The sequence below is a fragment of the Vulpes vulpes genome, chromosome 11 (genome assembly GCF_048418805.1).
Source record: "Vulpes vulpes isolate BD-2025 chromosome 11, VulVul3, whole genome shotgun sequence".
NCBI classification, from domain to species: Eukaryota; Metazoa; Chordata; class Mammalia; order Carnivora; family Canidae; genus Vulpes; species Vulpes vulpes.
The window spans coordinates 17,958,718-18,028,997 of NC_132790.1; the positions used below are offsets into that span (position 1 = coordinate 17,958,718).

At 52.4% G+C, this 70,280-nt stretch overlaps 1 protein-coding gene across 2 annotated transcripts; it reads left to right on the forward strand.

Moving 5' to 3' along the window:
- The first annotated feature begins 10,055 nt into the window (after positions 1-10,055).
- LMO1 (LIM domain only 1) lies at positions 10,056-50,772 on the forward strand. Of its 2 annotated transcripts, XM_072725691.1 has the most exons (5): positions 10,301-10,462; positions 14,747-15,027; positions 45,784-45,997; positions 48,340-48,465; positions 50,382-50,772. In XM_072725691.1, exons 2-5 carry the CDS (start codon positions 15,003-15,005, stop codon positions 50,485-50,487), a joined length of 471 nt encoding a protein of 156 aa, XP_072581792.1. In that variant the 5' UTR covers positions 10,301-10,462; positions 14,747-15,002; the 3' UTR covers positions 50,488-50,772. The 2 variants fall into 2 exon arrangements, with proteins under 2 accessions (XP_072581793.1, XP_072581792.1); XM_072725692.1 differs by lacking the exon at positions 14,747-15,027 and having other exon boundaries at positions 10,056-10,462.
- The last annotated feature ends 19,508 nt before the right edge of the window (positions 50,773-70,280 follow it).

Here is a 70,280-nt window from a genome sequence, read left to right on the forward strand (position 1 = left end):
ATTTTCATTGTTTCATTTTTACGTTAAAATCTCTAACTCACTTGGAGCATAATCTTTATATTTGCGGGGTAGAGATGCCTTTTGTTTCTTTCAGATGGATACGGCAGCATCATTTTTTAAAAAGATTTTATTTATTTATTCATGAGAGACACTGAGAGAGGGGCAGAGACATAGGCAGAGGGAGAAGCAGGCTCCCTAAGGGGAGGGAGCCTGACGCGGAACTGGATCCCAGGATCCCAGGATCCCAGGATCACAATCTGAGCCAAAGGCAGATGCTCAACCACTGAGCCACCCAGGTGCCCCAGCACCATTTTTTTTTTTATTTTTTAATTTATTTATGATAGGCACACAGTGAGAGAGAGAGAGAGAGGCAGAGACACAGGCAGAGGGAGAAGCAGGCTCCATGCACCGGGAGCCCGATGTGGGATTCGATCCCGGGTCTCCAGGATCGCGCCCTGGGCCAAAGGCAGGCGCCAAACCACTGCGCCACCCAGGGATCCCAGCACCATTTTTTAAGACAAATTTGTTGATAAATAATTCACATACCATAAAATTCACCCATTCAACACAAGTCCACTCACAGATAGGTGCTTAAGCACAATCAATTTCAGATCATTTTCATCACCTCAGAAAGAAACCCCAAATCTTTAGCTGTCACCCCCTATAACTCCCAGTCCCTGGCACCCACTCATCTATTATCTCTATAGACTTGCCTATTCTTGGCATTTCATATGAATGGATTTTTGTGACTGCCTTCTTCCATTCAGCATGATATTTTCAAGGTTCCTCCATTTTGTGTCATATATCAATACTTCATTCCTTTCTGTGGCTGAATAATATCCATTTGCTAGGAGATGGACATTTGTTTTTTCCCCCCATGTTTGGTTATTATGAATAATGTGGCCATAAACACTGCACAAATTTTTGTATAGACCTATGTTTTCTCTTCTCTTGTCTATATACTTAGGAGTGGAATTGATGGGTCCTGTGGTGAGTCCGTGTTTACCTTTTGAGGAGATAGCAGGCTGTTTTCCAAAGTGGCTGCTCCATTTCATATTCCCACCCACAGTGTATAAGTTCTAATTTCTCCACATCTTCATCAACATTTGTAATTATCTGACTTTCTTTTTTATTTTAAGATTTTATTTATTTGAGATAGAGTGAGAGCATCAGTAGGGGTAAGGAGCAGAGGGGAGGGAGAAGTAGGCTTCTTGCTTGGCAGCGGCTCAGTCCCAGAACCCTGAGATCAAGACCTGAGCCGAAGGCAGATGCTTAACTGACTGAGCCATCCAGGTGCCCCAGTATCTGACTTTCCTTTTTTTTTTTTTTTTTTTTTTTTTTTTTAGTATCTGACTTTCTGATTCTAGCTTCCTAGTAGGTGTGAAGTGCTATCTTACTGTGATTTGATGTATATTTTCAACAACGTTGAGCAACTTTTCAGGTGCTTATTGGCTTATTTGTATATCTTCCTTAGATCTTCCTTAGAGAAATGTCTATTTAGATGGTAGTCCCATTTGTTAATTTTTTTCTTTGATGAATTGAAATGCAACTTTTATTGTATGTTAAAGTCCTTTCTACATTTGGACCTATTTATCAGCTCTCTGTTCCCCTGATCTATTCCTTGGTTTTACACCCTACCGCTCAGATCACAGTGGCTTTGTAGTGTAATTTATTATCCAATAACACAAGTTTTCTCCAACTAGTCTTTCTTTTCATGTTTTCTTAACCAGCCTCAGATATTTATTTTTCAAATGTACTTCATGCTGGAATTTTTTAACTTCTAAAAAATGTTTTTTTATTTGGGATTCTAAGAGAAATTGCATTAAATCTATATATTAACTTTGAAAGGATTCACTGTTTATGAGAAAAAGTCTGAAACCTGGCTCTCTTACTATATATTCAGATCTTGTTATATGTCCTTCAGTATGGTTTCATGGCTTTCTTCAACAAAGAGCTTTAACTTTGTGATGGTGGTTCTTGTTTTAAAATTATTCCTGAATATTTTATAGTTTTGTAGGTATTGCAGATGATCTGTTTCTTCATTTAAAGTCCTTTCTAGGGCAGCTTGGGTGGCTCAGTGGGTTAGTGCTGCCTTCCACCCAGGTTGTGATCCTGGAGACCTGGGATCCAGTCCCACGTCGGGCTCCTGGCATGGAGCCTGTTTCTCCCTCTGCCTGTGTCTCTCTGTCTCTCTCTGTGTGTGTCTCTTGCTTGCTCTGTGTCTCTCATGAATGAATAAATAAATAAAATCTTAAATAAAAATAAGATTTTTATTATTATTATTTTATCTACAGTCTACATTTCTACTTCTATTTCTAATACCTCTTTGCATTTAGGGAGAAAATATATATTTCTGTTTACCTTGTATTAGCTACCTTCCCCATGATCTAATTAACCTCCTAGCTTTTGAACTAGGTTTTATTGGATTTTCTCAATATATAATCACATTATTTATAAACAAACATATTTTCATCCTTTTTTTAAAACCAGGTACTTGTTCTTATTAATTCGTTTTCTTGTCTTATTGAATTAGTTAGAATTTCCAAAATATGTTGAACAATAGTGATGATAATGAGCATCCCATCTTATTCCCAATTTCTGGAAATATCTTCTGAATGTCATTGTTTATATACTTACTATTGGGTTTTGGTAAACAGTCTATCAAATTAAAGTAGTTTTCTTCTATTTCTGTTTTAATATATGATTAGAAATAATTGCTCAATTTTACCAAGTGATTTTTTTGCAACCGTTACTATACTTACATTTTATTCCCTTTATCTGTTGGTATAGTGACTTATATTGATAGATTTTCTGATGCTGAATGTTGTTTTCAGTATTAAAAAATAAACTCTCCCTTATATAGTGTATTATTCTTTTGATACTTTTCCCATATCCAGTTAGCTAACATCTTATATCGGATTTTGCATTTAAACTGCTCTGTGATTTTTCTTTCTTTTTAAATTCAATCTTTATAAGGTTTGGGAATTAAGAAAATGCTAGCTCATAAAACAAACTAGGAAGATTTCCAACTTTTTCTCTTGTCTGGAATAGTTTAAATAACATTAAAACTCATCTGTTTTTAAAGATGATATAAAACTCACTTTCAATATAGTCTGTGCCTTGTGATATTTTTATTTTATTTTTAATTATGGTGAAATGCACATAAAATAAAATTTATCAGCTCAACCATTTTTAAGTGTAGAGTTCAGTGATGTTAGGCACATTCACATTGTTGTGCAACCAATCTCCAGAATCATTTTGTCAAACTAAAACTCTACACCCATTAAACAAAAACTCTCCTTTTTTCCCTCCCCCAGACCCTGGTAATAGTGGTTTTTGTCTTTATGAAACTGAGTGGTTTAGGTACTTCATATAAGCAGAATCATGCAGTATTTGTCTTTTTTGACTGGCTTATTCCACTTAGTGTATTGTCCTCATGGTTCATCCATGTTGTAGCAGGTGTCAGAATTTCCTTCCTTTTTAAGGTTGAATAATATCTCATTGTATATATGTACATTTTGATTATTTATTCACCCACTGAAAGACACCTGAGTTGCTTCTACCTTTTGGCTTTTGTGAATAATGCTGCTATGAACATGGGTGTACAAATATCTCTTCGAAACCTTGTTTTCAGTTCTTTTGGGTATATGCCCAGAAGTGGAATTGCTGGATCATATGGTGTCTTGTGATATTTTAATGGCAGAATTTTCATTTCTTTTTAAATCTCTTCTGTTTATTGGCCTATTCAGAATTTCAACTTCTACACTCAATTTTATTAATTTTCTACTTTGTTTGGAAATCATCCACTTCCTGGTGGTTCACATGTATTTTCATAGGCTTACACATGTTATTGTTATAATTCTTTAATCTTTTCTGTACCTGTGATATCTCTTTTCTTTTTAAAAATTTTTATTCAGATTCCAGTTAACATACAGCATAATATTAGTTTCAGGTGTACAATGTAGTGATTCAACACTTCCATAAAACAACAGGTGCTCACCACAATGAGAGCACTCCTTAATCCCCATCACCTGTTTCACCCATCCCTCCACCCTCCTCCCCTCTGGTGACCACCAGTTTGTTCTCTATAGTTAAGAGTCTGAAAAAAAAAAAAAATAAAAAAATAAAATAAAATAAAATAAAATAAGAGTCTGTTTCTTGGTTTGCCTCTCTCTCTTTTTTTCTTCCCCTTTTGCTCCATTGTTTTGTTTCTTAAATCCCACATATGCATGAAATCATATGGTATTTGTCTTTCTCTGAATTATTTTGTTTAGCTTGATACTCTTTAGCTCCATCTATGTTGTTGCAAATGGCAAGATTTCATTCTTTTTTATGGCTCAATAATATTGTATATTTTTGTGTTTTATTTTTTTCCATCCGGGTTTGCCTATTTTGTGGGTCATTTCAAGGAACCAAGTTTGGGTTTTAATTTTTCTTTTAATTATTTTTTTCCTATTATTAGTTTGTTTTCTATTTAATTTCTGGTTTTGACTTTATTAATATCCTTCTATGTCGTTTTGGCTTAGTTTGTTCTCTTTCTGATTTCTTAGATTAAATACCAAGTTCATTTGTTTTAGTCCTTTGTTTGTTTAATATTAAAAGCATTTAAGGCTATATTTTTTACTCTAATTACTGCTGTGTCCCATAAGTTCTGTATGGCACTCTATGTTCTCTTTTTCGTTACTAGATGATTTGCAATTTCAGTTCTGATCTTATTTTTGATCCACTAGTAATTTTAAGAGAGTATTTCTTCATTTCCAAGCAGCTCATGTTTGGGGCCTGGAAGTTAGCTTTGTTTGACATTAACATTGCTATTCTCTGCTTGCATGTGCTTGGGATATCTTTGCCCATTGGCTTTCTTTTCACTCTCATCACCTGGTTTGGGTGTATATTTGCAAACAGCATTTGCCTGTGTTTTATTTTTGAACTTACTCTGACAATCTCGTTTTTAAAAAATATATTTATTTATTTATTCATGAGAGACACACAGAGAGAAGCAGTGACATAGGCAGAGGGAGAAGCAGGCTCCTTGCAGCGGCTCCATCACAGACCCCAGGATCACGCTCTGAGCTGAAGGCAGAGACGCTCAACCACTGAGCCATCCAACCACTTGAGCCACCCAGACATCCCAACAATCTGTTCTTTGATTAGGGGAATGAGGTCTCTTCACAGTTAGTGTAATAACTTGATATACTTAGCTTTACTTCTTTTCTTTTTACCATCTTTTGTTGTTGTTGTTGGCTCAATTGAAATTCTGCTATTAAGAACAGAATGGCTGGTTTACTGAAACAAGATGAAGAAAGACTTTGGAAGAAAAATCAAGAATTTAATTCAGATTTTAAATTTTAAGATGCCTTTAAAGCATCCAAGTGGAGATATCAAGAGGGCATTTGGAAATACTGGAGTGGAACTCAAAGGAGAGATCCTGAGTGAAGGTCACACACACCAACAGCCATGGATGGTGCCCCACAGAAAAGTGTTCTAAGACAGCCTAGGACCCAGTCTTGAGGAACGCCAATAGCTAAAGATTGGCTGAAAGAGGAGAGCTGGCAATAGCTAAGACAAAAGGGGACATCCACTGGGGAATAAGGAAACTCAGACAGCATGTTAGTCTAGGGAAAAATCATGTTCAAGAAGGAAGGAATTAAACGCATTATTAAATGCTGGGAGGTCGGGTCAAGTGAGGCCTGAAAATAATCCCTTCATGACATAAAGTCACTGGTGACCTTGGCAAGCCTTGTGGGGACCAGATAGGAGTGAACGCAGAGATAGTGGGAGGTAAGGAGTTCAGATAAGAAAAGGGAACGGATAGCAAAGTATCTCAAGAATGATGTATATAATCCAGGGACTTTGTTCACATGTTTTAGATGAGACACTAGAGTTTATTTGCCCACTGTGGTGAAAGGTCCAGGAGAAAGGGGAGAACGAAGGGGACAGGAAGAGCCAACAGAACACCCTGACAGGTGGTAGTGGGTAGGCTGGGGCCCATGCTGAGGAATAAGGCGCAGGTAGGAGGAAGGCCATGTTTGCTACTGCTTCAGAAGGGAAGGGACATGTGTCCAGGTGTGTATTGCAGATGTTGACAAAGAAGGTAGGAACACAGACCAGAGGCAGGAAGGGGAGGGCCTTCCTGTCTGATACCTTCTCTCATCTGAGTCAGGTAGGAGGTGACATCATCTGCTGAAACTAGAATGGGACAGGAGGACCAGATGGTTGGGGAGATGGAAAGGAGAGGAAATAGAAGCATGGGAGAGCAAGCATGGCCTCATGAGGCCCTCTAGGCAGGGAGGGGCAGTGGAAGCAAAGCCTTCGATCTGCCTGATATAGCACCCTTTGCATCTCCTGCAGAGCTGCACTGCCACCAGGGAGAGCTGGCAGTGGGTGTTGCTCCCCTACCATTGTTCAGGCTCATTCTTGCTCACACAGCCTTTCCCTTCATGCCCATCATGTAGCTAAAACAGACTGGAACATAGAAGCCATATACAAATACCAAGTATCAGGTCTCATACGTTTATAATAATTTGCCCCAAATTCTGATCTTCTGATTCTCCTCTTCAGGACCCTCCTTTCCAGAAAGTTGTAAGACCTTCCGAGAATGCTTACACGTACACCCTGGGCACCATTAGATTTTGAATCGTGGATGAAGTCACTTTCTCCCTAACAATTCCAGCTTTGGGAGGTGGGGTTGATGGGCATGAGGTATAGATGCCTCCCACATAATTACAGCTGCTGTCTTTTGCTCCTGCCATCTTGTCATCCACTCTGCGCATGTGCTGCTACCAAGGCCACCAAGCTGCTGACTCTAGCTGTGCTCATCTTTTTTGAGCCAGTGTGAAGATACCTCCTGCTTCTAGTGACCAGCTGTTTCAGAGGGGGATACCATAGCAAAGCCATGGGTCCTGAGTGACTCTTGTACCTCTGCTTTCCGCTTCCTAAGACACTGCTTGGGAGTGGGTCAGGCCCACTTAGCACTGGGCCTGGAACTACTGCCCCACCAAACTCCAGGCCTTGTGGTCCAGTCTGGTCCCTTCATGAGGACTTCCTCCCAGGAACTTCACTCTCTCTCTCCTCCAACATGGTCCCTGTTAGGAACCTCAGTCTTTACTGTAGGTCTGTCAGAGTTCAGTGTCTTTCACCTGGGCTCGGGGCCCATATACATTCTAGGCTACTGTTTCAGTATCCCTGACCACTCCGTGATGGTTAAGCTCTCTGAACTCTTTTTCCCTATGAAAACTCGGAGAATGGTCTCCTAAGAGCTCACCAGATCCTTGGTTGAAGGGGCGATGGTGGGGGTACAGGGGTGGCTAAGGGACCTCTCAGGCTGGCCTTTCTGAGTGTGAACTCTGGCCAAGCAGAGATTCTCAATCACAGGGCCATGCTAGTCCACATGGTGCCTTTGCACAGATTAGAAAAAGGTGCTTTCTCTGAGTGGGTGTGATCTACACCAGGCACATGGCTTAGAAAGCAGAGAGGGGGCAGTATTGCAGCCCTCTCCTGCCCCTTGGCTAGATGCCTTAGTATAGGGAAAGCTGGCACTAACATGGGCAGTGGCCTAGCTACACAGAGAACTAAACAGATCCAAATATAGGGCCGACAGAGGAAGCATGTTCCTGGGTTCTGATTCTGAGATCCTGAAGGGCAAGCGGGATGGGGTGGGGGGAGTGGGAAGGGAAGATGCCCAAGTGTCTCTCCTTCTGAGTCACCATTCTGGTATCTGAAGTTCTGGAAGGCAGAGTTCCTGGCCCACCTCTGTAGCTCCCATCTTCTCCAGTGAGCCAGAGTAGACTCTCGACACCATATTTCTCCTTCCACTCCAGGGGAGAGTTTAAACACTCCCCTCAGGGGCTGATCGTGTCCCCCAGGCCTCAACTAAATAATCCACACACACCCTCAGGAACCCAGGCTTCACACAGAGACACCCATTTAGAAGAACACAGAAAAGTTGTTTCCTGAGAGGATTTTGAGAAGTGGGCAAGGACTTCCTAGGCAGAGGGATGCCATGAGAGGAGTCCTGCAGGAACCTGCCTGCAGGGTATGTTTAGTAACAGTAAAGCAATCCAGAGGAAGGGGCAGGAGGGTGAAGGTAGTTGCTGGAGATCAATAAAGATCAGTTGAAACAAGGGGTAGTGTTGGTGTCACAAAGGTTTCTTCAGATTGTGTGAAGGACCTGAAATGATAGGATAAGTAGTTAGAGTTTTGTCGCAAGGACAATGGAGAGCCATGGAAGATTTTTGAGAATGGGAGTGGCAGGGTCAGATCCTGACAACAGGAAGATGTGTCCAGCGGCTTGTGCATGTTGGTGAGAATGAGGATTTGCCACCCCTGGGTGTGACACGGTTACATTCAACGCTAGTGGGAGATTGGGAGTAATGGATTTAGACGATCATTCTGAAGAGCACCTCTACACTCTCATTTTCTTCACCAAATTGAGTAAAACTTTTCCAGATACTGTGTGGGTCTGAGTGCAAGCACTGAGGAGGAGGGTAGGGAGAATCAGGATGAGCCTCCCCTTCCCACAACCTCCCCTCCCAGGCTTCTCTCCACCCCTCAGTCAGAATGTGTTTTGATAAGTGGTGGCTTGGGGACAGCATAAGGGTGACAAACTGTGCCCCCCCACCACCAATTAAATTTTTTAAAAAGCTGCTATGGAAGGAGCGAATATTAGTTTCCTGATTTATAAAGCCAAATGGATTAAGCTCATTCATTGCCTGAGGAAACAAAAAGGAAATCTTCAATACCTCTGTGCACATTGAGAACAGGAACAATACTGGTCTTTAGAAAGCAGAAACCTAATTTGGGGGAATCAATTACCCTCTGTGTCCCTGCCTCTGTGGGCTCTCATACTCGCTCGCTCTCAATAGAGATTTCCTGGGAGGTAAAACGTGAAGTTGGTCAACCACAGACACACCCTCCGCTCAGCCTCGCAGACGGGAGGGAAGAACGAGGCAAAGGGTGGGTGGAGTTGGGTGGGGGCGTGCCTGGGTGGCAGGCACCTGTGGAAATAGGGATAGAGGTAGGGGTGGGGAGGGCTGTGGGATAAAAGCAGGCGTGGAGTGAGTTGGGGTGGGAGGCTGAACCGAGATGCGTCAAGGAAGGGGACCATGGCAACCTGAGGTTTAAAGAGGGGGTGGGCTGGGGGGGCGCGGTGGTGGCCGGAGGGGCGGGGCGGGGGGTGGGGGGAGGACAGCCCGAACTGAAGAAACGCCACCCGCCACTTCCTGATCCTACATTTCTGTGTTCTGCGCGTACCCCCGTGTCTTGACTGTGCAGCGGACCATGCTGGGGCAGTTGTGCAAACAGAAAGGGGATGGGGCGCCCGCCACGGCAGCCACGGGGCTGGTTCACGAAGTCACGCGCAGCAGCACTCACGATCCCAGGTCCCCGCGCTGGGAGTCAAACCCGGGCCGCAGCACCCCCACCCCGGCCCGCAGCACCCCCACCCCCGGGCCGCAGCACCCCCACCCCCGGCCCGCAGCACCCCCACCCCCGGCCCGCAGCACCCCCATCCCCAGCCCGCAGCACCCCCACCCCGGCCCGCAGCACCCCCACCCCGGCCCGCAGCACCCCCATCCCCGGCCCGCAGCACCCCCATCCCCCAGCCCGCAGCACCCCCACCCCCGGCCCGCAGCACCCCCACCCCGGCCCGCAGCACCCCCATCCCCGGCCCGCAGCACCCCCATCCCCAGCCCGCAGCACCCCCATCCCCCCCGCCCGCGGCCACACCCAGCCCCTTGCCCTCGCCATCCCCGCGCTGCCCCCCGCGCTGCCCCCCGCGCTGCCCCCCCAGGCGGTCCCGCGCGCACACGCCCGCACTGCTCACACGCACACTCTCTGGCTGTGCTTTTGTGTTTTGTCAGAATTAATGAGAAAAGTTCCCGTGCCCTGCGGGTAATTAGTGTCCTTGGAGTTAAATAAGCTAATGGCGGGCACCTCTGGCCCAGGCAATTATGTTTGTGTATTGAATAATTGATTCAAAGGGGGGAAGGGCCGCTAATCAGATCTGAGCATAATGAATTGATTTAATTAACAGGGGAACTGAGGGGCCCTGGGAAACGCAGGCTGCACTCGGCAGAGGCCAGCGCGGCCCGCGGACGGAGAACCGCGCGCGGCGGCTCCGGCGGCTCCGGCTCCGGCCCCGGCCCCGGCCCCGGCCCCGGCCCCGGCCCCCGCCCCCGCCCGGGCAGCGGCTGCACCGCGGCTCCGGCGCCCCCGCGGCGGACGGACGCGCCCCCGCCCCCCCCGCCCCCTGCCCGCGGGGCTCAGCTGCCGGCGCCGCTCGCGGGGCGCGGAGCCCGGAGCCCGGAGCCCGGAGCCCGGAGCCCGGAGCCCGGAGCCCGCGCGGGGCCGGCGGGAGCGGCCAGGCCGGCGGGCGGCGGCGGAGTCCGAGCCGCGCGCCCCTCCGCGTCCTCGGCCGTGCCGGGCTGGCGCCGCCGGGGAGCCATGGTGCTGGAGCAGGAGGACGGTAGGTGCAGCGGGGCGCGGGCCGCGGCGGTCCCCGGGAGCGCGGGGGGGGGGGGGGCGCGGGGGGGGCGGGGAGCCAGGCTCCGCCGCAGGGCCGGGCGGCGCGGGAAGTCCCCGGGCGGCCGCGAGCCCGCGGGCCCGCACGCTCCGGCCGGGAACTTTCTCTGCGGTTCCCGCCGTCCCGCAGCCCCCGGGCACCTCTGCGACCCGCCGCGGCTTCCGCAGTGCCCGCAGCCCCCGGGCTTCCCGGCGTCTGCGCGTCCCCCCTGCCCCCCGACTGCGGACCGGCTCCCCCAGGGGGACCCCCAGGGCACCTGCAGGCAGACCGGCCCGGCCCGGGGGCCCTCGGGTCGGGGACTTCGCAGCTGCGGGGTGGGTGACTTTGCCTCACCCCTGGCAAGGTTCCCCCGGCCGGGCGCGCCGGAGGTGCCCTGCGGGCTAGGGGCGGGCCGCACTCGGGACGTCGGGGGCGGATTTACCTTGAAGCTAATGAAGTTCAAGCTTCATAGTCCTTCCGCGGTCACTGGGTTGGCAGCCTTGTGTTCCTTTTCTCAAAAAGAGCACCCCCCCGCCCCTAAATTGCATGAGTAAGCTTGACTCCCCAAAAAATCTGAATCCACCCCTGAGTCCAACTCACAGCTTTCCCTTCGTAACTACCAAGGCTTCGAGAATATACAGCCAGGCTGCCCCGTGGGACCATCCCCAGGGGCCACGGCAGTTCCTTAGCGCCTGGGGGATGAAGCCCTGGTGCTGGGGGCTGGGAGGCAGCTGCTGGTGTACAGGGAAGGGCCTGGCTGCCTGACCTTTCTCTCTGGCCCCGCTGGTCCCTTGTCCCCAGCCTACCATCTCCCACTGTGGTCATCAGCTGTCCTGGTTTGCCCAGAACCATCCCGTTTTAGCACAGAAAGCCCTGCCTCCTGGGAACCCCCTGGGTGCTGGGACAAACCCGGACAGTTGGTCAGCCTACATCCACAACCTTCTCAGAGCTCTTGTGCAGGGGGTGGATTGGCCTTCATCAGGAGGGTGGGAGAGACTTGCTTTCCGGGGTGCAGATTTGGCCTTGGCCTCCACCAGGTCTAACAGATATTAATTGCAGCTTCCTAGAAGGGCTTCCAGAAACCAAAGGAGGAAAGTTTGTCAACTGTGTACTTCTCCACTCTAGCTGATTGCCAATTCCTGTGTTTAGGCTGCCTTTGTGTTGTTAGTAGGGGGCAGGGCAGGACATCTGAACTTGGCCAGCAGACATCCTGATTGTACTGCAAAATCTGTAGGGTCACTCTGTCCTTTCAGCTGTGGCTGCCACAGGGAAGGGGCCCTTGTCAGTCCAAATACCTCTGTGAGTGTCACCTGTGAAGCCAGCTTGTAACCCCATCTTGGAGACAGCTGTACTGTGTTGGAAGCAGGGCCCTCAGGCTGAGGCACATCTGATAGCCACCACTGTTCTGGAATATCTGGTCTGCCTGGGCCCTGGGGCAAAGAGTCTCCTTCCCCTACACACCTCCCAAACCCGTGCAAGAACCCTTCCTCAGGACTTTCCTGCCAGGTGCAGTGACAAACTGCTAGGACCTGCCCAGAACTTTGAAAGGCAGCTGGTAGCACCTCCTTTCTCCTCACCATGACCTGGGGGGCTGATCAGCTGGTCTCCCTCTGCTGTCCCCAGAGGCATTTCAAGGACATTCTGGAGCACTCTTGGCAATGTTTACTTGAGGGTACGTGCATGCTCATTGCCCATGAACTGTGTTGGGTGCAAAATACCTCCCCTAGCCCCAGGGGATCCTGGACCTGGAGGCAGCTTGGGTGGGGGCCCCAGGCACAGGAGTTACCTGCCTGCCCAGCAACTCCCCATGAGAGGGTGGATGCTGGATGGGATGCTGAGAGGGTGGATGCTGGATGGGATGCTGAATGCTCGTGTCTAGCTCTGTCCACCTGGCAGGCCCCTTCCAGGCTAAGAGCTCAAGTCACTTAAACGTTTCAAGGCTTGCTGTGTAGCTCTATCAAGTGGAAGGCCTCTGTGGAGGCCTTTTCCCAGATCACTGTGGGAGCTCAGTGCTCACAACTGGGGGTACAGAGAGCTGCCTATGGACACAAGCAGCCCTTCACACATAGCTGTGATCTCCTGCTGACATACCCTACCTGGTTCTTTAGCCCATGGCTCAGCCCCAGGCCTGCTCCAGTCCCTGAAGTGGGGCACAGGGTCCCTGACTCCCTAGAGGGATGCCAGTTGGGTGGCTGCTAATTGGTACCTTGGAGACTGGGGGGAGCTGCTGTAGGGACAGAGCCCCAAGCCCGACACGTGAACAAGAGAGTGGACAAGTGCCTTCAGCTAGTCAAGTCCCAGTTTGTGGGTCAGGGACAGACCCTTGAAAGAGAGGAGAAGCTGCCCTGGAACTGGAGAGTAAAGCCACAGGCCTTGTGGAGTGAATGCCTTCCGGGAGCACAGAGGCATCTACAGCAAGAAGCTACCCCTTGCCAGCCTGTCAGCCCATTGCCTGTGACATTGTCTGGCCCCCCAGCTCAGGCTGGGGTGAGGGGTTGGTACTAAACGTGCCAATGGCAACAGTGCCAAAGCCTCCCTCAGACCCTCGGGGTATAGTCTGGCTGCAGTGGCAGGGGAGAGATCAAGCTCGCAGTCCTGAGGGACAGTGAGGCTGAGCAAAATGATATATTTAACATCAAATATACTCAAGGACTATTAGGATTAAGTATTCAAGATGAAGGGGAAAGCGAAACCCTCTGAGCTGCGGATGAGGCATCTCATTAGAAGCAGCCTCTCTTCTGTTTTCTTAAAGCCTGACTTCCCCGCTTAGGCTAGAGGAAGATGGGCTGCAGCCCCACTCCCCCATTCCTGCTCCTGTCAGGCACCCTGCATTGGGGCCCCCCGGGGCTTACGGGGCACAGCCTGGCCTCCAGGTCTCATTTATACTCAGTAAGTTCCCCCCATCGTTGGATGCCATGGTTTACAAGGCACATTCATGTACACTAGCTCATCTGATCCCTGTAGGAACCTTGGACAGCAGGTGCCCCACTTTACAAACAGGGAAACTGAGGCCCAGCCAAAGTGATTTGATAAGGTCCACCATTAGTCATAGGCAGAGATGGGATGAAATCCCAACTGCTGGTCATTGCTTTCTCCTTGCTTGGGTCTAGTCCTCAGAAGTGTCTGCCAGGGATGAACCTCTGACACATCTATTTTGAAGCCTTCCTTGGCCTATAGAAAATCAGTTAATATTTCCATCCCCTCTTGGAACTTGTGACTGTCAAGAGAGAAAAAAAACAAATTCTTGGTATTTTAGAGTGGCCTTCCTAGAGTACGCAGCCTGAGCATTAGCCCCAAGGCTCTTGGGGGAGAATTGGGGTTCAGGAGGAGGGGAGATGGACGCTGTCTCCCCTTAACTCCTGAGTTACAGGGCAAGAATTTCCAACTCGGTAATATCAGCAGTGCTTTAGGGTAGTACATGCGGTAACGCCAGTGCCTTAGAATAATACGTGCTCAATAAATAGTTTTGGAATGAGAAAAACCTTCAAGGCCATGCTGTGCTTCTCAGAGAGAAGCTGAGACAGCATCCCGCTCCCTGTGGAATTAGGATGCTCTCGGGGAGGAGGGGGCTGCTAGGGTGAGGGTTGTGCTGGAAGACTCGGAGTGGGAGAGTTTGTACCCTGCAGAGGGTTAACTTTGCTAAACAGTCCGGGAAGCAACCAGGAGCCTCCGGCAGAACAGGTAGGAAGGGAAGGTCGGAGATCAGAGAAAGATCGCCGAGGTGGGAAGGGGGGTCAGGGACCAAGGCTGAGGGCGTGGCAGTGGAAGACGAGGCTGGTCCAGCGGACAAGTATCTGGGATGAGGACCGGGGGTGCTCCGCGGAGCCACGCGCCGAGCAGGGGCCGGGCGACCTCCAGGTGGCGCTGCGGAGCCGGGCAGCCGCGCGTCTCCACTCCCCATTAACCCGGGAGGGAGGGGGGCGTCGGGAAATGTGTGCATTTATTCAGTAGCAGGAGTGCAAACCTCATACATTGAGGGAGAAAGGCAGCGGGAGACGGCCGCCGAGATTCCCCATCTCTTTGAATATAATTTTAGATTGAGATTCAGATTAAATCCGAGGGGAAAACACTTTATGAGGCTGAAAGCTGTGTCGTTGCCAGAGCCAGGGTTATGAGCTATCAAATGCAATTACATTAAGACAGATTATACTGGGCAAATTGAGCCATTTAGAAGGTGAGAATCAAAGAAACGGCTCTGATCCTCTCTTCCCCCTTCTCTCTCCCTCTCTCTCTCTCTCTAAATTGCAGTTCGTAGTTCCTTGCAATTCTGAGGCACAAAAGTAGGTGAGACTGCTTTTGTATCTGCGAAGTGCTTCGCTCCTGAATGTAATTCTAGCTGAGTGCAATCTAGGTTAAGAGCCGGACAAGCGGGTAATTAGAGCCCGCTCGCTGCCCGCTGCCCGCTGCCCGCTGCCCGAGGAGCGGCCGCCCCGCCGAAGCGCGCCCGGAGTCGGCGCCCTTCTCCCGGCCGAGCCGAGCTGCGGCTGGACACGGAGCGCCCGAGATGATGGTGCTGGACAAGGAGGACGGTAGGTGGCGGGCGGGGGGCCGACGCCCCGCACCCCGTCGCCCTCCGCCGCGGCGCACGGGAGCACACGCCGGGACGCGGGCGCACACACGCGGGGCCGCGCCGGGCCTGGGGGGGGGGGGCGGGGAGGGGTTGAGCCGGCGGCGGGCGGAGCGCGGCCGCGTGCAGGCTGCGGGGCCCCCGGACCTGGGCGCAGCGCGCTCCGCTCGGTGCAGCGCGGCGGCTGTCTCGGTCTCGCCGCAGCCATCTCCCTCGCGCCCGCCGGCCCGGGAACCGGCCCGGGAACCGGAGGAGCCAGGAGCGCCCAGCAAATCGGGGGCTTCGGGACACCCGCACGCCGGAGCCCGCAGCCAGCGGGAAGCCCGTGCTCGCCCCGGGGTGCCCGGGGAGCCGGCCGAGGGCAAGGCCGCCGGCCCTTCCAGGAGACAGACGCCACCCGCCACCCGCCACCCCTGCTGGCCCACTGTCCCCGTCCCCGGAGCGCGCAGGCGGGAGTTTGGCCTCGAGGAAGAAAGTGTCCCGCCGCCGGCCAGTAGCGCGCTGGCTCGTGTAGGGGAGGCCCTGGAGAGTGGCCTGGACCTGCCGTGGTCGTGGTCGAGAGCTCAGTGCGCCCCAGAGGTCAGAGCAGGGGGCCCCGTGGTCGCTGCAGGCCTCTTGCAGCAGGTGGTTCTGACTGCCAGCGCCCTGCAGTAAGTGTCCTGGTATGTTTAGGAGAGGTTGGGGCAACCCAGCCCACCTGAGGGTAACGCCAAGTGGGTGCCCGGTGGTGACCCAAACGCAGCCCAGAGGGGACAAACCGTAGCAGTTCCCTGGCTGGCCCGGCCCTCCTGCCCTGTAGGTGAGGGTGGCCTGGTGTGTTCCTGTTGTAGGGAGATGAGGGTGTAATTGCTGGGACCCATACTGTCCCCGATTTCTCCTGGTAAGGAACTATGAAGGTGGGTTTGCAGTGTGCCACCAGGAATCCTCTTAGATTGACTGTGGTGGCCGTTCTCTGACCTTCTACTAGTGAGTCTGCCCTCAGCCTGTGCCCTCTGCCCAGTGGGTCAGTGATGTTACTGACATGGGCAGGTGGTGAAATTTTAAGTTAAATGACTCGCTCAAGGTCACACAGGTTGTGGGCTTCACTGCTGCCACATGCTGATGCTCCTAGGCTCCCCACCACCTGTGAGACCTCTGTCAGGGAGGGGCATTTAAAGTGTCTGGCCTGGGCGGGTGGCATGTGGCCGGTAAGCCCAGGAAGGCTATTTCTCAGGGTGTATGTAGTAAGAGAGGAAAGGGAGAACTAAGTGCTTCTGGGCAAAAGAATGCATTTGCTAGGGGCTGGCTGAGGGGCGACCTCCATCTCTAGTATGCTCTTATCTCTTCAGGGCCCCCCCAGGATCTGTATGTGGACTGTCAGAGGACTAGGCTTCTGCGGGTCTGTATAGAATGACAAGGAGAAGGACCCGGTCAGGCCAGACCAGGAGGCAGGAGGCATTTTATCACAAGTTCCCCAGGTTCTCTCAGACCAGTCACGCTATCTCTCTTGGTAAAATGAGGGGCTTGCAGAAGCCAGTGCAGAGGGTGCTTCCTTGGTGTGTGGAGGTACTCTCCCGACCGGGAACCCGTGGAACTCAGGGTATGTCTGCAGCCCCACGGCATTATATGGCATCCTTAGCTTCCCCAGGCCCTATACACGGGAGGCCTCGGGCGGGGAGATTGGGGTCTCATGCAACAAGATGACCCCACCGCCACTCACCTAGGCAGTACTCTGTGCAGGCACCCCAGAGTTCCTTTGAGCTCTGTTATACTCAAGATTTTCCAATTCAGATGAGCCCTGAATAGGAATAGGTATCTGGAGGTCATTTTAGCCTCCAGTCTCCTGCCTCCAGACTGCAGTACATCGCAGCCACCCTCGGCATATGTGTTTCCCCTAGTCCCCACCAGATCTGTAGAGAAGAGCTCATGCTGCCCCTCGGACCCCCCACTCTGTTCAGTCTAACAATATGGTGCACCCTACAGTTCATACCACTGGGCTCTGGGGCCCCTAACAGCACCAAGCAGGTAGACAGCTGGGGCCCAGAGGACCCATTTGATTCTTGCCCTGCCTAGCCCAGCTATGTCCTCTAAAGCATTCTTTTGGCTCATAAATCTACCCTCCCTGCTCCCCATTAGAGTCTCGCCTCCCCTAATTCCAGGAAGCACTAAAGGTGGCCCCTTCAATTGGGGAAGAGAGAAAGGCTCTGGATCCACTCACCTGTCCCTCGGAGCCTGCTGCCTAATTTCTTCCCGGCACTTATGGCCTTTCAGCAGGTGGCCATCTAGGTTAGGTGGCAGCCTGGCCCCCAGGGCCCCCAAGAAGCATGTCCCTCAGGGATGCAGCACTGCACCCTTTGTCTGGCTGCAGCAGGGACTCGGGGCTCTTATTAACCACCCCCAATGCCTTTTCTCCACCTGACAGCATCTTGTCGGAAGAGGCCGGGGCTCCTCTGGTTGAAGTCAGGTCTGCCAGCTGCCGAGGACCAAAGCTCTTGCTCTGCTGGGCTGCAGGGCTTTCATGTTGCACTTCTGAAAGATAATAAAATATCAATCGCTTTGCCGTAGCAACGGGTTTAAGAGACTTTCTGAAGTATTGAATCGTCAGAAAAAAAAAAAATTTTTTTTTTTTTTTTTTTTTTTTTTTTTTTTGCTTTTAAGCACAGTGCATTATTAATAAAGTAATCCATTAGGTCGGGCAGTGAAGGGCCACCACAGAGAGGAAAGATCTGTTTTGCAAATGGTTAAACTTCTGGTTTTAAGATTAATTGCTTTCATTTGGACGCTTGCTCTTGGCCTAGCCATCTCCACTTTACTGGAACTCAGGGTCCGGGCTTTCTAAATGCCGTCGGGCCTGCCTGTCAGCAAAGGAAGCTCTGCTCCAACTTTCCCAGAGAAATAGCCCTTCTTTCCCTGGCACCTGTGCCTAAGCAAGCACTAGGCCGTGGGCCTTCTCAGGAGGCCTGCAGTCTCAGGGGAGCAAAGAGAGCTACTGCCCTGAGCCCCGAGAGCCGGATTAGTCCGCAGGCCTTTGGAGAAGAGGCCCTCGAGTAGAGGCAGACAGCAGAGGGTCCAAGCAGCTCCAAGAACAGTGAGAGACTTGGGCTGCAGGGGACTGGGCAGGAGAGGATGCTGAGGGCCCCTCTTGGGGGTGCTGGAGTGCCCCCAGGGGCATGCTGGAGAAGGTAAGTTGCCTCTGCAAAGGAAAACTGGGGTGACCTCAGGAAACAGCAGGCAGGTTGTAGAACTAAACACCGACATGATTCTTAGAGCATTTTTAATAAGTAAAATTGCCTAAGGAGAATGGAGCTGGACTGACGAGGGCCAGACAGCGAGTCTTCAATTGTTAATGACCGCTACGAGTGTGGCCTCCACAGTGGCCCTGGTTGATCTGTCAGGGCGGGCTCTTGGCTGTTCTTGGGTATGGACCAGCTTTTGCTCAGCCATCAGCAGGACCTCCTGGGCTATCCCATCGTGCCCTGGACTGCAAAGAGTCCTGGGGGGTCTCTCCTAGCACAGTGTGGCCGGGACCTTCCTGGCCCCAGAGATGGAGGCAGGGACTGGGCCCTGATGCTTTTCCATGCCAGAGACCCCAGTGGGTCTGCAGGAAGTCAGGGCCCAGGAGGCACTGCTGCCTGCTGAGGACTCGTAAAAGCCTTGTGAGGTGGGCAGGGTGGGGGACCAGGTCTGACACTTGCCTGAGGCCTAGAAGAGGATGGTCTCCATCTGTAGCTGTCATGCCAGCCCCAGCAGCAGCCACCTCCTCATTGCTGGAAACAAGGCTTCACGAACCTTGAGCAGCATGTACAGCTGCTTACCCTTCCTGCCCTGGTTCAGCCAGGCAGAGAGCCTATAAAGATGGGTCTCCCTCACCCCCTCCCAGAGCCTTGGGTAAAGAAGCAGGTGCGCCTGTCTGTTCCCTGCTCTTCCGTTCATTTGCCCACACAGAACACTAACGGGGGCGGCAAGGGGGGGGGGCGGGAGGGGGGACAGGGAAACAACATAAATTGGTCTGTCGTCCAGAATCCATGTCTCGCTAATGTACCCAGATTAACTCAACTGTAAATTGTCTCCTTGGATGGCAGTGTCTTGCTAAAAGTTTCCCATATGATTCATGATTTGGATTGCTTTTAACGGCTATTGGCTAAGCAAGCCGGTGACTGTACAAGGTGATGCAATTGGCATTAGTGAGGGGAGGCACGGGAGCGTGTAATGCAGTCAATACTGCATTAACTACTGATGCCCAATTACAGGGAGTGGGAGAGAGCCTTTCAGGAGCATTAGGACTGGGGGAAGCTGAGATCACTGGCCGCTGCTCGCCTAAAAGCTTCACCCTTTGCGTGCCGAGGCTTGGCGCTGACGTGGCCACTCACTTGGCCTCTGTGGCTGCCTTTCTCTCTTACTGTCTTTCTCTTTCGGAACATGTCCCATAAAGATGCTTTTAGCACATGGAAACGTGTGTTTTCCTAGAGCTGGGGCCTGCCTTTCATCCCTCAGAGAGTCGATTCCCCACCCCAGCCAGTGTCCCATAGTCAGACCCGGTGGCTGCCCCACCCACTTCCATTTGAGGAACCTCCCAGCAGGCCCCATTTGTGAACAGGACCAAGAGGAGATCTATTTTGGTCTCTCTCTCTTGGAACAGATGGATGATTGCCAGCGAGCGTTGGCGGCCGCCCCTCTGTGGTCATGGGCAGAGGAACATGAGGCCTGGCCGAGGCGCAGTGGGCTGCGGGTATACCACTGACAAAATTGGGAAGTAGCCATGGTTGGATGGGGCCAGGCCCTTCTCTGAGCAGAAGACAGAGCTGGGGAGCCTACTGGGGGCATGCCCAAGCTATGCTGGGGTCTTTAGTGAGTGTGGGCCCCCTCTAGAGCTGCATCCATGCAGGGGGCAGAGCTGCCCCCAAGTAGCCAGCGGGCCAAGGCTGTTGTTCAGATCCACCTCGAGGGACCAGAGGAACCCTAATCAGGAGTGCTAGGAGATTGGAAGGGAGTTAGAGAAAAGGGCGTTGGCACCATAGCATGCCAGGTACAATGCGCTGGCTGCTACCTCCACGATCCACCAGGTCCAACGCCTCTACTATGGTTTTGTGCTCCATGCCCACCATTGAGGTCACTCTGCCCTTATACCGTCTCATCTCTACCATGAGAACCACCCACCTGACTGGTTGGGCGGCTAGTGAGGATTAAATGAGAAAATGTCCATGTATACACTTGATCAGCCAGGAGCCTCATGCCTGTGCAGGGTGACATCGTTCTCCACACAATGACAGTATGATCAAATAATCTGGTGACCAGTCTGGTGCCTGTTTACTACCTTGTTCACTCATTCTCCCTCTTCCAGTTTATCTGTCATGACCACTGAAGTTCAGGAAGCAGGCTGACTTCACTCCTTATCACTGTCCAGATCCCCAAGGCAGGTAGCTTCATAGAAGAGGCCTCCAGGACCACTCTCTGCAAGCCCTTCCATCTCTAGGGGCACAATCAAGGCTGAAAGCGGGCAGGAGAGTTGGCCAGGGTTATATAGGGAACCCAGAGCTTCGGCATCTGAGTTCTGTGCCCAGCTTCGTGCCCTCTGACCCCTGCCTCCAGGCCTGATGAAGCTGGGTGGTAGAAAAGTCTGAGCATCCCAGTTGTGGCCCTAGCCAGCCTACCGACAGCACACAGGACAGGCTTCTGTCCTCAAACGTAAGTCCTCCTGGCAGGTGCTGACGGGCACTAACCTGACCTCGGTTTTCATGGACGAGAGCAGCCCCGGAGGTGCATGTGGCGTGAAGCCCATCCTGCCCATAGTGGAAGGACACTGAGGCGTGGTGGGCATCCTCCCGCCCTCAGGCTTAACTGTTTACAGCGCTGTTAGACTGAGTTTTCCTGGCAGGTCTGCCCTTGGGATGGGGCTACCCCAGTGGAGTCAACTTGTATTGGCCTACAAGAGCTGATTTCGCACATCTCTTCCCAAATCCGAGCTCAGTGGCATCGCATTGGTAGCTGGAAATCAGCCATGGTGGGAATATTAACACCATGGAAATTGGCAAACACTACAAATAAGGGCTTATTTTCAGATAAATGCCAATTGTCAAGCCTTTATCAGCACACAAATGGATTGCATTCATCTGGGGCTCTGGACCCACCTCTTCCTGTTCTGCCGCCATGGTTCTCCCCCATCCCACCTGGCATCTTTCTCCTGGTTCTCACTACAGCCAGGGACCCCGCCTGTGCTACGCCAGCGTTGTGCCTGAGACCTGCTGCCACGCTCGCTGTGCCATGCAGGTCTAACACGGCCCCCCCGCTTTGGTGTTCCAGGCAGACCCCAGCATTTGCCACTGTGCTCTCATTCCTGCTGCGCCCCTTGCCTGGCAAGCCCTCTCCCCTGCAGTTGGCCTTGGGGGGGGGGGGTACGGGTGACCAAAGCCTCTTATGGACCCTTCCAGGCCATGCTCAGAGCCACGATCCACCCTACCTAGCAACAAGCTGGTCTCTTGCTGGATTGTAATCATTTTGTGTTTTATCTAAGGCAGGAGTCCATGGTGGCTGACACAACTTGGGGCAAGTTCAAAGCAGGTGGTGTGAGAGGAGTGAGCAGGCTGGTCCAGGCTGCAGAGGCAGATCCCCCAGAGTGCAGGCCTGCTGGTCAGATTGGGTCACTAGCTCCTACCTCCTGCCTCTTCCCCACTGAGCCTTCTTGACTGGCCTACTGTCTTCACATATAGCCTGGCAGCATGATTCAGGACACGCGGGTGCTAGTCCCAGCTGACTGCTCTGGGACTCCAGACAACTCACTGCACCTCAGTTTTCACATCTCTGCGATGGGAGCAATACCTAAGTGGCACCTAATGTCTGTGTACACACTTGGTAAACCAGGAAGCCTCATGCCTCTGTGGGGTGACTTTGTTCCTGCACAGATACAGTGTGATCTCTTTGGCTTTAGCCTCTCACTCTTTAGGGCTCATATAAACACACTTGCTATCGTTTCACTGAACCCTTAAAAGTGAGGCATCATGCTCTGCACGTGTATCAGTAAATTACTGCTGCATAATCAACCACCCCCAAACTCAGAGGCTCCAAACAACAAGCATCCGTTTAGCTCTTGAATCTGTAGGTCAGTGATTTAGGCTGGGCTTAGCTGAGCCATTTCTTGGGTCTCAGCTGGACTCTTGTGCGTGGCAGACGGCTGATCTACTGGATGCTGTGGTACCAGCATCCCCCATGATCCAGCAAGCTCTTCCAGCCTGTTCTCAGAGTAGAGACAGGTCAGGAGGGCGAGTAGAAGTACACAAGGTTTCCTGAGGCCTGGGTTTGGCTCTGGGAGGTTTTTGCCTCTGCCACGTTCTGTCGGCCAAAAGAAATCACAGGGCCAGCCCAAGTTCTGGAGGGTAGGGGCTGGGGGTGGTGGTCAGATTGTGGTCCTGCAGGGAGGAAGGAGGTGGAAAGTCACATGGCAAAGGGCGTGCATAGATACCAGCAGGAGGGGTAGAGAATTGGGGCCATTTCTGTACTCATTCCACCAAAGCATCTCCCACGTATGATCTCATTGAATACTCTGAACCACCCTAGGAAAAAGCTACCCGTATTATCCTCATTTCACAGATGAGAAAACTGCTATACAAAGAGGCTGTGTAATTAGTCGCAGGTCCCACACTTGCAAGTGCCAGGGTTCAGGCCATCTCACTGCAGAGTGTGTTCTCTGAGCCAGGCTTCTCTGCCCCCTCCCTGTTCCAGCTGGCGGACTGGGAGGTGGGGGAGACGGATGCTCAGGGAGGGTTCAAGGGAGAGGGGGTGGAGCCAGCAAGGGGCTGCCTGGGGACCAGGGGAGGGAGGCTGGCGGGGTAGATTTTCTGGGGGGCCACCTTTGGAAGGCAAGCCTGGATGGGGACCACAATGAGGTCAGCAGCCCCCACGGCCTTCCCGGGCTTTTCCTCTCTGTCCTGCTATGCCACTGGATGGTGGGAAGGGGTGGGAAGCTCGCTGCTTCCCAGAGCTGACTCAGGCCTGGGTACATATGCAGATGCAGCCAGGCAGGAATCAATTCATTGGTTAGCCCCTCGCCTCAAAAAAAAAAAACGGGGCGGTAAGTGGGCTGGTGAGAGGCCTGTGTACATTCATAAACCAGCTGATTGAAAAGCAATATTTCAGATAAATACAAGCCAGCGATCTATCAGTGGTTGTAATAAAACCCAGGCTTCAGGCTGTGATTTTATTTTGAAATAATAAGAATTGCTTGATTCTTTTTACTTGAGTTACCATGGTAATTCCGGCGTGGAGCAGTGTTATATTGATTTAGAAAGTGGACAGTAATATTTCTTTTGTGTTATTCTGTTTCTAGGCCTTGATTTCTAATTTCCACTTGGAGATTACTTTTATAAATTTCTTAAGTCCTTCCACTTTTTTTCCTCTCACAGTATAATTTTCCTCTCATACGCCACTATGTTCTGAGCTTATTGGTTTGCTCTTATTTTAAATTAAACTTGCTGGTTTCAAATATTGAAATGACATCTTTGTCTGTGTCTGTACTTTGGTTTAGCAAAATATTACAGTCTGACGCTTTCTGCTTAATAATTTAAGGGAGGCATTCTGTCGGCCTCACTGGGTGCCGATAACTTATGACTCAACCAGCGCAGGCCTTAAACTCCTGACATTTTAATATTGTGTGGCGGGAGCAGCAGCCCCTCTGCTCTGAGTCTTGGTGGAGAAAAACCCATGTGGTACCCCAGAAGGGAGTTTTAATAATTCAGCCTTGCCGGTTGGTGTGATGGCTTGATGGAGAGGGGAGGGAGACCCGTTCTTCCCACAGAAGAGGGAGCAGCTCTGGCCTGGGCTCCTGCGGCCCACAGCTGGCCCCTGCTTTGTCCTGCCTCTCTCCTCCCTGAATCTTTAAAAACTCCAATTCCTGATCCCTGAATTGGGAAGATTGTGTGGAGGCTGCCTGTGGGTGCCATCCGAATGCTTAATCTCTTGTTTCTCAGCTTCCCCATTTGTAAAACAAGTGGAACCCACTAGCGTGGGCTTTGAGTCAGACAAACAGGTTCAGATCCCACCTCTGCCACTCAGTGATTCTGAATAGTAAGTTGTAATAGTAGTTCTGACCAGTCAAGTGGGTGTGATCACGACCGCCTCCTAGGTCCGTTGAGCTTTCAGTGGGCCAAGCTCCTGATGGTCTTGTAGATGGTTGGTACAGTTCCCTAACCTTTGGCAGGTGTTAGTGAGGAGCAGGGGAGAAAGTGGAAGTGGTTATACTTTGAAACACTTACTCTGCTACAGACATGTGTGGGGTTCTGAACCCTGGGAGGATTGCTCTTTGGGAAGGACCTAGGACTGGGCTCCAGGAGGTGGGCCAGCTCCACTCACTTTCCTGGGCCGCTCAGCTGTGAGCAAGGTCATCTCATAGTACTCCTTAGCAAGGACCGGACTCCAGAGGGAAACGCATAACAATATGGGTTATAGGCCTGAGATGTGTCTTCAGGCCCCCCCTCCCCTGGCCTGAGAAGAGGGCCCTGTCCTGTGTGGTATGCAAGTGCCGTTGTGTGTCACCCACCTATTGCTGTGTAACAAATGGTTTCATGATTTAGCATCTTAAAACAATACCCATCGTATCCGTAGGTCAGGAGTCCAGGTATAGCTTACCTGGGTCCTCTGCCCAGGCTTCTTTGCAGACAATAATTAAGGTGTTGGCTGGGACCATGATCTCACGTCAAGATTCATCTGGGGATTGAGTTTCCCAGTTCACTCATTTGGCTGTTGGCAGGATTCAGTTCCTCCTGGGCTGTTGGTCTGAGGGCTTCCATTCCTCACTGACTGTGGATCAGGGACAGTCCTCATTTCTGTGCCACATGGGCCTCTCCAACGTGGCAGCTTGTTTCCTTAAAGCCTTCGAGAGAGTGTCTGCTAGCAGGCAAGAGGTCAGTCTTTTATAAGATGTGACACATCTAATCACAGATGTGACATTCCATCACTTTGGCTGTATCTTTTTTCTTAGGAGCAAGTCATTAGGTCCCACTCAAACTCAAGCACGTGGGGGTTACACACGGGCATGAGTACTGGAGGACGTGATCATTGGGGACCATCTTAGATAAGCAGCCTACTGTGAGAGGTCAACAAACTCTGGCCCCAGGGTGGCCAACGGTTTAGCTGCCCCTAGAGACCATGAAACATCAGTTCCATCCCAGGAGGCCCATTGCCTATCCCTCACACCAGGGAAGGCCATGGAGCCTTTTATTTAATCTTCATGGCACACTTGGGAGGTTGGCAGTTGAAACACTAGCCCCATTTTACAGAGGAGTAGGTTGTGCTCGGAGAGGGAAAGACTGCCTAGGATAGCCCGGCAAGTCAGTATATTGCAGCGGAGCTTGGAGCTCGGACTAGAACCAGGCCTCTGCCTGCCGCCTGCTGTGGGCCTGGGGAGGAAGTGGTAAAGGCACTCCCTGGCCCTGGTGGTGAGAAGCTATAGAGCTGATTGTAAGCCCACACAGGGACCGGGGCTGGGCATGGGAACTGCTGGATTCCTCATTTCACAGATAGGAGGCTTGCGGAGGACGCTAGGAGCCTGCAGTGCAGCCGTCTATTACCCAAGGGCCTCTCTTCTCACTCACAGGTAACCCTGGGAGGAGGTGAGGGTGGTTCCTTCCTGAGCCAGTCTTCCTGCAGCTGTTGGACTGAGGGCCTCAACCCCTCCCCAGCCATTGCCAGGCCAGGGGGAGCCAGCATCTTTGAGGCCACTTGAGCAGTTCTTCACATGGGCGCAGGACTGATGGAGGCTCTCCTGTGGGCTGAGCACAGGGCGGGGAGCCGGCGCTCCTGCATCCACAGCCTAGCTCTGCCCCCAGCTCAACAGTATGTCCCTGGGCTGGCCGCTTCTGCTCTCTGGGTCTGTGTGTCACCATTTACATTTCAAGAGTTCCTGGCTGTTTGATGCCTAGTGGTACCCAGTATGGAGATATGTCTGTGGGGAATGAGTGTATTGAGGCCAAGGCCAGGAGAAAAACCACCCTGACAAGATTTCTTTGTCTTTCTTTGGCGCCCTGGGGCCAGAGGAGTAGAGCTCCTAGGGGAGAACATCTGTGGCCTCTGGCCCTCCATATTCGGTCTTGCCACATTTGAATCCTTTCCAGCTGGTCCCAGGCAGAGCCTTACCTAAGAGGTAGAGGGGACCCGGAAGCAGGCCCAGAGCCTAGAGGCCAGTGAACAGAAGTCACAGCCTCAGGCCTCAGAGTTTTGTTATCAGTGTTTTGTTATCCCACCCCTCCTTGGATGGCAGAGAAACTAAGGCACCAAGAAGCATCTATGTCCTCGCTCAACTGAATATCTCTGAGTAGAAAAGTCGGAAGCCCAGCAGGGGCTGCCTCAAGCCCCCATATCTTTGCCTGTCCATCAGCGGCTGTTTCCTGCAGGCAGCTGCCCTCACTCCAGCTGGAAGCTCTTTCCCATCTGTGAGGTGTCTTGGCAGGGGCTGGGGCTCTGGAGGAGCAGAGGGCAGTGGGCAGCGCCCCCTCAGGGACCGGGTACGGACATGGTACGCAGCCCACGTGCAGAGTGTGACCGGCCTGTTCTGCCCCAAGGATGTTTTCACAGCATTCTGTGATCCTCAGGACGCTTTATCAGATCAGTGCTAGAATATGCCTGCGTGTGAGAATAACATCTCGTTAATACTATGGGAAATGTAAAAATTAAAACTATGATCCAGGAAAGAAATCAGAATTGTTGGAAATAATTAACATAGCAAAACTGGCAGCAGTTAGGACGTCGGCAGCTGGCAAAATATGTTATTGACTCAAAGTTGACGGAGGAATCAGATCTTCCCGATAAAACTTAGATCTGCTGAAGTTGGCTCAGGGAATCTTTTTTTTTTTTTGATAGAAATAATTATCACAAAAGAAATCTCAACAGTGTCAAAAGCTCTAGTTCATATAATTTAATATGAGCCCAAAAGTGATCATGAACCAAATAGTGACTTAAAATTTAAAAATAGTCGATCCCAATGAAAATAATTCCAGTAAGGAATTTTTCTTTCTTTTTTAAATGTATTTTAAGTGCCAGGAAAAAGAAAAGGAATTCTAGTAAAAATAAAAATGGAGAAGGGGCAAAAAAATCTTAGTTTAACTCTAGTGAATAGAGAATTGATCAAGAAATGAAATGGACTTAATGAAGCTCAGTAAGAACTACTTTCTTGATGAAAAATCATCAATGGTAGTATAATTCCTAGTAAAATATGTGGTTAGGAGCAAGTTCCTAGTAATAGATGCTTAGCAATTACTTTGTTAAATGAATAATGAATGAATGAATAAACAGGCAAAGGAGGTTAGAAGGGGAGCAGAGAGGGTCACGAGGAATGCTTTGTCCCAGAGACAGGACAGACTTATACTTTAAGAAAAAAAAAATATATATATATATATATATAATTTATTTATTTGAGAAAGCACAAGCAGGGGGAGCAGCAAAAGGAGAGGGAGAAGCAGGCTCCCCACTGAGCAGGGTCCCTGACATGGGGCTCCATCCCAGGACCCTGAGATCATGTTCTGAGCCAAAGGCAGACACTTAACTGACAGCCACCCAGGCGCCCCAGACTCATACTTTATTAAGACTATTTGTACTCCTCTGGCATGTTCTCCATCACCACCCAGCAGTTCTCTAATTCTCAGTGGACACAAACTCAGTGTCCTACAACTTCACTCAATTCTGACTCCATCTAGCACTAGCTCCCACAGGTTAAAGGTTTGGTCCCACAAGACTGCCCCCACTCTGGAGGCCAATTATAATCCCAGGCTGCCATCTGTACTTCCGACTGGCCTGCTATCAATTGGGGTTCCCAGGATCCCCTCCTCAGGTTAGAGAATTCACTAGGAAGGCTCACAGAACTCAGGGAAACATTTTCTTACATTGACCAGTTCACCGTATAGGATATAGGCGAAGAGGTACCTAGGACGAGGTCTGGACAGTTGGTTTCCCATCCCAGGAGCTTCTGTCCCTGGGGAACTGGTGTGCGCCACCCTCCTGGCACATGGATGCTTTCACCAACCCAGAGCTCATCAAGTCTTGTTCAAGCGTTTTGATGAAGCTTAGTCTCCAGCCCCCTCCCTGTCTTTCCTGGAGGTCTGTCAATGCACAGGGCAGGAAGTGCCAACCCTCCTCATTTCTTGGTCATTCAGGCCACCAGCCCCATCCTGAGGCTAGCTGGGGGCCCTCAGCTTAAGTCACTTGGAGAGCATACAGACAGGTGTGCTTAGGAGGGGCTCCTCACCAATAACAAAAGATAGTCCTGTCACTCAGGAAGCTCCGTGCCAAGAACCAGAGACAAAGCGCAAATATGTTATATCACAGCTACTCCGGCGAAAATAAATCAGAGGAGATAACATGAGAGCAGCAGAAACAGCACATGATGTGAGGGGGAAGGATTCTTCCTTTGGAGCTTTCCAGGGTGTCTGTGCTCCCCCTTCAGCCTAAGACTGCTCTGTTTCTTCATTCCCTCAGTTTCCTGGTGAGCCTGTGGTCCAGGTGGTGGCTTATCTGAGGTCTCCTAGGGATCAAGATCCAGGCTAGAATCTCTTAGCTGCCAGAGGCAGGGCCTGGACTTCCAGAGTTGAGCCCCAGGGAAGGCAGACCAAAGGTCCTGGCTGCAAGCCTGGCCTCACCTACCTCCGTCCCAGGGGCCCTTGCTTGCCCTGCCCAGCTCTGGCCTGAGGCCTCCCCTGACCCTACCCTTCCTCTTCTGTTGCTGTCCCATGACCGGACGGACTGAGATCCTGGCTTTCCAGGCTCCAAAGGAATGATCTGAAGCCCGGGGGCCAGAGGCAGGCGGGAGCACACCAGCTCAGGGAAGCAGCCAGTCCAGACCTGCCTGGCCACCCAGGGGCCGGTTCCTAACCCCTCTGCTTCATGTGATCTGTCTGTAAAGAGTCGGTCTGCCCTCCTATCTCTGGGCCAATTTTCTTTCTCAGACTGGCTTTTGTGAAAGCTCCTGATTCTAGGACAGAACTGAGTATCTCTACGTTATCTGTGTTTAATATAGTCCACTCCCTAATTATATATAGCTAAGATCGGCCCTGAGAAGAACAGACTGTGTCTGAGGGCACCTCCATGTGGTGCAAATGAGTCTAAAGTCTTGCCTCTGCAGTGAGCGGACTCTCAGGGGCATCCATGGGTGGCACTGCTCCTGCCTGGCTGCCCAGGGCCCCGAAACCCACCCGGCCCACTCCATCCTGTCTCAAAGTACACCTTCTTCTCTCCATGGCCCATGCTCCCAGGAGCTCCGGCTTCTCTTATAGGGTGAAGGCTTTGGATTCCCTCCCCCAAGAGGAGAGAAACCCCAAGAGCATCGGCCCAGGCACAGGCAGATTTGAAATCTTTCAAATTCTGTAAAAGAAACAGTAGCTGCACGAGGGGGTGACAACTTACTGCAGAGGTGGCTTTCCCATGACTGGGGAGGGAGGTAATCAGATGGACTTTGGCTTCCAGTCCTGCTGTGCCTGCCTCCAACCGAGAGATCTCAGGCAAGTCTTGCTCTTCCGCCCACTGCTATGTGACCTTGGGCCACACCATGTGTCCTCCCTGAGCCTGTTCCCTCAAGGGTAAATCAGGACCCAGCTCAGGTAAACCCTGTCCCTTGTGCAGAGCTCAAATGGGAGGTTTTCATGTGTCCTGGCAGCTGGACAGCACTGTGTCCAGCTGAGGAGCTGTTAGCAAGAACCTGGTGGCTGCATAGAGTGAAGGGTACCTGCCTCCCCTTACCCCGAGGCAGGGGGCCTGCTCAGCCTCAGGACCTGTAGAACTTTGGAAGAGGAGTTTGGAAAGCTGGGGGATAGCTTCCCAAGGGGGTGGCTTCCTGAGGCAGCAGCCCAGGATGAAGCCGTGAAGACTCATGGGACCAGCCTCAGGCCTAGAAAATGGGCTTCTTTTCTCTTGCCCACGGCACAGATATCCTCCTCTAGTGACCAGAACTGTCCTGTCCCCTCCTTGGGGCTGATCTTTGTGCTGAGATGAGGCCAGAGGTGCCTGAACCTTCAACCTAACCTTGGCTGTCCCTCCAGACTCTGGGTGGCTGGGGGTACCTATCACGGTGTGGGCCTGGCGCCCCCTTTGGGCCAGAATGCTTCATCTTCTTGAGTTACCCTCCGTTACCCTCTCTGATTAGCCTCAAAGTTGTCCTGAGCCTGAGCAGAGCGTGCACTCTCCCTCCAGCCATTTCCTTTTGCCCCAGAGGCAGCCTTGCTGAGTAACCACCCCCCTGCCTCACCCCAGCCCCAGTGGCCTGGATCCAAGCCTGCACACCCCTGTCCCAGGGGGGCTCACAGGCGTGCTAGGACAGGGCAGCGCTCCTTAAGGACCTCGCTGTGATCTTATTCATTATATGCACATAGCATGACTTGTGGTACCCAATGTGGGACAAGCTCAAGGTCTGAGAGAGGCACTTTCCACCATGGGCACACCCAGGTTGTGAGTAGGGCATAAGCCTCCAAAGAGAAAATGCAGAAATAGCAACAAAAGACAAAACATGAATGCAGAGGTGGAAGCAAACAGATCAGAGGAGGGTGGTGGATCCAGGAGTGTTTGAGTTTCCTAGGAAGCAGGGCTGGAAAAGTGGGTACAGTCAGATTTCTGGGTGGCAGGGCTAGGAAGGAAGACGAGTGCTCTGGGGAGCAGCCAGAGGGAGATGGGTAGCGGGGAGCAGGGCCTGACTCCCACCCTCCCAGGCACCCTCTCTTGGCCCTCAGACTCGATTTTTTATCACCTGGTTCCTTCTGTTCTCAAGGAGGTGTTTGTTTTGTTTTGCTCTATGACAGCTTTATTGAGATATAATTTGCATGCCACAAAATTAACCTTTTAAAATGTATAATTCAGTGATTTTTAGCATATTCACAATTGTGGAACCATCACCACTACCTAATTCAAGAACATTTCTGTCACCCTAAAAAGAAACTTCATACCTATGAGCAGTCATTCCCCATTCCCCATCCCTGGCAACCACCAATCTATTTTCTTTTCTTTCTTTTTTTTTTTTTTTTTTTTTTTTAAGGATTTTATTTATTTATCCATGAGAGACAGAGAGAGAGGCAGAGACACAGGCAGAGGGAGAAGCAGGCTCCATGCAGGGAGCCTGATGTGGGACTCGATCCCGGGTCTCCAGGGTCACACCCTTGGCTGAAGGTGGTGCTAAACCACTGAACCACCCAGGCTACCCACCAATCTATTTTCTGTCTATAAATTTGCCTGTTCTGAACTTTTTGCATAAGTGAAATCATACAACATTTGTGGCTTTTTTCTCAGCCTGACGTTTTGGAGGTTCATCCATGTTGTAGCGTGAATCACTACTTCCCTTTTATGACCAAATGATACCCCACTGTATGTATAGATGACATTTTATTTATCCACCCATTAGTTGATGGATATTTGGATCGTTTTTCCTCTTTAGCTATTGTGAGTAATGCTGATATGAAAGTTCATATACAAGATTTTGTGTAGGGACGTGTTTTTACTTTTTCTTGAGTATAAACTTAGGAGTGGACTTGCTGGGTCATGTGGAAACTCTGTGTGTAGGGATATTTGTTTTTAATCTCAAATAAGCAGGGACAGAGTATTTCGGAGAAAAAAAATCCTTAGCTGTCTGAGCTTCCTTGCCTGGTCCCTCCTGGGCTGCTAAGGTTTGGGGAAACCATGGGTAAGTCCTTTCTCCTGCTGGCTTCAGTTTTCTGATCTGTGAAATGGGGTTCTTATGGATCCCTGCTCACCTTAAGGGCTTTTGTTAGTAATTATTACTTCCATAGCATGTCAAGGATTCCAAAGCACTCTGTTGGCTTTAGCCACTTTGATTCTTTAGCCCTGTGAGTGGGTTGTCATATTCCTGTTTTGGTGGCAGGGAAGGTGAAGCTCAGATAGGCTACAGGACCTGATTGAGTTTACATTATGGGTCAATGGCCGAGCCTGACCTTGGACCTGGACTCATCAGGTCCCTTGCCTAAACTCCTGCCTCAAATGCATCCATGGTTGAGGCAGAGCTCTACGCTCCAGAGAGACCTGCCTGAGCCACCACCACGTTCTATGCCCCATCCTGGGCGCTGGGAAATCAGGGCCCAGAGCGGCCTAGTAAGTAAGGGCTCTGAGGATAGAACGGTACTGTGGGAATAAGGACTTGGCAAAAGTCCACCTTTTTAGTTGTGTGTCTTTGGATAAGTCTCTCCACCTCAATTTCCCCATCCATAAAATTGAAACAATAATTGCTACTTGTAGCACCAGGGAGTGTGGTAAGATGTTGTATATGAGGGAGCAGGCCTGATGCCAGGAAAACAGAAGGTGTTGCCTATACATGTGGAGAGCTTGGAGGGGGCACAGAGTATTGCTGGGCCATTGAGAAGAGGCTGGGCTGCTCAGGACCGATGCTAAGGAGGCGATGCCACTTGGGGTGGCCAGGAAGGTGAGAGGTGGGCCGTCTCCGGGCAGGCCCACCGTTCCCCAGCCTGAAGCTACCAGAAACCAGGAGGGGTTGCCAGGGGTCTCAGGAAAGAGCTCCCATTCTGAGGAGAGTTTGTGGTGCCCCCAGGCTTCTCCCCCAGCCTTGCCCGTACATGCCTGAGAGGGGGGCTTGCATGACTGCCTTACTTACCCGGAGTGGTAATAAAACACTTTAAATTTATTGTGACATTTGGATTTAATTAAAAAGTACACACTTAGGGAAGTAGAACATAATGGGGAGAGAGGCAGGGTGGCTTTTCCCCTCCTCTCTTCCCCAAACTAATTAGCGTTGTATTTTAAATTGTTTATGTGCCGCTAATCATCGTAATAAATCATTTATACTGAAAAAGACACACTCGGCTGTGCCCGCCGCGCGGGTTCCGCTCGCCGGGCTCTATCGCGAACAAATTGATCTGGAAGTGAATTTATTAACCACTGGGGAAGAAATCATTAGTGCTTTCTCTAAACATTCCCCAGGTACGCTTTATTGCTGCAGTTTATGCTGTAACTAAAAGGAGCATTACCCAGGCCCGCGTTGTAATTTCCTTGCGGAACCGGCAGCCAGCTACCGGGCCAGGGCGAGGGCGAGGGGGCGGAGGGCTGTGGAGCCCTGGCCGCCTCCCCCACGTGTGGTCCGGCTGCCCCAGCCCCTTCCCTGTGCTCCTCATTCCAAAAGGGGCTCCCCAGGAGGTCTCTGTGGGCCCTTCCAGGCTTCCGCCACCCCTTCTGTTGCCTTTAGGCTGAAGAGGAGTTCAGTCACTTGTGTTTAGGTCTCAGGCTTTAAGGAACAGTGGCCTCAGATTCGGAGAACTGGGGAGCAGGGGTTGTGAGGTCATCGGGGCTACAGAGGCTTGTCCTGGGCTTGCCTGTCCACCCAGAGATGGGGAAGGCATCAGTGGGGCGCCAATCATTCGCTTTGGGGAACTGTGGCTGAGCAGGAACCAGCGGGACCACAGCTCACGCCACCAGGAGCGTCCTCTGCAGGCCCAAGCTTCCAAGGCCTTCCTGCTAGGGGCCCTGGGGCCTTTTCCAGGCTTTGGCTGGGCAGTCTGTTCTGCTCAGCTGCCTGATGAGGCATGCTGCCCCGTGTATCCCCGTCCATCTCACCATGCCAGGCCCAGAGCGGTGCTCAGTACTCCACACACATGGTCTGTCTGGTGATAGCATGACTGTCAGCTCCTTGGCTGCAGACACCATGCCTTGGATGATGAGGCCTGCAGCGACCACACCAGCTTTCCCAGCAGCCAGCTTGCGCTACCGACTCATGCACAGGATACTCTATTTTCCTTTGCACTGGGGGCTTCAGACCACTCTGACTTCACAGGGCCTGCTCTCCAAGACACTCACATTTGCAGCAAGCATTCTCCCACCAGGTTTCTGGAAGGGAAACTCACTTCTGAACCAAGATCTCTCTGGGAGCCTGTGGCTGGTCTAAGATACAAACCCTGCCTGTCCATCTCCAAAGCTCTTCTTCTAAATGGCTTCATCCACTGGTGCCCTATGAGCCTCCTCCTCCAGATCAGGAAATGGACAGGGATCTGGCTCACATAGGCCTTGCCTTCAGCTTCTCTCATCCAGGTCTAGGGGAGCAGCCCCCAGGGCCTTAACAGGAAGCCCCAGGCAGGCACTCCAGAGGTAGTGCTGTGTCAGCAGGAGCCAAAGGGGTTCCTGTCCTTGTGACTCGTAGGGGTGGGGCACTGGAGTCTCCCTCCTCACCCCTCTGTCCTCCCCTCCCTCAGCCAGTCCAATCCGTGGCTAGCAGATAAGTTCTGGATGCTTCGAGAAGGAAGAAGAACCCAGCATCTGGCTAGGTTGAGCCTGCCTGGAGGGTCCCCTCCTTGTGTCTGGAGAACACATTTAAAAGTTTGAATTCAAAATTGATTTTGAAGGGCCCTAATCTCTGATCCCCTGGCGCTCACGGTGTGTCTGCAGCTCCTGCCAGACTCTCGTTTTCTGGTTCAGCGCGTTGGTGCTCACGTCCCTGATGCTGTGAAATTGAGACTCGTCTGAGAGTCCATGCTCTCCTCCTCTGCAGAGATTGCAGGCCCCTTGGGAGCCCTGTTTCATTAGATGGGTGACGTGGGCTTTGCAGGTGCCCAGGGAGCAGCTGAGTTGCTGTCTGGGGAACACAGCTTCCAGACACTTCCCCTCTGATTCCCCACAGCTGCGCAGCTCCAAGCAGCATCCTGTCAAGGGACCTGGGGACTTGCTCCAGCAGCCCACGGCCCACGATAGGATAGGGCTTGGTGGAAGCTACAGATGAGAAAGGCTTGAGCCTGGGGTTCTTCTGTAGTAACCTTCAGGGGCTTTTTCTTCCCACTGGCCCCCAGAGGCTCAGACTTCGCTGGGAATGGGGAGTGGTCACATCCATAAGCTAAAAGGACTCTCAGGTGGGGAGCAGGGGAGGGTAGGTCTGTGCCAGGGGAGAAAGGGTATCCAGAACAGAGGCACAAAGGAAAAGCCTGAGCTGCTGAGGTTACACAGATGACTGAACCTTGGGACTCTATTCCCCGATGGTCAAGATGGAGTATTTATGTGCAAGGAAACATTCAGAGGGGGACTTCATTCTTCACAGGTCTGCAGGGTTTGAAGAAGAGGATTACTGCCCCTTGATCTAAGAGGTAGAGGGTTTATATGTACAGCAAAAGAGCTGTCATTTCTCAGCTGGAGTCCTGGGGTGGGCCTCTCATTATTCCGGGTTGAGAATGGCAGGACCTAGGTACTGCCACAGTTAGAGCCACATAGTTATAGATGCCTAGCAGTGTGTGGCATGGGGCAGCAGCAAGCCTTGTGAAAGCTCCTATCTCTGGGGAGCCTACCTGTCTGCATCAGCTCCCTCTGGCCAGCAGACTCTTAACCAATAACATCTGGATAGGTCTCCTCAGTCTCTTTATTCATTAACTGGACTGATAGTTTAAAAGTGATTGCTGTGAGGCTCAGTACTGGACACACAGTGGTGAACAAGACAGGACTCCAAATACAGGCCTTCATGGGGTTTTCATTCTTATGAGAAAGATCACCCGTTCGTCTTAATAAGTATAATCACAAAAAAAAAAGTAAAACAATTACAAACTGTGATTAAAAACTCAGAAGGACATGACCAGGGAGCCATTTATTTTTTATTTTTAAAGATTTTATTTATTTATTCATGAGAGTCAGAGAGAGGGAGGCAGAGACACAGGCAGAGAGAGAAGCAGGCTCCATGCAGGGAGCCCAACATGGGTCTCAATCCCGGGACCACAGGATCACACCCTGGGCTGAAGGCAGACACTCAATTGCGGAGCCACCCAGGCACCCCAGGGAGCCATTTAAATAAGGAAATAAGATGGTCAAGAAAAGCCTCTCTGAGGAGGTGACATTTAAGCTGAAGCCCAAGGATGAGAAGGAGCCAGCCACATGAAGAGGCAGAGAAGGGTGTTCTGGGAAGGCGAAAACAGCATGTGCAAAGGCCCTGAGGCAGGGGGAGATCTGAGGCAGGGGCCAGACCGCATGAGGATATCATAGGCTCGTTGAAGAGGGTGGATGTTATTCTCAGCCCACTGGAAGTTATGGAAGGGTTTCAAGCTGAGCAGTGACCTGACCTACTTTGTTTTGAAAGATTTCTGTAGCTGCTGCACGAAGAATGGATCTTAGATAGTAGACATGAGAGGCTGGTCAGGAGCTATGCTGACAGTGTGGTGAAAGATGGTGGTGGCTCTGGAAATGGAAGGGAGAGGCAGGATGGGGAGTGGAAGTCAGCAAGGGAGAGGGATTGAGGATGATAGAAGATCTGAGAGTGACTCTGAATCTCTATCCTGAGCATCCAGGTGGATGATGGTGTTAGTGTGATGAAGGGAAGCCTGAGATAAGGCTCCAGGGGCCTCTCCTCAAGGGAGGAGACGTAGAGTCCTGTTTTGGACCTATTGCTTTCGAGTTATGTCTGGGACCTTAAAGAAACAGAACTAGAAGAGAATGAGCCTCTGCTCATCCTGCAGATAGCTATGCAATGAACTGAAGTGTCATTCCCCGTGGCAAACTCCAAATAACAGTGCAGTTTCTGATGTTTCTAAGTCCCCCTCACTAAAGAACGGCAGAAAAGTGCATGTCTCTGGAGAGCAGATTCCATTTGTACCTGTTTTGGTGCATCACTCAGGCCCCTGCACAGTCTAGACTAGGTCCCCTAAAGCCATCACACCAGGCTGTGCTGGGTTTGGCTTCCCTCAACAGTGAGGCCCTATGAGGTGTGGGTGGGAACTCCTTAGCCCCTTCACCTCCAAACACGCGAAGGTCACTGTAGGTTCAGGCTTTCCATTCCTAAGGAGGTCTAGTCCACCAAAAACATGATGCAAAGATACACCTTCATAGGAAATGGCTCCTCTAGGGGGTACTGGGGACCAGAGGCCTGTCCTGCCCCCAAGTACCCTGCAAGAACTTCCTTTTTTTGGCAGAGACCAGACTGGGTCCAAGTAGAAGTTCACTTTTTCCACTGCTTAAGGAAAAGATGATGCCATCCTGCCTGTGGCAAGGAGTAGAGCAGAAGCGGGTGGGGCCAGCAGCCTGGGTCGCAAGCCTGCTTGGCCACTCCCAGGCTTACCCTTGGGCAGGTTGATTTCTCTGACCTCCGGGTCATTGTGAGGATGAGCATTAAGGAATGTAAAGCACTTAGCACATAGTAGGCAATAAAGGCTATTGTCATGCAGTTGCAGGTGACTGTAGTGGCTGAAGAGGTATGGGGGCCAGCACAAGTCAGTGCTTCCCTTCCACCTTCCCTACTGTGGTGGACTGGACTGTGGAAACCAGAGGGATTTAACTCTAAAGAGACAGAAATTATTGCTGGACCTCCTTTAAGTTTCTTACAGAGCTAGGCTCTCTCTAGGTCCCCTCATTCACACACAAGTCCATGCCGGTTGATTGAAGCCCCCCACCCCCACCCCCAGCAGTTGGGTTCTGGGTCTGGAGCCCCCCAGCCCTCCCCTCACAGCTCAGCCTATCCCCTGAGGACACGTGCCATCTCAAGGCCTCTTTGTCCCGCTAAGACTATGATGCAGACAAGGTCTGCCCCTCACAGCCCTTGTGGTCCATGTCCCCTCTTAGGCCTCACCTAGAAGCCTTTCCAAGGTCCCACAGCAGCTGCAGCTTCTGCAGGACCATCAGGTGAGGAGAAGTGGCCGGTGACCCACTAAGCATAGAGACTAGGGCCATCATTTCTCCTGTTTTTAACCTAGGCTCTGCTCTAGGCATGCCCTTTGCACTGCCCCCCCAGCATCATTCTGGCATCTAGGCCACACAGGGTAACCCAGATGCTGCCTCAGTGAGCCTCCCTCAAATAGTCTGTGCAGAGAGAAGCCATGAGGCATGGGCTGGATGAGAATCTGAACTCCAGAGAGTGCCAGGCTGGGGCTTGAGTCCCTGCCCTTCTAGACGTGTGACCTTGGGTGAGGAACTGAACCTCCCTAGGCCTCTGCTTCCTTGTCTGTTGAATGGAGGTAATCTTTGGGACCTCAGAGTTAATACAAGGATTCGCTGAGATCACAGGTGTGGTGAGTGCTGAGTAAGTGGTGGGTTTTATGAAGAGGTGTCCAAAATCCTGGCCGAGCAGTGTCCATCTCAGTTCCTAATTTTTTTTCACGGAGGTATAACACATATGCAGTAAAATGCACAAGTCCCAAATGTTCAGTTCAATGAGCTTTTGCATTTACATGCGCCCCTTTAAACACCACCAGACCAAGACACAGCACATTTCTAGTTCTTTGCCAGGCTTCCTCACACTCCCTGCCCGGTGATAATATACACCTTCATTCTGACATTTCTCACCACGGATCGGTTTTGACTGTTTGGGTAATACAGATAAATAGAGTTATACGATATGTACCTTGTGTGTCCGGCTCCTTTCATTCAACATTATGCTCTGATTCATCCGTGTTGTTACGTGTATCCGTGATTCTGTCCTTATCACGGCCGCGTGATATCCCATTGTGTGACTGCACAGTAGCATATTATCCATTTTACCGTTGGTGGGCTTTTGTGGTGTTTTGAGTTTGGGGCTGTTAGGAAGAAAACCGCTCTGGACATCCTTGTACATCCCCTCTGGTGGGCATCATTTCTGTTGGGGGTATACCGAGGAAGAGTACTGTTGGATCATAAGACATAGATCATGTTTCTTAGCTGATTTTTTTTAAGCTACTGTATCAAACATTGTTAGGGGGATCCCTGGGTGGCTCAGGGGTTTAGCGCCTGCCTTTGGCGCAGGGCGCGATCCTGGAGTCCCGGGATCAAGTCCGCGTCAGGCTCCCAGCATGGAGCCTGCTTCTCCCTCTGCCTGTGTCTCTGCCTCTCTCTCTCTATGTCTATCATGAATACATAAATAAAATCTTTAAAAAAAAAATACTCCATGTCCATTACCTAATCCAATCCTCAGAATAATTCTTTAAAGTGGGCTGTCCTCATTTAGGAGATAGGGAAGATTGAGGCAGAGCTGGGAGGTGATAGAGCCAGAATTCAAGCTGAGGCCACAGTCTATGTGTCTATACCGCCTGCCACTTCTCCCAGAACCCCAGGACGGGCAGAGCCAGAGTGAATGGGACCAGCCCTCCAGTGAGCTGGCCGCCACCCCCAGCCTCCTTGCCAAGGCCCTGTGGGGAGTTGGAGGCCACCGACACCCGGCTCCTCTCCCTCATCTTACGCAGTGAGCACGCCACCTGCGAAGGGGTGCACAGAGGGGTGGTAATGAACGTGCTCTAGGTGGCTGTAGCCACGCGTTTCAACAGTTGTTCTCGTTGGCTTTTGATTCCAAATGAGTAGGAAATGCTATTAGTTCAGGCCTCGCCTGCCGCATGGCAAGGCCCTGGGATAGGAGTGCAGTGAGACGAGAAATTGTGGAGATAAAACTAGTGTGAAATGGAGGCCTTCTCACAAGGCTGGATGTGTCCGTGCGAAATGAAGTTACTTCTGAGAAAACGAGATTTAAAGAGATTCTGCAGAATTAGATTACACTTTCAAATTTCCTTATTAAACAGGATTGATGCCGTGGAGGGGCCGCCAGCGGGCTCTGTTCGGGACCCTACTCTGCCGTTCTTGGCCCAGGTGCAGGCCCAGGGGGGCCCGAGCACCGTGCAGGTGGCTGGGACCCAGATTCCCTAAGACCACCAACTCCACCCCCCTGCAGCCCTAATGGGTGTGAGAGGTGCGGGACTGCCTTTCCCTCCTGTGCATCATCTGCCGGCAGAACCTAGGGCTCTTGCTCTTCGGCTTCCTTGGGAAGGTGGTGTGGAGAACAGGGCGCCAGGCCTCTTACTCGTGGGTTTGGCTCAAATCAGAGCTCGATTTTGAGCTATGATCCACTTTTTTGGAAATGTGGTTTTTAAAAAGGCGGTAAAGGCACATGTGACCGCTTGTGCATAGGTGTATATAATACATGAGCACGCCCATCGTGTGTGTGCTCCAATGCGCGGGTGTGTATGTTCAGAGAACTTACTGTGCACCTGCTAGACGCTAGCACTGTGCTGGGGAGGTGGGATAAAACTGTTGTGGGGGAGAACCAGCAGACACAGTCCCACTTCTGGTGGACCCAGCATACATGTGATCATGTGTATGTGCGCAAGTGTCCGTGTGCTGCTGTGCATATTTGCAGGCATGTCCAGCATCTGTGTAGTTCTCTGTAACGCTCCCCTCCTGGGTCGGCGAGCACCTCAGAGGTTAGCAGCACCAGCCTGATGGCATAGCAGATGAAGTCAGTGCTTGGGCCCTGGAGACCCACTGCCAGGACTCAAATCCCAGCTCTGTCCCCTACTAACAGTCTGACCCCAGACAGGCTGCAACTTTCTTGGGTCTCAATTTTCCCATGGTTAAAATGGGAATAATAATGGTATCTACCTCAGAAGGCAGCTGTGAGCTGAGCACTCAGAACTGAGCCCGGCTAGCACCGTGAGCCTGACCTCCCTGCGAGCTGCCCTCAGCCCCAGCCCTGGGGTAGCCCAATCTCTCTGCCAGAGGAGGAGAGGGGATGACCACAGTGAGGAGGGAAAGCCCCAGAACTGCCCTGGGTAGCTATGCTGTGGTGTGTGGACACAGGTTTAGAAGCACTGCAGAGACACATAAAGAAATGATAAGTGCCCGTGGCCCCAGGGGGGCCCACCCTGAGCTGCCACCATGATCCCTTCCCCCCAACTTGTCAGTGAAGCAGCCTCTTGGACAAGCGGGGCTGCTTCGCCCTGCGCACGTCTGCCGTGGCCACTAGACTGTCCTTTGGGAAACACTGGGCTCTAGCCGGTGCCTCTTTGACTTTAACCATGGTGGCACATTCAAATCAGTTTATTTGCCTCAAAGTAAGTGATCATCACTATTTGAGGGGCCCGAGATGGAGCTGTGACTCAGGTCATCCCTTCCCATGCGCCAGATGGGGTGACATTAATCAGAGCTAACTTTTGACTGCCAGGTCCAGTTAGTCCCAAGCACTTCACATAGATACTCCCTTATTCCTCATGGCAATTCTGTGACCTGTGGACCATATTCATACTCATTTTACAACAAAGAAACCTGAAGTACAGAGGAATTAATGTCACACAGTCAAAGGTGTCACAAACCCAAATTGAAGGATACTCTATAACTGGCCTGCAGTATTCAAAAAGTGCTAGTGTCTTGAAACACAAAGAGAGGCTTAGGAATTCCTCCAGATTTAAGTAGGCTAAACCTGACAAATGAATGCTACATATGATCCAGAATTTTATTTTGCCATAAAAGATACTGTTGGAGGAATTGGTAAAATCTGAATAAAGTCTGCAGGTGATAGTGTTATATCAATGATAATTTCCTGGTTTTGCTCATTGAATTGTGGTTATGTGAGAGAATGTCCTTGCTTTTAGGAATTACACATGAGAGTATTTAGGAGTGTGACGCTTCATGTCTCAAACCAACTTGCAAATGAGTCAGGAGAAAAAATTATAGGGAGATATATAGGGAAGGATAAAGCAAATATGGTCAGATGTTCATATTTAGGGAATCTAGGCACAAGGTATACAGGCATTCTTTCTATTTTGCAACTTTCCTTAAAGTTTGAAATTGCATCAAGATAAAAAGTTAGGGACACGTGGGTGGCTCAGTTGTTGAGCGTCTGCCTTTGACTCAGGGCATGATCCCGGGGTCCCGGGATCGAATCCCATGTCAGGCTCCCTGCAGGGAGCCTGCTTCTCCCTCTGCCTGTGTCTCTGCCTCTCTCTCTGTGTCTCTCATGAATGAATAAATCTTAAAAAAAAAAAAAAAAAGATATAAAGTTAAAGGAAACAGGAACCAAAGGACAGAGCAGGGAGGGTGACCTGCGATGAATATTAATAATACTCCCCAGTTCCTATGTCAGTCCACCCTGGATGCCATACGGCCATGGCTTCGTATGTATGACCTTGTTCTGTCCTCACCACCAAATGTGTGTAAAGAGACCTCTATGGCTCCCATTTCACAGAAGCAAGCCGGAAAGATGAGGGATTTGCTCCAGGCCTCCCAGCTACTGGGACAGTCCTCGGGCTGGCAAGTAGGCTCTCCTGAGTTCTAGCTCTGTGCCCTGAGCCTCACCCCCACTGCTGAGTGTTGGTAGGGAGTGGGATGGGCAGGACCAGGCGCTTCTTCCTAGAGTGGTGGTGGAGGAAAGGTGCTGGTTCAGAAGATCCAGTTTGCAGGATGGAGAAGGATGATATTCCAGGATTCTGCAGGGAGCAGATCCACAGTGCCATGCAGGACAAGCTGGCCTGTGGGAGGGGACCTCAACTGCCAGATGGAGTTGCCGGCGGTGGCTGCAGTGGCACAGGGCATAGTTTGGAGTGACCCAGGGCTGGGTGGGGTGGCCATTCTAGGGTGGAGGACTGGCTTTGGAGGAGCTTGCTGGGAGGCCAGCAGGAGTGCTCCACAGCTGGGCTCAGCATGCTGTCCACGCTGGACGCATCAGCAGGTCTGGGAGCCGGTGGGCATGAGAAGTTCACATGTCCCCTATGGGGTGGGGGTGCGGTTTGGCGGGAAGCAGGGGGCCATCAACTGCTGAGGACTTGAGTCGGGCCTGGCAGGCCATTGGGGGGTCTGTGTAAGGCAGAGGGCTTCTCTCCTGGCTCGAGGGTGGGTGCAGGAAGAGCCGAATGACCTCTGGCAGTCCCTCCTGGTCACTGGAACTGTCTGGCTTTTCCCCAGATTAAAGAGCTGAGGGTAAGTGTCTGGCAGCCAGATGAGTCAGACTGGGAGGCTGCTTCCTCCTAGTGTCCGCCTGCCTGGCATAGAGGCGGGCTAGGGGTTTGGCCTATCTCCCCTCAAATGTCATCCCCCCACATACACACCCTGAGACTGAAGGGGAACTCACGGGCTACGTGAACTGGTTTATTTTGCCGGGTCCCGTGTGTGTCTGAGCGTGTGCCCACGCGTGCGGGCAGGCTCAAACATCAGCCATTGTAAAATATCAGTGTTTTCATGGGTGACTAGTAATTACTGGGTAATGCTTTAAAACCTTTCCTGAAGGAGCGCAAAGCTGTTTTTTTCCTAAAGTCAGGAGTACATTAAAAGGATTACCATGTAGATTTGATTTTTAGATAACACTAAAATGGATCCCAAATGGACTTCAGCAAAGGGATGCTATCTCCTTAATGGAAAGTGCATGGCCCGAGGCTCAGCTCCCAGAGCCAGGCAGGGGAGGGAGGGAGGAAAGAGGTGTCTGCAGGGCTGACTGGCGGGCTGGGTGGGGGCTGGGAGGCAGGGCAGGGTGGGGGAGCCCTGACCCGCTGGGGAGCATCTCACTCCATTTGAGGAGCAGGGGACCAGAGATGCCCCCTTTAAAAATCTCCTTGCCTTGCCAGGAGTGTTTCCAGGTCTCCTGAACTGGCCCAGAGAGACAGCAAACACAGTGGGGTGCTCTGCATAGAAGGAAGGGGTAGGTCAGACTTCTCCCAGGACCTCAGCCTTTCCAGGCAGAGAAGGCTCAGGCTTTCCCATATGCTCCGGGAGCTCCTGAGCCAGGTTGGCCCTGGAGTTCTGTGTCTCGGTGGACACCAGACACTGTTTGGCAGAAGCCTTGCGGCTTCTTAAAAGTTCTCCAGGGCCCAGGAACTCTGCTTCCTGGGCCTTACAGAGCACTGGCGTGAGCCAGATCCAGCTCGGGCACAGGTGGGGTGCAAGGGACCTGGGGTAGCTTGTGACCTCCCTCCTCATGGCCTCCCTGAGTCCCGTAGGTTCCAGGTCCGCCAGTGATGGAGCTGCCAGCTAGTGCTCTGGTTCACAGCTCTGTGGGCTCTGCTGCTAGGCATGCTGGGGCCTGAGCTGAGAAGGTCAGTCTGTCCAGGAGCCATGCCAGCTGGCAGGACAGACACTTCTGGTGCTGGGCTCCTTCCTCATTTTGGTGTATAACTTAGTGGATCGGGTGTATCCTGTGCATGTGGATATTCCAGTTACCTCCTGCTAGTGATAGCACAGGGGTGGAGCCCTGGGAGGGCCCGGGCCTGCCGCCCGTCCAGGTGAGCAAGCGGAGAATCACCAGCTTCGTGGGGCTGTACTTGGAGGCCTGGCCTGAGCTCTTCCAAGTTGGTGGGTGTACAAGTAGCTATGCCGCTGTGTGCTCCCTCCTCAGGACCAGGGACAGTAGGCGCACCCTGGGACCCACAGACCTCCCCACATCCGGCTCTCCTAACCCCTCCTCTGTTTGCCCACACCTGGTCCGTCCCTGTAGGCCTGGCCTTGGAAAGAACCCTGCCGAGCCCCCTGAGCTCTCAGGGATGCCCGCTCTGCAGCTGGCTTCCATGGCCTCCTCAGAGCTCTGTGACCAGTCTGGACCCTGCCAGAGGAGACACAGGCGTCCTCAGCCTCATCACTCTCTCAGACCAATTAACCTTTAGAGCTGCATTAAGGAAATTAGGCAGCAAGTGTCCCAGCTCACAGGCCCTGCGGGGACAGGTGGAAGGAGAGAGTCCACTGCCGCCTGTGCTGCCTCCCCTCTGCCCTCCCCTGTCCTGCTGCTCCTGGGCTCTCGAGGGCCCCCTCCCCAAGACAGGTCTGGAGAGGCCGCAAGGCATGGGATGGGGGAGGACGACTCTAGGGCTCTGGAATCCCTTGGAGGTTATGGGGCCAGGAGGAGAGCCGACATCACCCGCTGGGTGGAGAGCCAGGAAGGGGTGGGCTGTTCCCTCTAGAGTAGACTGCATGCCCCTGAGCCTTGGTCAGGGAAAGCACACCCCCACCCCACCATCTTCATGAGGGGTTCTCAGGCAACTCTTCCAGGCACCCCCAGCTGCCCCCATCCTGGGTCTGGACCCTGAGACTCCCTGCATTTCCATCCAAGCAGTCTTCACCACATTCAAACGTCAGGGCTCCACATGAATGTTCAGACTCAGAATGACTTCCTGTGCCCACCTCCTCAACTGTTGCTCCCTGTGGTCACTCCTTGTGGCCCCAAGGCCAGGGGCTAGGAGCCTGCGCCTCTGTGTATGTGTGCGCACCTGCCTGCATCCTGCACCTGTGTGCCTGAGGTGTGCATGAGTTACACACCTGCCTGCTCGGAGGTCAGCCTCTCCTTCTGGTAAACTCCATGCTGGAATGCCCACCCTTTGTATCTTTTCTTGTATGTTGAGAAGCATGCATGGGCCCAGGAGGGGGCCCATAGCTCAGAGATTCTTGTCCTGGTGGAAGGAGGAGGGATTCAGACACTCAGAACGTCCCCTCCCTCAGACTAGGGCAGGTTGGAAGTTTGAATCTAGCTAGAAGCATTCCTGAGGAGAGCCCCAACTAGGCCAGGCCCAGGTGCCTCCCTGCACGCTTCTGCTCCCCACTGGGGGTGTCATGGGCCATCCCACTTTCTTCCTGATTCCATCACAGTTCTACATGAGTAAACCAAGAGGCTGTAGGCTGACTTTTTAGGTTCAAGTGGTCAGAGGCACAATGTGAGGAATTCTTGAGATATTAGAAAGACCTGGGAGTTCTGGTGGACCCAAGCCCATTATGAGATTCTGGTCTTAGGGCCACTGAAAGAACCAGTCAGATGGTGGCTCCCTGAGGAGACTTTTAGACCTTCCATCGAGCAGACCACACAGGAGGCAGTGGCCGGATGGGGAGAAACAGCTCAGAGGGGCTGGGCCTTGGGGCTGTGTGTGTACTTCGCGTTGCTGCCCACAGCTTCCAGAGGGACCTCCGCAGGGCAGGGAACAGACTGTGCCATGCAGTTCAAAGGACAGGCCCTGGGGTGGTGGGGTGGTTGCCAAGGAGAAAGTGAGGACTCCAGGAACCCCAGCCCTGGAGAGGGCAGCAGGGAGAAGCAGGGAGCCCCAGAGTCGATCGAGTGTGCATCTGCCTGTCGTCCGTCCACCTGCAGGCGTGCCGATGCTCTCCGTCCAGCCCAAAGGGAAGCAGAAGGGCTGTGCGGGCTGCAACCGGAAGATCAAGGACCGCTACCTGCTGAAGGCCCTGGACAAGTACTGGCACGAGGACTGCCTCAAGTGCGCCTGCTGTGACTGCCGCCTGGGCGAGGTGGGCTCCACCCTCTACACCAAGGCCAACCTCATCCTGTGCCGCCGTGACTACCTGAGGTGGGCCTCCCGCTGGCCCCAGCACCCCGGGGGCTCAGCACAGCTCCTCCTGCCTCTAGACCCAGTGTGCCCACTCCCAACCATGACCCTCCTGGCCCCGCGCTGCTCCCCTGCATGTCCGCAGAGCCACATTTCCCTGCTTGCCTCGGTGCCCGGCACAGGTCCTAATCAGCAAGCCTTTGCAACCACTGGGCCCCTGAGACAAGTTTCCCTCAAGCACTGGCCTGGCTCTGCCCATCCTTGCCAGGTGCTTCTGACCCACCCCATCCCTGGAATCTGGGAGGGGACACCTCAGAGGGCTTCCAGGAGCAGGTGGGGAAGCTCTGACTTCTGTGGACCTCTCCTGCCCGGTGAAGTCTTGCCTCCTCCTCCCCGTGCCCAGCAGGCCCTGGCATTAGACACTCGGGTGCCCGGGGAGCCCGGCAGGTACCAGACCCTGGGAGAAGGAGTGCTGATGTTGGAGCTTAAAGACCTGGATTTGAACTGGCTCTGAACCTTCTGGCTTCTCACTTTCTCCAAGCCAGTGTGTCCCTCTGTGTGAGGACTGAAGCTTCCCCAGCTCGCAGTCCTTGGAGCTCTAACCCACCCTCCCCCACGACCTGGATCCTATTCCCTGGGGCTGTCTCCCCCAATTAACCCTCCCTTAGGCCATTTATGACATCAGCAAGGCTGGAAAGAGGCCACAGCGCGGGGGCCTTGGCTGAGGCCCAGCATCTACATTTGGCTGGGTGGTGGCCTGGCCTTGCGAGGAAGGAAGGCCCATTGCGTTAATTAATAGGTCAGGCAAGAGCTTCGTGGGGCTCCCTCCGCTGGGTCTGGGCTGTGGTAGGGGGTGGGGTTATCAGTGGAGGCTCCCCTACTTTCGGGAAGAGCCTGAGGTTTACCTGCCCGCGCCTTCTCTTTCAACTTCTGCCTTCAGCAGACGTTTTTAAAAGCATAGGGACGATCCAGGATCTGTGACTCAGTGCTCTTCCCTGGGCTGGGGGGAAAGGGCTGTGGCTAGGAGGAGGGGTTAAGGAAGGATATTTCTGGGGACTCACCCCTCGATGACCTGGAAGGGGCCTCCAAGTGTGAAGGTTTTGGACATCCCCTGAAGGTATTTTTTTCTGGGCTTTAGCAGAGGCCAAGGAATGACTCTGAGGCCAGGTAGGTCAGTGGGCTGGGCTGGATGGTGAGGAGGGTCTTCCTTAGGCTGCTTAGCCCCAGAGAATGGCTGTCCCGAGCCTGCCGCCTCTGCAGCCACTGCCCATTGGGCCGGGGGCAGTGAGGCCCCCCTTGGCAGGCAGATGTTGTGGCCCAGCCTTTGTCTGCCTTAATCTGAGCCACTAGGCAGCTCAGGCTGATGAATAATGGAGCCAAGCTCATCTGCAGGCGCCTGAGCCTGAGCTGGACAAATCAGGGATTAGAGGGTCTCGCGCCCGCTTCTCAGCTCCCTTGCCTCACTTGGGGCTTGCTCAGCCAGTGTGCAGAAAAGAGGCAAGGAGGAGCCTGGCTGGCTCAGACCATTAGAATACCCGGCCAGGGACTGGCCTGCATGGGGAGAAAGGGGGTGGCCCATCCCTAGAGCTCTGCAACCAGCAGCTCAGAGGAGGGATGCCTGCATGAAAGAGGCCGTGTGCCAGGTGTCCTTGGAACTTTCTTCAGGCATCAGTCCTATTTTACGAGCATCTTTGAACCAGGTCACCTACTCCAGCACCCCCTTTTGAAAAAAGGATAAACTGAGATCCAGGAAAAAGAAGGGATTTAGGCAAGTCACCCAGTGAGTTCGTTGCAGAAAAAGATCACTCCGTAGGGTTGTTGTCGGGATTAAATGAGTTGATCTTAGTAAAGCCCTCAGAACAGTGCCTGGCACATGGTAAACACCCTCTGTATAAGTGTTCACTAAGTGGTCTGTGACAGAGTTTACAGAAGTTTCCACAACAAGGCTATGAAGGAGGCACTTCAGTCTCCATTTTACAGTCAAAATAAATGAGGCTCAGAGAGACCCATGACCAGCCTGAGGGCAGGCAGGCCACCTCTGAATTCAAGCTTGTGTGGCTCTGGAGTCCTCGCTTGAGGCCCAGCCCAGTGTTCTTTCTGGGTGCTAACCGGTCCCCAGGGGTGGGCTCTGAGACGGGGGTCTTGTCAGCTCAGCCCCGGGGATGGGCAGTGTCACCCAACTCCTGAGCTCCCCGCTGGGTGGCTGGGCCAATTTCTCTGAATTCCGATTTCTTAGCAGGATCTAGATGCTGCCCTCTGTGCTCCTTCCCCCTTGCCCAGGCCCACCTGCTAAGCCCACGGGGGTAGGGAACCACGGGGCCCTGAGTAGGGCCCCTAAGCCCTCTGCACCCTTCCCTTGGCAGGCTTTTCGGCACCACAGGAAACTGCGCCGCCTGCAGCAAGCTGATCCCAGCCTTCGAGATGGTGATGCGAGCCCGGGACAACGTATATCACCTCGACTGCTTCGCATGCCAGCTCTGCAACCAGAGGTGAGTGCTGGGCCGTAGCAGACCAAAGATGCCCAGCAGGCCCCAGCTGACGCCTGCTGGGACAAGTGCTGCTGCGGTGTCCGCAAAAATGTGTGTTCTATGCATTACACGTGGTTGTGTGTCACGTTGAGTGTGCATGTGCGTATGTGTGTTTTGTGTGCCTGAGCCCTGTAACCAAATGTGTGTCCTCCAGCACAGTGGTGGGCATGTTTGTAGGGCACGGGTCTGGGTGAGTGTAATGGGTCATGCACGCATGAGCTTACCGTGTATGTACGTGTGTGTGTTTTTATATGTCTGTGTACAAGGCAGGTATGTGTGTGCTGTGTGTGCGAGTGTGTGCATGATGGTTGATGTCTGAGTATGAATGCGCACATGTACAAGGGTTCTGCATGAGTGCCCTGTGCCCTTGTGAGCGTGCCCTCTGGATGTGCATGTATGTACATTTAGTGAGAAGGTGTCCCTAGACCTGGAAAGGCCATTCCCTATGGGAACAGCTACTCGTTCTGTGGTTCTGGTTCCAGCCCAGCCACCCTTCTGGTCTTTTGGCACTTACGCATTGTCCCAGCCCTGTGGGAGGCCCCAGGGACCCAGAGAGCCAGAACCCCTCAGCCCTGTCTGGGAACCTCGCACTAGGAGACAGGCCCTTCTCTCGGGAGTCCTCATGTCAGGAAGGAGCTCCTACAAGTGTTCCCAGAGGATGAGGTCCTGAGGGACCTGCAGGGAACACTGAGGGGGGGATAGCTGGGGGCTTGGACAGACCCTGCGTAAAGAGGGCTCAGTGAAGTTGCAGTGCCACCTGGTGGTTGGATTGAGATCTGCTGCGACTGGCCCTCTGACCCTGGGGTGCCCCCAAAGACCTAGCCACCCTGGGGACATCTTTGGGGGAAAGGGCTGAATCCTCCAGTGCTTTAGAAGGACTGGGGGAGGTGGGTAGCAAATCAAGGCCTTTTTTGAGTTGGGGGTGAAGATAGTGGGGCAGAGTTATCTCCTCCTTGCTCCGGGAAACCTCCAGATTCTGTTCAAAGGAACAGTTTTATGGAGTCATGCTCTTAAGTTGGGGAGACGAAAAGAAGGATAGAAAAATCAGGGCACCTGAGTGGTTCAGTCAGTTAAGCATCTGCCTTTGGCTCCGGTCATGATCTCAGGGTCCTGGGATGGAGTCCTACATTGGGCTCCCTGCTCCATGGGGCATCTGCTTCTCCCTCTCCCTTTGCCCCTCCCCCTGCTTATTCATTCTCTCTTTCTCTCTCTCTCTTTCTGTCAAATAAATAAAACATTTCTTTAAAAAAGGATAGAAAAATCAGCCATTTTACCCCACCCTCCTTCCCCATTTTTTTTAAAGATTTATTTTTATTTATTTATGATAGACATGGAGAGAGAGGCACAGAGACACAGGCAGAGGGAGAAGCAGGCTCCCCGCTGGGAGCCAGACACAGGACTCGATCCCGGGACTCCAGGATCGTGCCCTGGGCCAAAGGCAGGCACTAAACCACTGAGCCACCCAGGGATCCCCTCCTTCCCCATTTTTTTTCTACTTCTCTCCGTCTCTTCTCTCTCGATCCTTTTCTGTTTCTTTGACCTTCTCTCTCTTTCTCCCTCTCTGGGACTGGCTCAGGTTATTCCTACACCTTCCCACGGACCCCTCCCCTTCATGGAAGACCTGACTGTGGCTCAGACTTGTCTGTCTATCCTAAACCCCAGAGTATAGGGCCCGGCTGAGGGCTGGGCTGACCCAGGGTGATTGAACAGGTTTGCCATGAGACTTTGGGGTTCCCTTTTGGAAAGTTCAAGGAGCAGACTCTCCAGGACCTCAGTTCTCACATGTCCACCTCCCGGGCTGGGCTGGGGCCTGTCTGGAGCCCCCACCATCCACTGGGACCCCTCCATGGCCTCTCTCTCCTGCTTGGATTTTCCAGATTTTGTGTGGGAGACAAATTCTTCCTGAAGAACAACATGATCTTGTGTCAGATGGACTATGAGGAGGGACAGCTCAATGGCACCTTTGAATCCCAGGTTCAGTAATGCCCGGCGCCTGGCCTCCAGGCCCATCTGTCCGTCTGCCTGTCTGCCCGTCTGCCCGTCTGCCCACCCGCCTGGCCAGCCAGCCACTCTCCTGCCGATTAGAACTCCTCCGTCCTCGATGGGAGGGACGGCCCTTCCTCTGCCGCCCGTCTGTGTGTGACCCCTCCTGGGGCCAGGCTGGGCCTGTACAGTCTGTCTTCTGTATATAAATGGGAACATTTATTTTATGAGAAATGTAATGCGATTTTATTACTGGCGTGGATTAAACTTATGAATGTTTCCGGGGAGGTTACTGTGTGTTGATCACATGACTAACACAGACCTGGGGTCCCTCCCCTCTGCTAGGGAGTGGAACGGGGCCCTCCCCTGAGCCCCTCCAAAGCAGGGCATGGGGCTCAGTGTGTGCTCTGCTGGGCAGGGTAGGGAAGCTACAGGTGGGCTTTATGGGATAGAAAAGCTGGAGGGAAGGGGACGAGCCCATGCATCCCACAGCTGGAGGTGGGAACTGAGGTGTCCTCCCCTCCCCCAGCAGACCATATACCATGGCCCCCCAAGATAAAGAGAGGCAAGGTGAACCCCTCCCTTCCTTGGGTTCCACCAGCCAGGAACCCAACTTGACCTGCCCCACAGTAAGACCCCAAATCCTGAGCCCCGTGGCAATACCATTCTCAAACCCCTCTTCCCTTTCAGGGTGATGGACAGCATTTGCTGTCTCCTCCCTGCAGCTTGGGCCTGACCTGGGGCCCACCTTTCTGCTCTTCTGGGTGAGCGAGAACAATCCTGTTTGCCTGTATTCAGCCCACACAGGCTAGAGGCTTTCACTCATTCATTCAGCAAACCTTAATCCACTCTGTCTCAGCCCCATGCTGCAAGCACCAGACATGCAGATGGATCGTGGACCGGCCACAGTCCTGCCCTTGAGGAGGAGGGAGAAAGCCAGGAAAGCAAACGGAACACATCACAGTGAGGATGAGCACCTGGGACAGGCCTCTGCCCTTCCACGGACCAGAACCACTTGCAACGACTGCGGAGACTCAGAGATAGACCGTCCAGTGGACACACACAGTCAGATCCGCGTGCTGGCAGGCAGGAGATGTGGACGCACAAGCAGATGGGTGTGTAGGCAGAAGTGGGCAGGGACAGCCAGACAGACAGCCCAGGGCACTTTCCATCCACTGGCTCAGCCAGGTTCACCCAGGGCAGCAGGAGTGCTGTCTTGCTCTTGGCTGCAGCCACAGCACCAAGCGCAGAGCCTGGAACTGAGAAGGGATCACTAAATGGTATTAAAAATAGGGACTCCTTGGATCCAAAGCCTGAATGGGGAAGGCTGTTTGGACAGGCTCCCCTAACCGTCAGGCCTCTCACTCCTCCTTCTCCGGGGACTTCTCACTCTGGCCTCAGACCAGAGAGCCCAGGGCCAATGGAGCCTGCCCCCTGCTTCCAGCCCTTCTACACGTCACCCTGCCCCGGGCCTGCTCCTCTATTTTGAGTGAAGTGGGAGGATGGCACAGCCCTTGGGGCACTTGGAGCAGGCCACCTCTCCACATTGTGGTTTTGTGGCCAGTGGTCCAATCAGTCCATGGGCAGGGATTACTAAGGCTGAAGATCTCCGGGTGGGGGTTCTCATCTGTGGGGCATCCGCCTTCTGCCACGGAGCAGCACCCAGGTGTGTGACAGAGAAGAAGGGCAAAGAGCCAGGCAGCCTGGCTGCAGTGGGTTTTTGTGTGTGACACGCCTTATGGGACTATGAGACCGGGGAGCTGAGTGTGTACGGCTGTGAGAGATGGTGACTGAGTCCCAGTGCGTGAATTTGAGGACGAGTCTGTCGTGCGGAATTTGCTCGCTCAGCTCGGAAAAGCAAATCATTTCCCTGAATGATGGCAGAGTCCCCGGTGCCAGACCCTCTCTGGGTCCTCAGGCCAAGGAGGGCTGTGCCCACCCCTAGGGCCCCAACTCCTAACTTCAGAGTTTACTGCAGATGAAGTTGTAACACAAGTTAATTACATGGTTATCGAGAGATAACAGAGCCACTCGAATGCAGTTTCTGGGCAATTACAATTGTTTCCAACAGAGTTCCCATATTGCAGCCATGAAATAACATGTCGTTTTGCAGTAATTATGTAATTAACTTGTCTCACCGCTCTAGGTTGCACAACAATTAATTCACTCACAATGAGATAGACTCAACATCAGGCAGCCGGCCTCTGAGAGCCCCCGAGAGCAGAGCTGGCCTTCTAGGAGGACCCCAGCCCTGCTCTGCTCTCCGCAGACCTTGCCAGGGGGGCTTCCTCGGTTCAACATGTTGCAGAACATGCCAGATCCAGCACCATGGCCCCACTTACTGCTGCGTCATTGTCCCCATCCAGGACATGGGGAGCATCTGTTTCCCAGGACAGCCAGGAGGCAGGGATCTATACAGTGAAGTGCTGTGCTTATGAGAACCAGGGTCACCATCCTGGAAGTCATGAGGTGCTGAGTGGGAGACCTTTCACCAGTCCATAGATGTCCCCCAAAAGAGGCCACACAGGACCTGCTGACGTTCAGCAGGTGTAGAACTGGTGGGGGCAGGGGAGGGCGGGTACGGTGGGAGGAGACGGAGCCCTTCCTGTAGCAGGGCAACCAGGGCAGTGACAACCCTGGCCAGGGATTTTGCACCTGGAGAGTGCCCCAGGGGCTCCCAGGAGAAGCCTGACCCCTCTCCCCAGCCACGGTAGCATAGGAGAAACTTGGTGAAGTGTAGGGCATGGATGGCTCTGACCTGCTTCTACTTGGGGCTGCAGCTAGAGTAGGGGGAGACAGGAAGTACTGAACCTGGACAGCCAGGGGCTGCAGCAGCTCGAGCCTCCACCTGGGCCGTATGAGTGGTGGCAATGCGGACGGGCACCATCCAGAAGCTGTGCACAGTCCCATCTCCCTCCAGCCAGCCCGTGGGACCCCATCTTCTCTCCCTGTGTTCCTTGGTGGCCTGTGTCAGAGATCCCCGAACAGCAGGCCTGGGACCCATGGAATATGGCACCTGCTTATGCCCTTGCTCCATGGCCTGAAGCTGGACCACCTGGTCTGTGTTTGAAGAAGTTTGATTCCAGTCTTGACAGTACTGCATGGCCCATCATGAAATCTGTCTTCTTCTGGGCCTCGTCCCAGAAACTGTGCCCCGCATCACGAGATGCGCAGGAGCCAAGGCAGAACCCTGTGAAATTCCTGCCTAGGAAGTCTCATCTCTGCGTGGAGACAGTGGTTCTCTGCCTTAAAGCTGGCAGTGATCGTCACGGGCCGACCAACTGTCTGGGATGGAGTGCTCCCCAGCACCACCCATTAGGAATGCTGCCACCAAGTGAGGGTAGATTCAGGAAAGAGGCTTTGTGCTGCAGCTGTGCATTACCTCTAAAACGATAATCACCTAAAAATGAATGACTGAAGACGGGCTGATGTGAAGCTCAGTTGGTCCAGAAAAATACTTGCTCAAGCCTGGTCTGTCATGAGCAAATAATCAGACGAAACACACACGACTACACACAGCTAAAGAGTGCTAGCTGATTAGAAGCTCAGGAACGAACCTCATCCCTGTCCCTGGGGCAGACTTTCATACTGCCTTGCCTCAACCAGAGTAGTGGAGTCTCTTGCCCCCCACCCCCGCCACCTGATGTACGGCTCAGGGGTATCCCAGATCTCTCAGACTCCCAAGAGTCAAGTAGACAACACGTAGATTGTCCTGGAGCTCCCTCCTGTTGGTGCCATATTTGTCACCCAACAATAGCCCCTCGTACCAAGGGGTCAGCCTCCAACTTATCAGCACCTCTGAGTTCCTGCCTGCTTCTGCTCCACGTTGAGCTGCCCCTGAGGCTCCAGTGGGCTCCAGCATTCACCACCCCTCCCCTCTGGGCTGGGTCTCCTGCTTCCACGAGTTTCACATCACTTCTCTCCACCCTGTGGTTTCTCCATTTGCGCCTACTTCGTGGAACAGGAGACCTCTCCTGCTGGGGCTTGCCTCAGGACCCTCTCCAGGGGCTCAGGGCCAGACCTAGGAAGGGGAACGCGTCGCTGCTCAGGACAGCCATCAGGACGTGGGGGCAGAGTGACAGGCGCTATACTATGCAACTGCAGTAGCAGGAAGAGAAACTGGCCAGGGCCAGGTTTCAGGGAGGAAGGAAACCTGCAGCTCAGAGGGAGAAATTAGCTTTTAAAGCCTCTTTCCAGTGGAGGCAAGCAGACTTGGATTCATTTGGACACTCCAAAATGGTCCCTAATCTGGGGCACCATCCTTTCTCTTTATGAAACATGGTGAAAATCCTCTCTGCGGCTGGGGTCCCCCAAACAGCAATTTCTTCCTCTCTAGACCTTCCAGGCTGCACACCTCTGCCGGGCTTCCCATGGGTGCTGCCTGGACCTCAATTCTCTGAGTTTACATGGGATAGCCTGGTCTCAAGACTATCCCACTGGCACTGGGTTTTACAGATTTTGTGCCCTTTGCAGGGAAAGTATGAGCCCCTGAGATGCTCGGGAGCCCTTTTGGCTGCCTGTAGCACCAAGTTGGGGGTCTCTACTCCTTTGGTCCCCTGGTGTCTCTTGGGGTACAACTAGATTCCAGAGAGGGACAGATCCAGGGGCTCCTGCCTGGGGCTTGATTTATACTCTGACCTCCTGAGTCCGCTCTGTGAGCAGAGTGGGGAGCCCTGTTGGGGTCCTGGGGCTTCCTACAGTTCTGGCAAGTGCAGTTTTGTCTTTCAGAGCCTGAAGGTGCTGAGGGATAGAGGCAGTTCCCCGGCCACACCTCTTGTAACAAGTCTCCCCACTGCAATTGGGGGACATGACGCTGTCCCCACCGGGGGTCTGAGGAGTCTTCAAGTGACCCAGGATCCCCTCCTCCTGCCTCCTTCCCTATCTGCTAGCATGTGTTAGGGATCAGAGATGGCGTGCTTACCTGAGATAGAGGAACAGAGAGGAAGAGATGACAGAGAGTAAGGGGGGGGTGCAGCAGGAAGGAAGGTGAGGGGAGACAGATGGGAAGAGATGAGACAGGGCAGGAGAGCAGGAGAGAGATTGAGCTACAGGAATCTAACTGCTGGGGGACCTGGGGTGAGGGCAGCTGTGGTGGCAAAGGGCAGGATGGCATGGCGGTGACATGTGGCCCTGAAGCCGGATGACGTGGGTTCAGACCATAGCTCCTCTGCATGGTAGCTGGCCTGGCCTTCAGCAGTTCACTTCCCTCTCATCTTACAGGGGAGGCCTTTCCTCCTCTTTACAAGGGGGTGTGGCTAGTACCCGATCTCAGGACTGCCCCCCCCCCCCCGCCGAGCCCTGGAGCAGTCACCACGTGGACAGCACCGCTCACAGATCACAACTGCAGCCGGGTCACCGTAAAGGCGGGGATAGGGAGCTGCGGCTGGGTCTGGTTCTGAGGCCCCGGGGGGCCCTCCTGCAGGAGACCTGGTCTCCCCAGAGCAGCCTCTTGCCTTCCCCCAACAGGCTGCTCCTGGGCATCCGTGTGTGCTCCCTGGAAGGGGCGCTGCTCCCTGGGACTGGAAATCAGTCTGAAAACCAACCAACGGAGCAGGCTTTCCTAAATAAAAGCACACCCCAGCCCCTTTAAGCTGCTCAGTAACTTCATTAGGGAAGTGAGATTGTTATCTTCATCCCCATTTTATAGCTGAAGAAACTGAGGCTCAAAGTGCCAATCTAGTGAGTAATAGAGCCGGATCTAAACTCAGGCGTGGTCTGACGCCAGATTGCAATCGGGCCATTCCTGTGTGAAACTGACCTCTGGGGACACCCGGGCACAGAAGTGGGCCTGGGGGTGCACAGGTAGATGGTGCCCATGACGAAGCCCCTAGATGCCCCGCCTCTCCCCTGTTTCTCTCTATGGCCCGTCCCCCAGCTGAGAACATGGTCCTTGGGTACGAGAGGGAGGGATAAGAGAGCAAGAGCAAGTGACGTGGGCACTTCTGCCCTCCTTGCACACCCTGACTGAGCCTGCGGAGGGGCTCCGCCTGTGTGGAGGACTGGATGAGATGAGAGGTTCCAGATGATGTCATCGGAGGCAGCGCGGGCCGGAGTGGTAATCCGGCCAGTCCCTGAGCTGGAGTTTTATCCACGAGGCCGGCCCCAGTGCATCACCATTGAGTCCATCAGGAAGCCAGCCTGCTGCGTGCCAGCTGTGGTAGTGGGTGCTGTGGAATGGAAATCCTGACGAACAAGGCAGGCAGGGTCCTTCTTCTTGTGGGTTTTACAGTCTAGTGGGGGAGATGGACGATGAACAAAGGAATAGATTGATACCAAGCTAAAGATAGTGCGGAGAGGCTGGAGGGAGGCCTGCTTTCCACAGAATGGGAAAGAATGATCTTTTCTTGCTCACCTTTAGAGACCAACTTCTCTAATGGGCTCACTTCGGGGAAATAGAGGCCCAGACAGGAAGTGATGGACAGAGGCATGCTGAGGCCAGCCTGGGTTGGGAGCTTGACCTCCTGGCCCTCTCAGCCTGGCCCAGAGCCGTGTCTCCTGCATCCTGAGACCTTTATTCCCCCCAGGGTTCCTGCCTGGGCACACAGTGCATGGAAGAGAGAAGTGTTGCTCAGCCCCTCGTCTCTCCCTTTGTTTTCCAGGTTAATAAGAAATATTATTCCTTAAAATACCAAGAAATTGGGCTTGGGTTTGTGGCTGCCATCACCATTCTCCCTGCCCCCATGATGCCGCTAACTTGGGACATGTTGGCTGGATCCATGGTTTCTGGGGATTCCAGCCTGATTATTCTGAACACTTGGAGGTACTGTCCTCCACAGGGGATGCACCAAGAGAGCAGTTTCTCTGCAGACTCCACATGACCAGTTTCCCAGGGGAAAAAAAAGGTTTAGCTGTGAAAGCAGGAATTGGCAATGCCCAGAGGGCCACAGACAATGGGGTTGACGTGACCAGTCCTCCTTTCCCCTTTCTCCAGACCTCACTGCCTTCAGCCTCCTGGCCTCTTCTGAGGGGAGAGATACTCCAGGCTTGGGCTTAGCCTCAGGCCTGCTATTGGGTCTTCCTCCTTCCAGGGATCCAGAAGGGAAGCCAAGGCAGGTGGGTTTCTCATGGCTATGTATCCCAGGGCTGAGGTGTGGGGGTCCCTGTCTTTTGCCAACAACACATATCATGAGGTGCCTCCTGGAGGAAGAGTTGTTTCTTTTGGCTCCTGTGATCCTTCCCTACCTTACCTTTCATGCAGGGCTGTGGATTTCCAGTATGTAGCTGACAGTAGAGCCCCTTACTTTTAGGTTGGGACACCAAGTTATCATCCATTCCTCGCCTCTCACAGTGAAGAAGTGAAGGGACTTTGCACAAAGCAGGATTTGGTGGGCACTGGTTCCCAGGGACTCAAGAGACCCTGGACCCCTTCTCGAAAAGTTACCACAGGGTGGCTGCCCCTCAGCCTGAGGCCCAGCTGACTCAGGCCTGTCCTTTACCCCTGCCCCTGCCTACTTACTTAGGGCCTGTTTGGAAGTTAATCCCTGTATTCGTTAAGTGACCCCTCATCCTGCCCCTTTTCTTTCATTAGAGACAAGAGAGCTAATTACCAGCCCTTCTGAGGCCCCACCACAGGCCATTTTAGAGATGACACAGCCCTTTAAGTGATTTAAAAATCCTATCTCCCTGCAATGAAATGGGCTACCCTTCCCTCCCTGTTAAAACTAATTACTATGCACTTCCCATCTGAAGAGGGACCCTGCTTCTTGTCCTCCCCGGACAGTTCCTCATAGAAGAAACTGTCCTTTCTCATAGAAGGTTCCTCATAGAAGCCTTTCTAGGTTCTGGAAAGGCATGAGGTGGAAGCATCTGAAGCTCTTCTCCTTCCAGCTGGACATCCCAGTGAGTTCAGGAAGGCTGAGCCTGGTGGTGACTGGGCAGGACAAGCTCAAACTGGAGAGTTGGATGGAGAGAGTGTTAAGGAATAGGGAGAAAAACCAGCCCTGAATGGTGGCCACCAGCCCCTCTGGGGCCTCAATACTGGAAGAGTTCCCTGCCCAAATCAAAGACTTGAACATGTCCTATGGGAGGGGGAACCAGGTCAGGCCACAGAGTTCTCTGGAGCTCTCCATGGTCCTGGAGGTTTTGAGCCTGAGCCTTTGGGTTCACGATCAAATGCATAAAGTGAAAGGGGTGGTGGAAAGCACCTCCAAGTATTATGATGTGGGCTATGCCTGGCACACAGGAGCTCACCATTTCAAAAAAAAAAAAAGCTCAATTTTATAAAGGGAAGACCTTGCTCAGGCCCCCTGATTCCAGGAAATGATGCCAACAGTGACCTTCATTGTGACCTTTGTCTTCCCCTCTACCCCCTGTCTGGGATCTGCAAGGCAGAAAGACCACACTTAGAAAAAAAAAAAAAAGGCTATCTACAAAGGGGTGTCTTAATTTCAGCATATATGTAAGCTTATTTCATTTCAAGCATATAATTTTATTCAGCAATTTATTTATTTTAAATCACATAGGGAGATGATGTAACATTCTTTCTTTCACTTAAGACCTCTAACTTAAGTTAAGACTTAACTCTAACTTAAGCCAGACTTCATCTGGCTCTGTTCACTGGGGGCTTTGCTACAAAATCTTAGAGGTCATTCCACCTCCCACCTTCTGAGAGCCCTTGAGTCCCCTCCCCAGGGACATGTGGCAGTGGGCTGTCACTACATGCTCTCTTCCTACCCCCACCAGCAGTAGATGCACACCAATGTTTCGCCCAGAACCTAGCCCAGAACCAGTTAAAGTGGGAACATAAGGGAGAAAAGTAAGCATGATCTTCCCTCTTGGGGACCCCAAGGCCTCTGCAGCATGAGTCCCAGACCCATCTCAGGCCAAGCAGGACTCACTCTATGCTCTGCCACTGGCCTTGTCTCTTACAGGCCTCCCCACCTGCAGCACTTTGAAGCATGAGGCATCATATTCCTCTCCCCCTCTTCCTGTGCTCAACCAGTCCTGTGCACCTTCAAGCTTTGCCTTCTGATCTTTTGCAGGGAAACAGGTGAGGATAAAAACTCCATACAGAGGAAGAGGCACAAAGTCCAGAGTCCCACAATAGATGTAGGTTTCAGGCTCTTGAACCCATCGGGTGATGACCAGATCCCCATTACACTTCGGGTTGCCTTTATTCCCTAGGAAAAGGCTCACATGTCCACCTACCCTCACTGCTCATAAGTAGCCCTTTTGTGCAGCAAAATAATGCCCTTGAGCCTGTAGAGGCTTTAGAGAGAATATCAAGGGTTCCTTGCTTCCTGTGGACTAAATTTCCAAGCTCATAGGTCTATATCTTCTGGGAGCTTAGCCCCACCAGGGCCAACAACTCCCCATACTGGAAAATGTTTCTGCTTATTAAATCCACATCACCTCCTTTGCTATATTGTGTCTCACAGTGTCCCTGGGAGCACAGAGGTTAACATCCCCCTTTACAGGTGAGGAAATAAAACACATCGTGATGTAGCTAGGTGGTGCGGAGGAGAGAATTAAAGTCAGCTCTTCTGGATCTTGGGACAGGGGAGCTGCTCTGTGGTGCCTCAGGTATACACATCAATAAAAGCAGCACGTGGGGAGAATGAATGGATGCGTATTATGTTGTGAGAACTCCGAAGAAGGGGCAGCCCATGTGGCACCAAATAGCTGAGAGAAAGCAGATACTGAGTTGCTTCTTGCAGAAAGAATGGCTGGAGAGATGAAGGAGGCCTTCCAGTTACAGGAGGAAGTCTGAAATCTTGACTGGTTGAAACACAAGAGGGGACAGTGGCAGTGGAGTGGGTTTGGAGTTGAGGGAGGGCACAGGAAATGGGAAGCTGAGTGGAAGAGTTTCAGCCTTGGCGTGTGACACAAAAAGCTGTTCTGGGTTCTCAAGCAGAATGTGGCACACAAGTCCTCTGTTTCCTAAGTCACGGCCACTTTCAATATATCCTTTCCTGCCAGCACACAGAAAACCTCATTGCCCACCTCTATCAAAGCTTTACCTTGGTAAGAACAGAGGGACAGCCTACAGTGAAGCAAGAGTACCAAGGAAGAAGGCTTTTGGTGGTCTCAGGAAGCAGAATTATTTGAGCTAGGCCTTGGAGTCATCTGGGTGGAGACACAGAGAAAGGACTCTTCGGGCTGAGACAAAAGCATGTGCAGAGGCCCAGAGGCAGGACAGGACTTGGGGAGCTCCAGCAGGTGGCCAGCTGTGCTGCTAGAAGTGGGGGAGGAGGCAACAAGCAAAGGGGCGTGACCCTTGGAGACACTGGATGGTCTCTGTCTTGGGAATCAGGCACATGATTGAGGAGCCCTTTTTGGGGAGAACTTGAGGCCTGATAGGCCAGAAAGTTTCTGCAGGCGGTAGAGTTTGGCACAGGGAATGACGTTTTTAAGTGCCATCTCTGCCAATAATGCCAATGAAAAGCAGAGATAACCATTCTCGTTGGTTAAAAGTTGAGCATGACATGGCCCAGGGCAGAGCCCTGTGGCTGGTCACTAGGGACCTTCTGTCAGACTACTGTTATTGAATGCTCTTTGGGCGTAGTTCTTCTAACAGCTAAGTAGTACCATGTCAAATGCAGTTTTCCATCATAGGCATGGATGAGGTTATGAAAGAATTTATCAAAAGTCTGGACACCACAAAGCATCCCTGATAGCTGTCTCATGCCTTAAGCAGAAAAAAATGTAGGATAGGTTTCATTCATCCCTCCCTCCCTCCCACTGTCCCTCCTTAAACCTCCTTCTGTTCCTCCTCCCACCTACCTTTCTATCTATCCAATGTATGTTGAGTGTCTAATGCAGGGTAAGACAAGGGAGGCACAAAAGAAATGAAGCAAAGTCCCTGCCCTAAAAAAAACTCTCACAGAAAGGAGGCAAGCCAGGAGCCAGCCTGTGAAAAAAGTCATAAGTCAGTGTGGTCAGTATCATGACAGCTTCAGAAAGAAGGCAGAGGAGGTGACTAACCCAGCCTGGAATATGGGGAAGTTTGTGGGGAAGGGACCCTTGAACATCGAACAAGGGACCTTGGATGAGCACAGCAGATGGCAGGGAAAGGCCCAGAAATGGGAGAGAGTGGAGCTGGGGTGAAGGGCGGCCCCGAGTTCAGCGTGACTGCACGCAGATGCAGAGGTCCTGGAGGAGAGCGGCAGGACCCAGGCGGGGCCTCTCCTGCTGGCCTGGGGAGATGCGCCTTTATCCCCGAGAAACAGGAAAATGTCAGAGCTTTGTAAGTGGAACAAGGCATGATCAGATCTGCACTCTTTGAAAGATCACTCTGGGGTGATATAAAGGGAGAATCAGAGGGAGCGGACACCAAGGGTGGGAGACACCTGCAGTTTCAGTTGCCCAGGTGAGAAATGAGTTTTGCATGACTTCCTCTTCATGAGCCCCTGCTGGGCTTTCTTTTTTTTATTTTATTTTATTTTTTTATTTTTGTACCCATTCAAAAACATACTAGAACTATCCTGGGGATACAGAGGTGAAATGCTCCACCCTGCCATAGCTTCCAAGGTCTGCTTTTTCCCTTTTCAGAAAACCCAGCCTCCCGAATCCTCTCCAGGACCTTCACCCGTGATCTGCTCCTAGGGCTTCTTCCAGAACAGAGAATAAAATGGTCAAAGGAAAAGTGTACATGTTGGGCAAAGAATCTCTTATGAATTGAGATGGACTGTGGCTACCTCCCCAATGCCCTATTACCAGGGAAGACATTTGGGGCTTAAAGAAAGATGAATTAAGAATGGTGCCCATGTCCCGAAGGACTCAGGTAAATGAAGGGTGCTGTGAAAGCAGGGGTGGAAATGAGTCAAGCACTTCTTTAGCACAATAATTCTGGGTCATAATTATTGGGGAGAAATAAAAATCAGGTTACTAGAAGGCATCTGCACCCCTCTGGTGAGAATCAACTTGTTGCAGTGGTGAATTTCTCTTAGCTCTATCCAGGAGGAAGCAATGCATGCCTGGTTGAGAGATTGAACTGGGTAGAGTCAGAGCATGAACATGTTCTTGTCTCTCATATAGACCAGGGATCTACCTGCGACACCCTCTGTGGTGGACATTTGGTTAACTCCCAACCTCTATTCTACAGATGATCACTTTAAATCGAAAGGGCAGATATATTCTGCAGCGTTACTGGTCCAGGGTGAGTAGGTATCTGAGTTGTCCTGATCAGACTAAGGACTTACATTTATGATCGGAGGAGAAGTTTTCCATTTTTCTTTTCGTATATGAATAAGGAAACAGCCGTGTTTGCCACTGGAAGCATCTTATGGCCACAAAGGGAACCAGGAAGGCAGGATGACGCCAAGGAAGGCCGAAGGGAGCAATGGGCAACCCGGATGTCCTTGACAGCTCCATTACGCTGCTGGTAGTTCATCCTGGGGGCCCACCATACATCCGATGTCCCTATCAAAGCCCTTTGAGTCAGGACTTGCAGTAGTTTTCTGTTACTTGCAGCTCAAGCATCTTTACTAACACCCTCTCCAAAGGACTCCAAAGGTGAAGCCTTGTCCCCCCTTGGTGTGGTACAAGGAACTTTTTGGTGGCATAAAATCTCATGCCACCATCTTCCAGCTTCCCAAATTGATTTCAGGTGCTGAGTTGAACCCCTCAAGAGAACCACTTATACCTCCATCCACTGTGTTAGACCTGGAGAAGACAGGGCAGGGGGGCCCTCAGAGAAGAGGCACGACCTTCTCCTTTGTCCTCAGATGGGGCGCTGGCCCTGCCACTGGGTATCACTGCCCAGAGCATGGACAGCTCCCCAGGCCTGAGGCTCCAAGGGCCAGCTGCCTAATTTTCCTCTTGAGAGAATAACAACAGACCATGCACTCGCCTCCCCCGAGGGCCAGAAAGGAGGGTCTTGCACTGCAGGTGAGGGTGGCTGTTCTCTCCACGTGCCACAGTATGTTCAATCCCATCCAGCCCCGCATTTCACCCCCTCCCTGACCATGTTGTTGAGGGGAAGAGCCATGCTCACGCAGGTAGCACCTGGGAGATCCACTGTGCATGGGCCAGAGCCCAGCGGAAGCCTGAGGCCAGTCTCCTAAGGGGTCAATTGGCAGGCAGGCAAAGCTGGAAGCTGTTGTTCTCCTTCCCCCAGGCTGAGGCACCAGCTAGGATGGGCTCTCGAAATCCACCAAAGGCAGTGTCTGTGGTGTAACCTGTCCTAGCTCCAAGGCATGGTGTCCTGGCTGGGGACTGCAGGGGCCGGGGAACTTCAGAGCTGGTCTCCCTCCCCTCCTCTGCCTTGGAAACATGAAAGGGATTCTGATCCCCCATGCTGGTTGCTTTCAAACCCAGCCTTCCCCACTGAAGAGACCTTTCCCTGTCGGTGCTATATCTCCTCATGACTCTTGCCCTGTCTCCTCTTTGTCTCTCCCTCTCTCTTTTCCTTCCTTTTGGTCTTTCCTTTTGACTCTTCGTCTCTCTCTCTCTCTCTCCCAGGCTCTGTGTAGCTCAGATTTTTTTTTTTTTCAAGTAAAATCTGAGTCACCCTGTGTAAGACGGTTAGGCTGCCACAGGGCCTTTGCTGGCCCAAGCCTGAGGCTGCCCATACCCCACTCTCCTTTCTTAGAAAGGACTTGAGCCTTCTGATACTCACAGGTAGTCCTGCCTACAGGAGAAATGAAGCCTATCTGTGTCATCTGGGAGGCTCCCCCAGGCCCCAGAATAACCCCCAACCCATCTGCCTGGAGTCTGAAACCATTATTAGTCATGCCATTGGGAACTCCCATCCATACACCAAGTGACACCCTGTGTGAGCCTCACATTTTTTCCCTGAAGGGCCCTAGTTATCAGAAGGAAGGAGCTTCAGAGGGATATGGTCTGCTATATGCACAAGATTGTGTTTAAGTCTCATGGTTTGTCACACACAAAAGTTCACACACATAATTCTAGTTCATAATATGGCCTTTTTAAAGTATGCTTTTTGTTGAAATGTAAACAAAAGTGTCCAAATCATAAATGCTCAACCCCATGATTTTTCAAAAGAGGCATACCTACGTCACTAGAACCCAAAGAAAAGGGTTATCATTGGCACCCTAAGAACCTCTAAAACCCCTTCCAGTCACTATCCCTGAGAGGTAACCTCTATTCCACCAATCCATAATATATGCTTTTCAAAATACATGTTTTAAATTCCTTTCTACATAGTGAAAGTGTTGTTTGCAGGAGCCCGTACCTGTCCTGTGGCATTCACAAGCCCCCGCATAGTGATGGGTACTCCAGACAGAGCAGCACAGAGCCTCTTCTTGCCCATCTTCCCAGCAACTTCAGGAAATGAGGACTAGCCTTGTTATTTTTACCACTTGACAGCTAAGAAACTGATGTTCAGAGAGATGTGATTTGCCCAAGGCCACTGAGCCTGAGTGATGAGTCAGGGCTGTGAAACCCCCACCAGCACCCTGCAGCTCCAGAGGAAAGATATTTGCTCCCTGGAGCCTGAGATGTCCCATCTGATGAAAGGATTCCTGTTGAGAGCTTGATAACATCATATTAGGGATGTACAGGGGGCAGGGAGCCGGGGTTTAAGCAAGACTGTCTCCCAAAACATGGACATGGGAATGAGGGCAGGATCCCAGGCAACCTGACTGAGGTGCCCTGTGGGCCAGTGGGTGTTCAACCTTCAGAATCAAGCTCCCAACAGGAGATGACCTTAGTCCTTAGACACGAGTGTGACCTTTGGCTCCCAGATCCATTCATCGGCCCTTCCCTAGGGGCAGAGAACAGGACATGGTCCTGCCCCCATAGTGTGCCTGGGTGACCTTAGGCAGGTCTCCTCCCTACTCCTCTTCACAAAAGGAACTGGAAGAAATTTCCCCAAAGGGCCCAATGTGGCTTACAGTCCCCAGGGCACCCAGTAAATTACACTGCCAGTGCAGAGGGTCCTGCCAAGGCCACACTAGTAGAATAGGGTTTGAATGGTCTAGAAGGGTAGAGCCAGGTCTATGCAGCCCCACTGACCTCCAGACTAGAGGTCTCCAACTCGCATAACCTAACTCCCTGAGGGAGGCTGCAGCCCAGAGAAGGGGTCCCGAAGCAGATTCTGAAAACCTGCTTGAGGAAGATCACACTAAATTTTGCTAAAATTCAGACAATTGGAGAAGGTGACTTTTTAAGCTGCTTTTCAAAACAATGAGTCTGAACTTGGGAGGGCAGGAGGTGTTGTACAGGGGGCGGTGACCCCCTTGCTGAGACCCTCACTGCCAACCAGCCTGGATTAACAGAGTACAGTGCGGGAATCCCTGGGTGGCTCAGCGGTTTAGCGCCTGCCTCTGGCCCAGGGTGTGATCTTGGAGTCCCGGGATTGAGTCCCGCATCGAGCTCCCTGCATGGAGCCTGCTTCTCCCTCTGCCTGTGTCTCTGCCTCTCTCTCTGTCTCTCATGAATAAATAAATAAAATATTTTAAAATAAAAAATAATAAAAAAAATAAACAGAGTACAGTGCTTCACATGTGGGGTGGGACAGACTCACTCTGCTGTCTCCGGGCCAGACCACCTCTGGGCTGTGGACTTCAGGAAGAAGGTTCAGGATGGGGGAGAGAAAAGAAACCTTGTAGAACAAGAAGCAGCTGCTGCCAATGAGCTGGTTTACCCTGCGGGGGAGCAGCCTCAGAACGTGATTTCCCAGTGGTAGAGCGGAGTGGCCAAAAGCGGGGGCTCAAGTCTGGCAGGGTGGGGTTTCGTGCCTCGTGCTGCTGCTTTCACCAGTCACCTTGCTTTGGTTATGTCCTATGTCTGTGCCTCCGAATCCCACCTACCTCACAGGGACAGCAGGAACACTAAATGAGGTGGTGCGTGGCAGAGGGCCTTGTTGTGGCATATAGTAGTTCAGTTACTATTAGATACTGTTATGGTTGTTGCTGTTATTAGCTGAGTGGCTCTTAGGGGGAGAAGGAGACTCCGGGTGGGGGTTGGAGAGGGGAGCACACAGACTCTGTAATCAGGATGACCCTTCTCGTTATGAAAGCTGCCACAGTGGCTGTGAGCTTCCTGCCCCTCCAGGTTCAAACAGAGGCTGAGTGACCTCCTGCCCCAACTCTTAGGGCCACCTCTCGCTCTTAGCCAGACTTTTGGAGTCCCTTGCACTTTTGTACCTGGTGGGGATGCTCATGACAGTCTGTCAGTCTGTCCACTGGGCTTTTATCCTGGTCCAGAGCAAAGGAAATGGGCAGATGGTATGGTCCTGGCCAGTGTCTGCAGAGGAGGATGCAAAAACTCTTTCCTGATTCATCTCTTTGCTCAGAAAAGCCCTCAGAATTCCTCTTTCTGAGCACAAGCAGCAGGATAGGGACAGGGATGAGGGCAGGAAGAGGTGGCTTAATAAAAAATCCCAATAAAGCTCTGCAGCCCCTGGTGGCCAGGGGCAGGTCCTGGGCACAAGCCTTCCTTAGACCCGCCCACCCGGGGGCCCTGACTAATATTCCTGGAGCCTCTGCCTGCCCCTGGCTTCATTAATGATGCTGAAGGGGCCGAGAGGTCCAAGGGGGTTCCCAAATGCTGCCTGACAATATTGCTGAGCAGCCTATGCTGGCCCCACCCCGGCACACATACCCCAGCCCCCCACTCCAGACCCTCTGCTGAGGAATGGGTTTGATTCAATCAGCCATTCGCCTGTGGGACCATCCGGGTCAACTTATTATGGGCAGATGCCAGCTCCAGGGAGTCCGGCAGGCCTGGTGTGGAATTTGGAGCGAGGACTCATTAAAGAGCAGCTGACATGTGCAGGGCTGGGGTTCTGTTCCCCCCAGAGCAAACCAGACCCAAGATAGGCTCTAGCTAGGGAAGGCCGGGCTGGGGTACGTAGGGGCAGAAACAGGCACAGCCCCCACTGGGCACTGCCCTCCTGGTCAGAGCTGGCCTCCCTCCCTCGGGGGCTCTGGGTGTGCCGAGCTGGGGCCTGTTCCTTCTACCTCCCCCTGCTAGAAGGCTTTAAGGAGTCGGCCCGTTTGAAGGCAGCCAGACAAAGGCCTGGCGCGGGACCGCCGGGTGCTAGGCCCTCAGCCGCCTGCGCCTGCGAAGGCGAGGAACAGGAGTGCGGACTTTGCAGTTCGGCTTAAAAAGCAAACCTGTGAAACAGAGCCAGGCCCCCTCCCTCCCCGTCGCTCGGGCATTAGCAGGAGGGGCTGAAAACATTTGTTCCGAGGGGGGGGGGGGTGAAAAGCCCTAAGTGCTTCTGCTTCCTTTTTTTTGCCAAATCATGCAGAAGATGCTGGCAGCTGCAAAGATTCAATTATGCACAATGCGAAAAATCATTTACAAAAATAATGGCACTCGAAAAAAATGGCCTCTCCAGAAATGGCGTGGAACAATAAATCCGTTAATTAGCTAATTAATATTCAATTGGGGTCAGTGGGCTTAATAGAACCTTTCTTGGAGACCCAAGAAATTCTAAACTGCCGCGAGGCGCCTGCCCACTGCCATTATCTCGGGCGAGCAGGCCCTTATCGGGCCGCCAGCTGTCCCCGAACAATGCAGGCCCTTATCAGCTGGGGCAGCAGCCCTGGCCGCTCGCTCGGGCTCCCTCCACCCAGAGGAGCACGCAGCCTCTGGGTAATTGATATATGGCGCAGCTTTGTCTGAGGCTGTTTGCTCTGCTGGTATTTAAGGCAGCGCGGGCCCCCTGATTGATTGCCATTGGCCAAGTGTCTGCCGTCAATGACAACCTGTCAATGAGGGGCGAGCCAATGACGGTGGCTAACCCTCCTGATGCCCCTGGCCATCTGGGCTGGGCCACAGACACGTGGCAACGTGACCCACTTGGGTTTGGCTTGAGTTTTGTTGCCCTCCTCAAGTGGGAACCCAAGCCCGCATAGACTTGGGTGTTTGTGTGGCTGAGCAGCGTCCCCTGCCCTGCTTTGTGGAGAGGTTGGACCAGACCCTTGCTACTCTGGTAGTCCATGGTCTTGAGGCATCCATTGCCTGAGAGATTGTTAGAAACACAAATTCTTGCCCCCGCACAGCCCCCCCCGCCCCAGATCTCCTGAATCTGACTTTCTGGGGGTGAGGCCCAGGAATCTATGTTTCATCAAGCTCTTTAGATGGTCCTGATGCATGCTCAGGTTCAAGAAACATTTGACAAAAGCAGAGTTCCCGCTCCGGATGCGTCTTAGCATTACCCAGGGCGGGGAAGAATTAATTATATACATTGCTAGGTCCTGCTGTATAGAGTCCCTTTTGCCTCACCCACGGAAAGCACTGGGCGGGGTGGGGGGGTGGGGGGGGGCACAGGGCATTCTGGGAACACTAGGACCAGCCAGCAAAGAGGCCCCGGGTTCCTCTGCGTCCTGCATTCCCATCCTGCTCTTACTTTCTCTCGTCACCCCACTGGCCCACCTCCCCTGTCACTGCATCCCCCCAGGTCTGCCCTGTCAGGTGGGGCTCAGTGTCCCATAGCTCATCTCTTCCAGCCTTCCCCCCACCCAGACCCACATGTCCAGAGTCACAAGCACTCAGGCAGCAGCTGTGGGTGTCTCCACACATGAAAGAGCAAGCCTGGGTCCCTGAGGTAGAGGGCTTTGATCGGATGCAGACTGGGAGGCAGCCTAGGATGAGGAAGTGGGGAGAGTCCTCCCCCTGATTATACCCCACCTTCACTCAGGTCCTATGTGAGAGTTCATCAAGAAACAGGACCTAGGAAGCCATGAGGAGAAGCAAACACCCCAGGCATGACCCAGCTCAGGCTTAATGCCCCTGATCCCACGAAGTTGGGGAGGAATCTATAGATCACAGAGCTTGATGGCAGGAGTTCAGGGCTGTGCTCTCCACGGAGCCAAGGCTGGGTGCAAGGAGGGCTGAGCATCAGCAGGCGACAGGGCCCCAGCCACAGTGGGCAAAGTTTGAGCAGAAGACAGCTCTAAGCTTAGGAAGATGGCATCCTTGAGTAGGTGACCCAATGGGGCCTTGAACCAGCTATGATGAAGTGATCAGCCCTGGGGCATGAGGCAGGGACCAGATGTGATATGAATGAGGCCAGAGTGACATCTCCTGGGCCACCCTGAGGCCACAGGTGGCTTCAGTGGCTGATGAGAGAGGAAAGAAAGAAGCCAGGGAGGCAGCAATTCATTCATCTAAGCAGTTCCTTTGTTTTTCATGTGACTCCACAGCAAGGGCTCTAGGTGCTGCTCCTCTGGGGTCATTTCTGTCTTGAGGAACAGGTGCCCTAACGGCCTTGACCCCTGTGTGGGAGGATTAACAGCTGCCCCAGGCCTCTGGGGAGGCTCAGCAGCTAGCTCTGTCTGATTCACCAGTGCTCAGCAAGGGAAGGAACATAGCTCATGCTCAATGATCTTTTCATTGGTGCCCTCCCTGGGGCTCTTTGCTGTATCAAAAGGCTGTTGAATAACATCAAAGGCAGTTATCCATCATCCATCACTCTGCTAGGTTAAATGACTGCTCTTCTGATATGTTAACAGACCCTAATGAGAAAAATAACCTTCCATTAAGAAGCAGAACATTGACTTGAGAGCCCATGGATTAGCCCAAGCCCTAATCTACCAAGTTAGTTTCTGAAGCTTCCCAGAATGTCAAAAACAGTCCCTTCCTTTTCTCACAAATGTGCACACACATGTCTTTCGCCCTTCTAGGGCTCCTGGGTCCCTCACTGAGCAAGTCTGTTCCTTTGGACACCTTGAGTTTGGCTCATCTTGTCAGATCTTGGGGTTGGGGGCCAAAAATGGTCTAGAGTCTTTGGGGAGTAAGTATGTGATCCAAGGTTGGGGGTACTGCCCTGCACAAGATGATGCAAGAGAAAGATACTCCCATCCTCCTCTGCCAGATTGAATCTGTTTTGGTTATGCTTCAGGAGGCTACTGAAGAGGCTGGAGAGGGTCCCATAG

Coding starts and splice junctions, on each gene's coding strand:
- LMO1 (XM_072725691.1), top strand. CDS start 15,003: ATGATGGTGCTGGACAAGGAGGACG. Junction 15,028..45,783: donor GGTGCTGGACAAGGAGGACG/GTAGGTGGCGGG, acceptor GTCCACCTGCAG/GCGTGCCGATGCTCTCCGTC. Junction 48,466..50,381: donor TGCCAGCTCTGCAACCAGAG/GTGAGTGCTGGG, acceptor TGGATTTTCCAG/ATTTTGTGTGGGAGACAAAT.